The 64185-nt window shown below is 40.0% G+C and overlaps 2 protein-coding genes across 3 annotated transcripts in view; both read right to left on the bottom strand.

The window, feature by feature from the left end:
* Positions 1-7379: 7379 nt before the first annotated feature.
* Positions 7380-35157, bottom strand: LOC145394342 (uncharacterized). The gene is made up of 18 exons (XM_080268218.1): positions 35002-35157; positions 34265-34400; positions 31740-31882; positions 30755-30901; positions 29930-30130; positions 29178-29385; positions 28615-28781; positions 27938-28070; positions 26899-27254; positions 25898-26155; positions 25010-25240; positions 23172-23268; positions 21707-22509; positions 19149-20179; positions 18886-19067; positions 14550-14710; positions 8633-8707; positions 7380-7556 (listed from the first exon to the last, which is right to left on the bottom strand). The coding sequence occupies exons 1-18, from the start codon at positions 35155-35157 to the stop codon at positions 7380-7382; spliced, it is 4662 nt and encodes a 1553-aa protein (XP_080124344.1).
* Positions 35158-63016: 27859 nt separating this feature from the next.
* Positions 63017-64185, bottom strand: part of LOC145394377 (protein RER1) — a 19421-nt gene continuing 18252 nt past the window's right edge. For both annotated transcript variants that reach the window (XM_080268248.1, XM_080268247.1), the window contains one exon: positions 63017-63556. In XM_080268248.1, the coding sequence (XP_080124374.1) occupies positions 63467-63556 (90 nt within the window). In that variant the 3' untranslated portion in view covers positions 63017-63466. The remainder of the gene's footprint in view (positions 63557-64185) is intronic.

The following is a 64185-nucleotide window of genomic DNA, read 5'->3' as shown; positions in this document are numbered from 1 at the left end:
TGATGATAATGATTATGATCATCATGATGATGACAACGATGATGATGATGATGATGATTATGATCATGATCATGATGATGCAGAAACATGAAATAAGCATACAGTACCGAGTCTACATGCACCTTGCCATGAACAGCACAATACTGTAATTGATATAAATAATATACCTCACAATAGCTGACAGTAGTACAGAAAATTCATCTTATTCTGAAAATCCATCCAGCCCCTATACTGTACTGCAAATAATTAAGGTTTAATTTATATGCCTAGTGAACACCATAGGATCAGTCTGTCAATACAAGGCATACATCAGCTAACCACTTCCGTGTGATGCAGTTTCTCTCTCTCTCCCTCTCTCTCTCTTTTAGTTATTCTTGCTACTACTGTATGATTTTATTTTTTAAACAGCCCTCAGTTAATGCAGAAGGTGACCAAGGCTACATAAGAGTTAATCACGGCTACATCTAACTCCCCCAGTTCAAGAATAGCTCTCATATGGTCGACAGAACAACCTGGAGACGGCAAAAATAAAATCCAAAAGAAGTCATCGCTAAGAACGGCAAAATGCGACAAAATGCAGTTTCATTTCTGAGCTGATGCTGGGAGACTATGTGGTTATGCATGGAACAAAAGTGATATGTACTGTAATGTGAAAAAAGTAATAGCAGTATCAATAGGTAGCACTGATAAAGTCAACAGGAAATTGGCTCCCAGTAACAAAGCCTAAGCACAACTTCATAAATGGTCAAAATAATAGGTTCATATATATTCATACCATGATTATAGTATACAAAGGGTACTCATCATATACCAAAGATGGCAAATACATCCACTACAAAAACATTACTGAGCAGTAAATTGGATAAACAATCATTGCTTACAAATCAGCTAAGCACTGAGCAACAAAAACACACTGAAAGCATCATGGGGGACTGGGGGGAGAACAACAGTTTATGTCAAAAAGTCAAATAATCATCAAGAAATCAAATGGCGTACAGATTAAAATTATAAAATATACTGCACTAATAACTATGGTAATTATGGAAAAAAAAAAAAGGGGGAGGGGGGCTCCCCACATTACATACATTTTTGAATAACATGATGATCAAATCAGTGCTTTAAATACCTCATCCAATAAATAACTACTGCAACTTCATTTAGCAAGCTGCCATAATAAGCAAGAAATACGTAAATAACATGTATTACAGTCCTCAATTTAACAAAATAATCAATGTGTCACCAAACCAGGACAATAATTTATAATGGGATATCCTGCAGAAGATGGTAAGTCAAAAGGATGGACGTATATTTAATGGTACCAGGCAATTCTATATTGTCCCCTTCAAGGTGTATGGAACTGAGGCTAGACTCCCAAAACCCAGTACATTTCAGGGTATATGGCCAAACTATTTCCCTTGGTGGCATTACATTGTCTAAAAACCTCCCAGTCACTTCTTGAGGATTGAATTCAAGGAAGGGCATTACTCAAAAGGGTATTCTAACCACTACACCCATTTTTTTCTACCCTGGCCTAAAACTGCAATCTTGCCATCTTGAATACTGATCTGCAACAACATATTAACACTAGAACATGATGCAGGGTATGAAGACAAGTAATGGAAAGGGCATAAAGCAGAAACATCGTCATTTTCTACCACTGACCTGAGGAACATAAGATTTAAAAAGAACAAATCTGGTCCAAATTGGGGCAAAAACAGTATACTCCACCAGGCATGTACATTTCCCAAAATACTAGAAACCTCAAACCCTTTGGATATCATCTTCTTAAGTCCTATTAATACAGCACACAACTCAGTACAACAAACATGTATCAAGTAAAGGAAGTAATGTACATCCATGAGCAAATTTTGTTGACAAACCTCTTGCAGCACTGTGTCCTGCCTTCTATGTACATCATTCCTCCCCTGAAAAGAGAGAGTATCCCTCTTTCTTATACTCTTTTGCTGTGTGCTTCATTATGCCATCACATAACAACAGTTCATGTGACACCTTCCACTGCCTCAGCCATCGGAGAAGTGTCAGCAAACTTTTGCTCTCAGCTGTCCATTTACTGATGAGGTATGTACTGTAAACTATCATAATAGCTGCATGATGGAATTATGAGGGATCATGTAAATTTAAAGCTGTCAAATGAGCTGCTATAAATTAGAGTTAGAATGGAACAGTAATGTCATACGATGCAATTTTATCATATGAGTTTAGCTGCTACATGAGCTGTCAATTTGTCATGTCTAAGTGAATATGTGCTGATGTAATTTTGTAACTTACCAAGGTCAATTAATTTTTAAAATTTGTACAGGTCAAACATCTTTATAAAATGAAGGTATATTTACCTATGTATCTCTACTGAAAAAGGATCTGTATTTCTTATAGTTCTCTGTATTTTTGCACTATCAATGTTGCAGAGTAAATATATAAAAGTCCTAATGAACAACATCAACTAGAGATCAATAATTGGTCAAAGTGAGATTTTTGGTCCACAACTCTTCCAACCTGGTTTGTACTGGTCACAATATTAGATGTTGGAAGAATGTCATGAAAGACTACATTTCACAGCAGTCCTACTGCTACAAGATTCACCATCAAAAATCAGTATCATTTCATATAGGTCCCATATAAAATCAAAGACATAAGAAAAACAAACACATGATATACAGTATGAACAAACATATCCAGTAATTGTAAAGACTCAGTTATCATAGACAATCCTTGCTATAAGTTCGTGATGTGTTCTCAGAAATTTGAACCATTTCCATACAAGTGGCAATATAAGCTGGAGGAAGCCTGCATATCAGATGTATACATAGCAATGAAATTTTACTTCTGTTGGGCATTTTTCTGCAGTTTACTTTAACTATGAGGTCTCTTCATAAAGTATCTGACCTTAGGCTCTAAAAAAAACAAATAGCTAACCTGCTGAGCTAGGACACTTATCCCCCCTCAAAGTAGGCCCCTTCTCAGTTGACACATGTAACCCAGTGTCCTTTCCACTGCCTGAAACATGTTTCAAAGTCGTTTCTAGTATCTCCTGCAGGTGTTTCGTCGCATTTGTCACGATCCTATCTCTTAGATGAATGTTGCTCAAGACATGTTGGAGCATGCTAATTGCGATCCAGACTTTCTGAAGACTGTTATCACTGGAGATGAGACTTGGGTGTATGGGAAAGACACAGGAACCAAAACACAGTCGTCCCAGCGGCAGCATGCAGAGTCGCCTTGGTCAAAAAAGGCACGACAGGTCCGCAGCACGGTGAAATGGACGTTGACAGTTTTTATTTTGACTACCATGGTGTTGTGCATCATGAATATGCACCAGAAGGTCTGACTGTCAACAAACATCACTACCTCACCGTCATCCGCTGTCTTCATGACGCAGTCCAGCAGAAGAGATCAGACCTTTGGAAGGCAGCAAGTTGGACGCTGCACCATGACAATGCCCCAGCTCATCCTTCTCAACTGATTCAGGAATTTTTGGCCAAGTACAACATCCTGCAGGCCCAGCAGGCTCTCTACTCACCAGACATGGCTCCATGCAACTATTGGTTACTCCCCAAAAAACTCAACTGAAGGGTTCCCGGTTTGAGACAAGAGAAGAGTTCATGATGAATGCGACGACGCACTTGCAGGAGATACCGAAAACCAACTTTGAAAAATGTTTCAGGTGGTGGAAAGAACACTGGGCTATATGTTGCAGGTCAGATGGGGCCTACTTTGGAGGGGACTATGTCATAGGTTAACAGGTTGGCTATTTATTTATTTATTTTTTATTTAGAGCCTAAGGTTGGATATTTTCTGAACAGACCTTGTATGATGACAGGAACGTTAGAAAAAAAGTGACTTATAACAAGGATTTAATATACTCTAGGACACCTGACTATCCCATAATCATATATACAGCTTGGAGTCAATACAATCCACACCATAACCCCTTCAATCTAGTGACATAATCTGCTGGTGTAATATTGTTATCAACCTCCAAATACACGATCTATCACACTGAATGGGTTAATGAAGGCTATATCTAACCTCTCCAAGTAGAAGTCTCTCCTAACCTGAATAAACATGTCTGAAGATAGGAAGAACAAGGTTAAAATTTATCAGTAAATTGAAGAGGTCAACCCCATCACCCATATGACACATTTATTTTTATTCGTATTGTCTCCAGATAATTATATTTGGCCAGGGAAAGATCTCTGTTAATGAATCAGTTTATGATGGACACATTTAATCCCTTCATTTTAACAGTCTCTCCCAAGCTGAATAAAATCACCTTGTAGTATTATGCGTAAAATAAAAAAAGGGTTGACTGACTTCATAAATTTCACACAGAGGAATTTAAATCAGCTTAACTTAAACTGATAAAAAAATCAATGACTTCCTGTCTCTCACTGAAGGCATCACTACTGGTAAAACAAGGGCATTCAAATTATCCATACCAGTCACTTCAAAGAAATTTAACCCACTAAGTCTGGAGATATCTTTTTAATCTAATTGCTGTGGAAGAAAAGACCAAAATACAGTATTTTTATTACTATTCGTTTGTTTTTGAAGACTCGAACATGCTTGCATGTATCAGCATTGGTCACCTAATGGCGGCTCTCCGCGCTGCTTGATCTCTTGCAGCTTCCCTATTTAGTCCCTTATCTCTGAGGTCATGCTCAATGACCTCATTCCAGGTCTTTTTCAGTCTATCTCTCGCTATCCTACCCTTAACAACAACACTTCTCATTTTCTACACCCAATTGTCATCCCCCATCCTTTCCACATGCCTAAACCATCTCAATCTACTTCTCCTCATCACAACATCAATACACTCCAGTCCCATCCTACCTCTCAACTCTTCCATCGTAAACCTAGCACCCCCAGGCCTCGCACTCAGAGACGCATTGCACATGTATCTAATCACTGCCATTTCTGTACATTTAAGCCTGCGAATATCCTCTTCCTTTACTGCCCAGGTCTCACTGCCATATAGCATTACACTCCTAACACATGCTGCATACAATGATCCCTTAGCAAGGTGGGAGAGCCCTCTCAATGTCAGGAGAGGCAACAACTCCCTTAACTTCTTCCAATATTATTATTATTATTATTACTGTCACCTCCTGACCATATTATTCAGTTTTGAATAATACTTTGAATTGGACTGGCTTGATACACCCTTTACATACCTTTAAAAAGAACAAAATACCTTTCCTAATCCGAATACAATCAAACAGCAGCAACAACAATGAACTAAAAATGACATAACTTGGATTCAATGGATTAAACCTTTCACTGGTGTGTATATACTGTGCCTGGAGTCTTCACTCACACAAGCACCAAAAATTTTGTATTTCTGAGTAAAATCTCATCATTCAAATGGAATTAGGAATGATTACAGATAAAACAAATCACTGCTGCAAACCAATCAAGAAAATGGGCACCAACTTCAGATACAATATATGTATGGTGCATTTAAATATCATCATCAACTGGACCTCTTTTCCCATCCTAGGACCGGGCGAGGAGTAACAACGTCCAGACAGCATTTAAATATACAAGTGGAAATTCCGTACAGCACCTGTAAATGGTTCCTGGAGGACCGTCAAGTACTGCGGCTACATAAATGACTCCTATCAAACTTACTGGTGGGAATAACATAAATTATGACCACATTCTCACCATTTAAGGCACCTTTCCGGCACCTCTTCTTTAACAACTACAACCTTTAAATTCTCCTGTATCAAATCTCAGTACTTTATATTAACACAGTTTGTAAAAGTAACAGATGGGAGAATATTAATGTGCTGTATGCCCATAAAAATTTGTAGTTGTTGATGTTGCTCTACCCTGGTCTGTCTAACCAAGCAGATCCTATTAGCTGCCTTCCTATGGCAAACAGCACCTTGTTAGGGTCAGAGTCTCCTAGACTGATTAGAATACATGAATGTACAGTATTCTTGTCAGCTTGGTAGGCTTTCTAGCAATAATTTCGTGGATTTCTCTTTAATATTACATATCAGTATTCTCCTTCATGTTATTTTTATTCTATTAGTACTGACAACATGCAAGAGAATTTTCATGTGCCATATACTAACAAAAGCTGGTTGAGAGGAGGTGCTCAAAAGAGTCCCTAACTGATGAGAATATGGGCATCCTACAAACAGTACATCACAAGCCATGAGACGGTGAGTGCTAATTACTGTATCAACAGACATGGGGGTGATGGGTAAACACAAAATGAGTTATTCTGGATAAACTGGTGAAATTCACACAAAATCCTATGGTATTATCCATTGTTTTTGCACCTATGTATCTCCAACTGATAATACCATCCATCCATCCACTGCCAGACGCCATGTATCCCAAACGGGGTGGCCAAGGGCTTAGAGTTAATTGTTTTACAGGGAGGGGCACTAATCCTCCACCAACCCCACTTGACACGTAGGCAAAACTGAAGGCCAGCTACTTAACCACTGAATTACAATGTCAAGTCATTTAAATCTGTTACTGTCAGACACTACTATTTGGCTAAGGGGATGCTTCTTGTAGTGAAGGGGTTAAATACATTCTTTATTACCACTAATGTTATGTGATACTCCCTTTAGCTGAGTAAAACTGCCTGGCAGAAGCAAGAATATTAGGATATTATCATAATGAAGAAGTATATGACACCATCATTAGCTGTGTGTCATTTTTAGACTAACTGAATGTTTACAGATCAAAACCCCCTCTATTAACTTTTACTGCTAAGAGAAAAATGGTGGTAATCCGATGAAGCATGGTATGTAGCGTCATAAAATCTCAAGCATTTATATCCAAATAAACCTGCAGCACCAACAACAAACACCATTTTAGAAAATAAAGCAATTACGGTCACACTTGTCTGTTGTGCTGAGGGAAGAGGTGCAAGAGGCAGACCATAAAAGACCTGGAATGAGGTCACAAGGTATGACATAAGGAATAGGGGATTGAAAAGAGAGGCTGCTAGAGATCAGGCAGCATGGAAAGTCATAATAAGGTGACTAAGGCTGATGCATGCAAGTTTGTCTGAGCCTATACAAATGAACAACACAACAATGTGGTCTTTTTATGGGTCCCACAGCAACAATATACAACTCTGGTGGTCAGAGTAGAATCACTGGCTGAGATCCTTTGTGCTGGTGTATCGTCACAATATGTCTCTGGCAATCAGGTTCACATGTGTATAGAGGCACAAAAACATCCACATCTGGTAGCAATTGAGGACCAAAATGTAAACTGAATTCCTTTGTGGTGGTATATTGTCAGTCAAAGGGGCATGGGACCACAACAAAATATATCTGATGGTGAAGGGGGGGAGGGGGAAATCAGCTGAGATCCTCTATGGTGGAGTTTTACTGTAACCTTGATACCATGAGGCTGACAGTGGGTGACGTGTTGGCGAGAGCAGCTGCAGCGGTGGGGAGGGAGGCGTTGCGTAAGTCAGCACCATCCACCTGCAACAGTTTGTCACCTACCTTTAATGCAGATGAAGCTGCTCCGCCTCCTGCCACACTTGTTACATACACACTCTGAAACACATGACAGACTTAAAGTGATAAATGTTGTCTGAGAAAAAAATTAAAAGTCTCAGACATATGTCAAAAAGCACATACATTACAGTCATTCCTTAACATCCTCAGGGGTTAGGTAACAGAGACACCCGCGAATGTTAAAAATCCGCGAACATCTGCTGCCCCCCCTTAAAAACACTCTGGACCCCCCCATTTCCTTATATAACTAAAGAAGAGCCCTTAGTGCATGTTTTACAACCACTTTATTTCATACAAGAACACTAAACAACTACTTTATTTAATACAAGAACACTAAAAGATAAAAATAATGAATAGTGTACTCCTGCATGGCCTCTTCTGACTACTGTGCTCATCCCACCTCCCTCCAAAAGGATGAGTGTTACAGTATATTTCATTCACTGGATAATGCCATTACTGTACTAAAACAGCAACGAACTGTGCCTGGGATAATGTTACAGTGTCAGCAGAGTTCAACGAGAGATATACAGTATATACTGTATTTTTTTTTCTCTAGCCATCCGCGGATATTCAAAACCATGTATGTTAAAACTGCGGATGATGACTGTACATACAGTTCACATTTTACAGTCAGGTGAAACTTAAGGTGATGGCTGTGTTCCTTGTAAAACTTAACAGCCACACATCATCATCATTCAAACTAATTCCCATCTTACAAGACAGGGAGAGATAAGGCCTATACATAATGAAAAAGTACCAAAAGCAAAAGCACTATCAAGAAACATGCCACAGAAGCATTCATTATCATTCAAACTTTTGGAATCATGGTTCCACCTCAAAGGTTGAAAGTATAATTGTATATTTTGAACAATATCGCATGCAAATATTTTCAGTATAATGAAAATATTCAAGACAAAGGAAAAACAAAATGGTGTGTAAAACCATTGTCCACTTCTCAAGAATTACAATATAACACTGTACTCACTCTCTTTCTTCCTATGTATGTGTTTGTGTGTACATGGGTATGCTGTGTGCATATATGCTTTGGGCGCATCCCGTAAGTGTAAATCTTCTTACTGTCCCATGTACTGGTATTTCTTCAAAGGAAGACTAACCTTATCATCTGGGTCTGTGGGTGACTGTCCAATGGTGAAGCCCAGGTCTGGATTCTTCTCTATCACTACCGGGAACTGTGGGAGAACCTGGGCTATAGCAACAATCAATTATAACCCATGTCATACTGCCCAAACACTGAACCATACACTGCACATCCACAATACTACAGCTACACTAACAAGATACAGTAAGTCATTATTACAAGTTGCTTTTTTTGGACATTCTTTTTTGCAATCAAGACCTCAGTAAACCAGAGAATATCTACCTATTACAATGCCATTGCTACCTACAAAGCTGACCTGCCAGTTCCCCCTCATTACGGTACCCATTATACATAACACATAAATCGCTGAGATACTTATTACAAGGCTTGCCTGTAGTAGCAACTGCGATAACATGTGATGGAATTATTAATTCCAAACATAACTTCATTTGCTATCCAGTAAAAAAAAAAAAAAAAAAAAGGCTTAGCCAAATACCTGGAGAATATCATCATCATCACCCTAGCTCAGTTTTCTTGCTAATGGTGTGGGCAGGATCCAGAAACAAGAAAATCAACAGATAAAAGAACAACAAAATCATTAAATGAATCATGAAAACATGGAAGAAAAACACACCACCCTTACCACCAACTGTATAGAAATAATGAAGGATACAAGGGCAGAAACCAATTTGACAATTCTGGTATTCAATGCCATACCAATACTGCAATAGAAACAACCACTGAATGCCGAGGCACAACTTAAATCCCCATAATGCTACAATTGTGCAAAGAAGGAAGAAGTGGATTAATGGGAAAGTAATAAAGAATGTGCCATAATAAAGATACAGGCAAATAAAAAGTGTTCCGTAAACCCTCATTGTTTTAAATATATAATACTGTGAATAATATCTCAGAACTGGTAAGAAACACTTCATTATTTTTTATCTGTAATTAATATGTATGTGTGTGTGTGTATATATATATATATATATATATATATATATCCATCCAACCATCATCCATTCCTACATTGCCCCATGAGGAGAGTAGGAGCCCGAGGCTAGGCAGTTGGTGCCAACATATAAGATAAGAGTGACCAGCCTCACTCATCCCTGAGTGGCATTACATGAGCAATCAACCCCAACCACCCCTTGGATATAAACTTTCACCGGCTCAATCTGACAGGAGTGCAGTAATTACCCACTAAACCACCAGGCGCCAAAATTTGGTTATATGGTTACCACCCAGCATAGTAAATGGTTTCCTGGTGTAGGAAGACAAGGAAAGAATGAAGGAAAGGAAGACAGATGAGGATGGAAGGAAAGAAGGATGGAGGAGAGGAAAGGGCAGACATCCGACAGCAGCTCTACATTAAGTGAGTGGATGGTGAGCACCCCCATCTACCACAAATATATACTGTATATATATATATATCTATATTTTATCTTTTAACCACTGCAACTCCTCCCCCCCCCTTTCCCTCCTTTGGTATATACAATACACAGATTAATCACAGCTACTCCCCCTCCCATACCCTCATCATGCACTATATAGCACACAGGCAACCATTTAGTTTCTGTTTACTTACACCTGAAGAGGGCATATATTTGACTGAATCAAACATATCCTCACAATATCCACAGTTTCAGTATGCAAGTATAATTCAATTAAAAATGAGCATCATTCACAAAACAAATCCACGTATACATGCTCCACGAAAAAGAAAACCAAAATATCCCCAAAACTGACTAACACAAACCTTTTAAGAGACTGAAAGTATCCAGTGCAACCAAGTAACTCCTGACCCCTTCACTCCACAAAAACTTTCTTCACCTGGGTTAAATAAACTGATAAATAAAAAGAATAGTGATCACTGTTGTGTAGAAGTTTACAAAGGTAGTTTCTTACCCTTTCACTCCAGAATAATGATTTTAAGGGGAACAAACTTCTCAGACAGAGGCAGATAGTAACCAAAACAAGGACACTTTCCCCCCACCTCTACCTCAAGACAACTTCATTCAGTTTAGGACAAGGATTTCAAACTGGAGAGGTTAGACAACCTTAATAAAACTCTCATCAGTATGTGGCCCCTCCCAAGTTGAATAAAATCATTTGGCAGAAACCTTGAGTTCCAAAAAGGCATCACCCGAAGTCTATACTTAAAAATGTTCCAGCAGCAAAAGGGTTAGGGATGAATGTTCCTAACTCAACTGTTTTGGATGAAACTTCTTAAACTGTATAAACTGTCTGACAGTACGAGAATAATAAAGGTCATCAATATAGTGACAAGGTTTGAAAAATTAATTTCTAATCCCTTCTCCTTTCTTAACTCTATCAGTCTGGGATGTCTTTTACATGATATTTTGTTCATGCTATTTCCAGATAATTTATTAAGCTTCAGAGACTCTTTGAACTGGAGGGGTTTCAGATAGCATTCTCTGGCTCTGTCAGTATGAAAGGTCTTCCAAAGTAATAAAATCACTTGGAGGAAGAAGACTAGTTAACAAAACACTTCATCAACAGAGTAAACTGGAAAATATCATTTCACATATGCCAGCATAAAGAAGAAAAGTCATCATAGCAGTGTAGGGGTCAGAGAGCCAAACCAATAAACCAAAGAAGATCATAAAAAAGTATACACAGTGAGTGGTGGTCCAATATTTACCATTTGGTGTGATACCTGGACACTCTGCGTACAGGTACCCAAACTTTCCTGGTCTGGCAGCGTGAGGGAGGAGAAAGCCAGGGTAAGGGAATCAGGAGAGCTACCACACATGAGTTCAAGTCAGCTCAGACTATGGTTGGTTTTCTAAAGGCACATTATTCTTTTTCACCCTAAATGCACAAATTTGGAATAGTTTTAGTACCAAAAACTGTAGACTATCTTAAGCACTTTAGTAAAGGAGGTTTGACCTGACTGTGCAGAACATTCAGGGAGTAGCAAAAATGGTAATTTTTAAAAATAGCATCATACTGAGGGGTTACCCCTTAAATATGATACTATTATTATTATTTTTTTTCATTCTTTTCTTTTTCCATTCTTTCTTTCTTTTACTTCTGGCCATTACCAGACGATTTTATTCATGAAGAACAAATATTCAACCTTCTCAGTCAAATAAAACTAAATTTTTGTTCTACTCCAAATTTGACAAAACTCTCTTAAATGCAGATTTCTTAAAGCCTCAGATATAGAGAAAATATTATTAATGCAACTTCTTTAGTGATAATGTGCCTCAAGATAAAATGTCCACCTTAAGGACAGGATAAATCTATACTACAGTGTATAAGAGATAGTGAGGAGTTAGGTAGTGTAATACAATACTTTAACATTAGTGAAATATAAGTTGTTGATTGTGAGGTAAGTAGCTGATACCTAAACAGTTCCTTAATTCTACTACTCCTATTTACTATACTGAATATGCTTAAATGGTTAGAAGATTAAATGAAGCAATGGAATGCCATAATTCAAGCAGTTACCTTAGCATTACAAAGCAATTTTTCACAAATACCAACGCTCAGATCTTATCCCGTATTAACAGACCTTGGTAGTGTATCTAAATGAATATAAGCATCAAGACTCTGCATAAACCATCCTCTTTTTGCAGTAATATTAAAAGCATATACAGGTATTAGTAATTGCTCTAAAGACCTTCCTAGGGTTATTTCATATTACACACACATACAACTGCAGTAAAATATTATCAAGACACCAATGGCACACTAGTTTATTTTAAATCTAATAAAAATGTCTGTAAACCCTCATATTATGGGACAACATTTTACTACCTGCATAGTGTGTGTTGACTTGTATTATTCGTATGGTAATTGACTGTCAACTTATCTCTCCACCAGCTCTTTTTTACCAGTATGTTTCTGAATGTGATGCATTAATATTCTCTTGCACTACTCTTCTTCTTACTCTAACTAGGCCAAAATTTGCCACTTCTCCAGCTTGAATGGTGATCTGCAACAGTAGATCACAAAGGAGAAGCACTGACTTCTACCAACGAGCTATGTGAAACAGCTTGCAAAAGGGAGAAAATTTGGGCCAAGTTAAGAAGTAAGAATTATTGTGCAGAATATACCCATGTAAAAAAAAAAAAAAAATCATAATTTGCAAGAAAATCTCAAGATGCAATATGCGAACTTACTTCTATGGAACAGGTGCCAGAGAGCCTCCAACATGAATCAGGGTCTATAGGTTGCATTATCAACCAGAGATCATAAAAGGGAGGGCAAACACCCCAATGTTTTACATCATTACATAACCACAGGCTGGAAAACAAAGAAGAGTCTGACATTTCTACCTTACTGCTAACTGTGTGATGTAAAGTGGGATGCAGACTAATAACTCCCTATCCTCATTAGTGTTCCAAAAGTAACTGTCATGAATTACAGAAGGAGTTTGCCTCCACCTTCATGCTCTCAGTTTTAACCCTATGAATCCTGAAGCCTTCCTTTTCAGTTCAGTCTTACTACTACCAGACAATTTTACTTAACTCAGGAGATGCCTTCTGTACTGGTGGGGTTAATTATAGTAGCTTTACTTTAACCTGGCCCAGATTGTTGTCCTTTTGTAGCTTCTTTTATGCAGCACATTGGTAGAATAAGACAATACTGCAGCTCAACATCATTCAACATCCTTTACATACTTTTCTTCATGACTGGCACCATATTCTAGTGCTAGTCTCTTGCTGCAACTCAGTAAATAGGATGAAGAGATGGTAATTTTGGCCAAGATGGAGTAAAAATGTATAATGCTATTCTGTATCTAACTCCTCCAGTTCAAAAAGTCTCCATGAAGCTGAATAAAACTGTCAGGAAAACAGCAAGAAGACAGCAAAAATGACATGCCAAGTCTCAATGTTAATAAATGGTTCTAAAATGCCAATCTAATAAGCAGGAGCATAAAAAGCCTCAGAAGCTAGCCTACGATTACCACTAGTCAGGCCATGTCAGCAGGTTAGGCTAGATCCAGGTTTCAAGGCTGTTATACAACAATTTTTTCCTTTCATTACTTTCTGGATGGTTATATATTTTTAACAGTTCAGATGCACCAAGTTCTTAACCCCATCATGGTAATTACTGTATTTTATTCTTGCTAACATTATTATTATTATTTTTTCCCTTGGGGAGACCCCTCATAGTCAAAGGGTTGTTGAAAACTCTTAAAACTTTTTCACTACCAGTGGTCTCTTGTAAGCCAGGTAAAATCTACCAGCAGCAGCAAGAATAAAACATATATGGCATCTTGGTACAGGTACAACTGAGGTCAAGAGAAATAATGTGTTCACCCATCTAGTTTATACTATACTGGATTACAGCATACCCTTAAAATTTGCAGATTTATAGTACATATTTGGATTACACTATTTGCAATCATACAGTTGCGCCACCTCATCTAAGACTTAAATTTAAAGAGTTAGAACTTGTGAGAGTTTTTGTGGTTGCTGTACTACACTTATATTTATGTATGTTTTGAATAGTCGGCACAGAATCACAATCCACTATATTTCACTGTACACAGATCTTTTATTATAGAACTGAACCATTCACCTTTTATGTTGTTTATGCATGTACACATAATCCAGCATCTATTTATGATGATTTTAGACAGGGAAAGAGTTTTATGCTCATGTTTTATAAGCTTTGTACAATACAGTATACAATAATTACTGGATCAGTAGACTGTAGACTAACTTTAGGTCCTTGAGGAATATCTGCAGGGTTTCTGGGAACTCAACCTCCACGAATTTCAAGGGTATACATTACTTACTACATACCAATACATTTAACTATTACTTCATCAATGATGCTCCAATTTGACCAAAGTATTGATCTAGACTCACCATTAAGACCCCCAGTGTGAGGAGAGGTGCATCACCCTAGGGCGACTATAGCAACTGTTAATGTGTTAGTGCGGTGCCACGTACATTGTCACCTACCACACGGGCATTCTTGTGTTGCCCGAACATCCACCCAGATCGTCCACCATCTGGGGTGTTGGGCGTTTGAGTGGGGTTCTGGGGATGGCTGGATGAGGGGGATACACGATGACGGTTGCTGCCTGGGCCTGGCAGCCTTGATGGTGTTCCTGCTGGTACAAAAACTTTTTAAAGTTGTTGCTATGACCTTATACAATCAGTGAAGCATGTGCTGAAGTGTTGGTTATAGAGTACATTGCCTTTTTCTTTATGGCCTATTTTGCAAATCAGTCAATACAGTAAAACCTCGATACAATGGACGTCAATAGACCAGAATTCGCTTATATCGGCCTGAAGGAGCTACCGCACTAAATTCCTATATATCTGAAAAATTCCAACAAAGCCAGAAGCAGTCCGGACTGTCTGACCACTTCAGCTATGTTCACCACAATAAGGTAAATAAAAGACATGCCTATCAGTGTACAGTACAGTATTAGTATATATATTATACCATTAATGTAGCGAAGGTATAACACAGTACAGTACCACAATGGTAGTCAAAACAGTTTAAAAACCGTTCATGCTATCCGGACTAGTGTCTGATACACTGGAAAAAGTCCGGGTTAACAGGGGGAAGTCCCAATGTCACTGTTATCGGAATTTAGTTTTTCTCAGCATGGCTTGGGCCCCAATTAGTCCGTTATAGTATGGTTCTCCTGTATTACAATAAGATTGCCTATTAAAATTCCATTCCTACCTATTACTGAAGATTTACCAATTACTCTCAATATCCAGAGTTGATTATATATATATATATATATATATATATATTTTTTATGCGAGGAAGAAGGAACCAAAGGCCATGAGCCCGCAGTAACAGTTCCCTCCAAGAGAAAAACAAAATACAATAGAGCCAAATTCAAGATCCGATCATTTTGAGATGCCTGGACACACTGCGTTTGAAAGACTGGAGATCATAGGCAGCAGGAAATACAGACAGAGGGAAACAGTTCCAGAGCTGACCTGTTGCATAAATGAAAGACTGGGAGTAATGGTTAACTCTTGCATTAGAGAGTTGGACAGAAAAGGGATGAGAGTTTGCTGCCAGAAGGGTGCTACGCACCCGTCGTAGAGGTGGAGGAATGCAAGCAGACAGTTCAGAGGAGCAGTGACCATTAAAGTAGCGATAGAAAAGAGATAAAGATGCAACAGTGCGGCGAAGAGACAGAGGTTGAAGGGAGTCAGTAAGAGGAGGAGAGTTAATGAGACGAAAAGCCTTTGACTCCACCCTATTGAGAAGAGCTGTATGTGGGGAGCCTCCCCACACATGAGAGTTGTACTCCACACAGGGGTGGATAAAACCCCTGTATAGAGTCAACAATTGTGCAGGGGTAAAGAAAGAGCGGAGTCGGCTTAGCACACCCAATCTCTTGGAAGCAGATTTTACAAGAGATGTAATATGATCTTTCCAAAATAAGTCCCGAGTAAATGAAACCTCAAGCATGTTCAAGGATGATGCATGATTAAGCTGAATATTATTAAACATTAGTGGGTATACCTGTGGAAGATTTTGTCGGGTTGATAGGTGTAAGAACTGAGTCTTAGATGCATTAAAAACAACCATATTATTTTTACCCCAGTCAGAGATACGAGCCAAGTCAGACATTAGGTGTGCCATAGCCTCATCCCTTGTTTGTTGAAGTAACTGTTGAGATGGGCGTTGCGGGAACCGAATGGAAAGGTGAAGGGTGGAGTCATCAGCGTATGAGTGGATAGGGTTAGATGTACAGCTTACAAGGTCATTGATGAATAAAAGGAAGAGAGTTGGTGATAGGACAAAGCCCTGAGGAACACCACTGTTGATAGATCTAGGAGAAGAACGATGGCCGTCTACAACAGCAGCTATAGAACGACCAGAAAGGAAGCTAGCGATGAAGGCACAGATAGAAGGAAAGAAACCGTAAGAGGGCAGTTTGGAAATTAAAGATTTATGCCAGACTCGATCGAAAGCCTTTGAGATGTCAAGTGCAATGGCAAAGCTTTCGCCAAAGTCCCGAAAGGAGGATGACCAGGAGTCTGAAAGATAGGTGAGAAGATCGCCAGTGGAGCGTCCCTGACGGAACCCGTACTGACGATCGGAAAGAAGGTTGTGATAGGAAAGATGCCTTAAAATTTTTCTATTGAGAATTGACTCAAAAACTTTTGAAAAACAGGACGTTAAAGCAATTGGACGATAGTTGGAGGGTTGGGAGTGGTCACCCTTCTTTGCGTGACCACTCCCAACCCTATATCCATCCATCCATACATCATCCAACCCTACGTTGTCCCATGAGGAGTGTAGGAGCCCGGGACTGGGCAAGTTGGTCCTGACATTTAAGACGACAGTGACCAGCCTCACTAATCCCTGAGTGGCATTACGTGAGCAATAAACCCCAACCACGCCTTGGATATAAACCTTCACCGGCGTAATCCAATTGGAGTGCCATAATTACCCACTAAAACACCAAGCGCCAAGATTTGGTTATATGGTTACCACCCAGTGTAGTAAATGGCTTCCTGGTGTACAGGAAACCTTTTGGCTCGTCATTCAGTGTAGAGTCACCCACAGGCAGAAGGAAGAGGAAAGAACGAAGGAAAGGAAGACAGAAGAGGGAGTGTAAAGTCACCCGCAGGCAGAAGGACGAGGAAAGAATGAAATATATATACTGTATATATACGGTATATATACAGTATATATGTGTGTGTGGTAGGTGGGGACGCTCACCATCCAGTCACTCAATGTAGTGCTGCTCTCGGGTGTCTGCCCTGTCCTCTCCTCCTTCCTTCTTTTCTTTTACCTTCTTCTGTCTTTCTTTCCTTCATTCTTTCCTCATCTTTCTGTCTACGGGTGACTTTGCACTCCCTCTTCTGTCTTTCATTCTTTCCTCGTCCTTCTGCCTGTGGGTGACTCTACACTGAGTGACAAGCCAAATGGTTTCCTGTACACCAGGAAACCATATACTACACTGGGTGGTAACCATATAACCAAATTTTGGCACCTGGTGGTTAAGCGGGTAATTACTGTGCTCCAATCGGATTGAGCCGGTGTAGGTTTATATCCAAGGGGTGGTTGGGGTTTATTAATCATGTAATGCCACTCAGGGATGAGTGAGGCTGGTCACTCTCATCTTAAATGTCAGGACCAACTGCCTAGCCCCGGGCTCCTACGCTCCTCATGGGGCAATGTAGGATTGGATGATGGATGGATATATATATATATATATATATATATATGTGTGTGTGTGTGGTAGGTGGGGTCACTCACCATCCACTCACTCAATGTAGTGCTGCTCTCGGGTGTCTGCCCTTTCCTCTCCTCCATCCTTCTTTCCTTCCATCCTCTTCTGTCTTTCTTTCCTTCATTCTTTCCTCATCCTTCTGCCTATGGGTGACTTTACACTCCCTCTTCTGTCTTTCTTTCCTTCATTCTTTCCTCTTCCTTCTGCCTGTAGGTGACTCTACAGTTACACTGAGTGACAAGCCAAATGGTTAAGTGTACACCAGGAAACCATTCACTACGCTGGGTGGTAACCATATAACCAAATATTGGTGCCTGGTGGTTTAGTAGGTAATTACGGAGCTCCAATCGGATTGAGCCAATGAAGGTTTATATCCAAGGGGTGGTTGGGGTTTATTGCTTATGTAATGCCACTCAGGGATGAGTGAGGCTGGTCACTCTCATCTTAAATGTCAGGACCAACTTGCCTAGCCCCGGGCTCCTATGTTCCTTATGGGGCAACATAGAATTGGATGATGGATGAATGATATATATATATATATATATACATACATGGAGCCTCTGTGGTACAGTGGTAGAGTGTGCGTTTTGTACACGGGTGAACCAGGGTTCGCGCCCCATCAGGGTAATAAACTTTGGGAGTGTTCACCCGGCCACATACTGCATTTTCAGACACAAGGGGTGCTGTGGTTGAACCAGTGTCGCTTACTATAAAATATGCTTGCACCCAGTCGGCTTGCGCAGGCTGATTACACTTGGTTCACAGACTACACACACATCCAAAGCCACTCCAATACTACAATTACACTTACAAGCACTTCTCAACTTACATACAATCTCTACTAGACAGCCTAAGCCACTTGGTAGAGATACACTGGCTTTATCGTCCCGATTTCGGTCGGGATAGGCCGGTCCTGCAGTGGATACTCAAACGGCTGATGACGATGATATACATATATATGTATATATATATATATATATATATATATATATATATATATATATTTTTTTTACACATACCTCACATACATCATGACTTATCGTACTGCAAACGAAACTGAACCTAACCTGCCATCTGAGGAATGCGTGAGGCTGACCCAGTTGAGGTGACAGATGCTCGGGACCCTGGGCTAGTGAGGTGGCCGGCTGAAGTGTGTTGGTATGAGGGTGATGACGTGGGGAGTGGGATGCCAGGGGTGTTAATGGCCGAGTTCACTACACTTGGTGGTCGAATCCCAGAGTAAGGTGGTCTCAACTGTGACTGGGTGTGTGGCTGGGAAGGTGTGTTAAGTTGTGAGGTCTGGTGTGGTTGTGTGTGTTGGTGGGATGACATGTGTTGTGCCTGGGTTGAGTTGGAGGGGTACAGCTGACTAGGTGGGGTGACAGAGGGTGGACGTATGCCAGTGTAGCCTGGAGTCTGAAGTCTTGAGGTGACCCCTGGTCCCAGCTGCTTGCCAGGACCTTGGGATGAAGTGGGTGTGCTACGACCAGATGGAGTGAGTGTTGCAGGGCCATGTGGTGGGGTGGGAGTGGCAGGGCTCCTAGGTATTTGAGAGGCTCGACTTGTCATTCCAGCTGGCTTCTGTGTCCTGAGATCAGACTGGGTGGCAGGACTCAGCTTTCTGGGGATGGACTCCTGGGAGAGGTTGCTGAGGGTACGGACTGGGGTTGGTATTTGAGACTCATTAATGCTGGCAGACCCATAACCACTTTGGCCTACTGGTCTGTGAGGTTCCCAGGAGGGGCTGTATTCACTGTTTGAGGTGGCTGGGCTGCGCACTGAACTGGCTGGGGTAGGAATGCGTGAATCACCCGAGTTTGGTCTGTCTTGCCCACCACCTGCTGGACTTAAGGTGGGGATGCGAGAGTCTGAGATGCGTCTGGCATCTGTTGTTGTGGGGGAAGTAACAGGTACTCTTGGGCTCTGGTTGACTGGAGAGTCACTGTGGCAGTGTCCAACACTGACAGGGGTAGGTATTCTGGTGTCCTGTTGGACATGGGAAGGCTGACTAGAGAAATGGTGATGGAGGTTGAGGCGGGGTTGGGAGACAGTATCAGGGGAACGGCCAGGGATTTTGGAGGGCAGCTTGGACACCTTCTGGGTGGCAGTGTCTGTTTGTAAGGGCCTGTCACTGGAGTCATGGTGAGAGTGGAGGCTAGCAGGTCGGTGGGGAGTCGGGTGCAGCACTTCCCCACGCGGCTGATCCTGCGTGAAGTAGGGAGGACCGCCAGAGCTGCTGACAATACAATCTGCAAGTCTTCCTGCAGCACCACCTGCTTGAGGGCCAAGTCGATTTGGTGTTGGTGTTGCTCCAGTGGCGGGAACCTTAGGAGGTGGACTGTCATCATGTTCCCTGGTCACCTGCAATACATCAACAGTAATGGAATCTTCTGTGGGTACTTCACAGGTAACAGAAAAAGTATCATAAAGTTCTATTCTCATCAGTTTAGGAGGGTTTCTATCACCTCTCTTATAAATATGTTTTTGCTTATATGGTCTCCATGCCAAAGCGTGGAGGGCTACTGTATTTCCTCCAATTCTTTCTTCTTTTTTCCAAACTCCATTTCAACCTGGTGCCATTCCTCTACTTCTTCACCAATTTGCTTCAAACCTGGTACACCTGTTCCTTGGGTCAACGGCCCCAGACACCATTTTCATTTTGAAAAGTTTTAGTTAGGCTTTTTCAAAGGATTTACAGGGTGTAACTTTACACTCCCTCTTCTGTCTTTATTTCCTTCATTCTTTCCTTTTCCTTCTGCCTCTGGGTAACTCTACACTGAGTGACAAGCCAAACGGTTTCCTGTGCACCAAGAAACCATTTACTACGCTGGGTGGTAACCATATAGCCAAATTTTGGCACCTGGTGGTTTAGTGGGTATTTACTGTGCCCCAGTCGGACTGAGCCGGTGAAGGCTTATATCCAAGGGATGGTTGGGGTTGATTGCTCATGTAATGCCACTCAGGGATGAGTGAGGCTGGTCACTCTCATCTTAAATGTCAGGACCAACTGCCTAGCCCCGGGCTCCTACACTCCTCATGGGGCAATGTAGGATTGGATGATGGATGGATGGATGAACTTCAAAACATATAAACATGCAAATTTTGGAGATCATCTGCTTTTGTAGGTTCAATAATTATTGTGACAATTTGTGGAGGCCACCTTGCATTCCATTTTGAATGTTGGTAATCTTGCTACATCTTATTTTTTCTCTTCCCCATTTTGGCCTTTTTCATACTACTATAGCCTACACTGCTTTAATAATTGACCTACACTATATCAACATTCCAGAGAGTAACATATAGCTACTGACAAAAAGAGGTATTATGGAATCTCCTTAACCAACAAAAATATGGGTCAGAAGATCACACCACACAAGCAACATTTATTAGACGGACAAAAATTTCACTAGGATATCAAATACCTTCTTAGTGATAGTTCTAGTGATATATAACACAATTAAGCTATATCTCTGACATTTTCAATATCAAATGACACTGCTTCCTTTTAGGGAACCACTGTGACAGAGCTGGCCAGGGTACAAATGATGCTTTTCTGAAGCCTGGAAGCTTAACCAAGTATCAAAACAAGTACAGTAACTTACTTCTCAACAGCTGATGAAAACAGCTTGTTCAGATGAAAGCTGTTGATGAGGTACATTTGGATGCCTTTTGGCTGGCGTTCCAAAAATATTAAGTCTGAACAAGGTTACTGGAAGCACTATAGCTGGTATTGATCATGTGGCAATAAGCTTCAGAGTGAACAATACCTAATTCTTTATAGAAAATATGGTTATGATGATGATGATGACAACATTTGCCCTATGAAGGGACCTGGAACTTTTCACCACTAGAACATGAAGAAAAAGGAAGCCAGAAAATACACAGTACCTGATCTATAATAGAGACAAGGCCATTGCTCTCTTGGTGTGGTGTGTTGATGCCCAGGCATGTGTCGTGCCCCCATCCCCGGCCCAGCCGAGAGAGGTCCTGGCTGCGGAACATGGGGTGCTGGTGGAGACGGGGCGGGGCAGTAGTGTTGAGGGCCATGTGTGATGCTGCCCTGGTGGGGGCTGGGGGGATGCCAACTGTGTTTATTGGGGCAGCAAGGGACCCCGGGCGATGGTCTTGGGGCACTCGAGTCAAAAACGCAGAGTCTGCCAAAGCACCCAAGGCAAGGGATCCCGGCCGCGTTACCTTCCCTCCTGAGGCTACTTCTAACTGGCCCCCAGTGGCAATGGAAGCAGGGCGAGTACTGACTGTGTTGGCACTGTTGCTCAGACGCTGCTGTGGGGCCAAGGACAGGGGTCGGGCCACAGACGTGCCAACCACATCCCCTCCACCAATAGGAACAGTTTGATGTGAAGTGACTGGAGTAGCATGGGACTTAAGTGGGGGGCTGGTAGATGTCTGAGGGCTAACAGGAGACCTTAGAGGGGGTCCAGCAAGAGATATAGGTGGGGGTCCAATGGAAGATAAACGTGGGGGAACGGTTGGAGACGTAAGTGGGGAGGTAAATGGTGATTTAGGAGGAGGTCCAACACTGCCAGGGGATGTAGGTGGGTGAACTGTAGGGGTGAGATGGGTAGGAGGTGAGGAGGGCGTGGAGGGTAGGGAGATAGAGGGATCAGTTAGGTGAAGGGGAGAGGAGGGGGTGGTGCTGCTTCCCTCACTGCATTGTGGTTCATCAACACCTGCACAAAAACACATCCATTACACTGAAGAATTATAATTTATATCACTGACTTCATACTTGACAAAAGAAAAGATATTTAAACAAGGTACTTAATCATTTATAGTTATTTCACTATTGTTTCTACTGAAAGAACACCTCTTATTCACCTAGTTGCTCATTGTTCATTATATTGTTCTGCTTAAGTCTGAAACTGGTATTTTTTAAGTCCTTAACCCCCAGTCATGAATAAATAGTATGTCTCAAAGTTGCTTCACTTAAAATATCATTATGCCTTTCATATCTTAGATTTTAAAAGACTTGCAGTATATAATTAATGACTACACCACATAGATCTAAATGGCAAAACCCCTCATTACTCCAGTCACAAGGCTGTAAAAGTCCCAGGTACGAGAGGACTGTGCATATTAAGCCTTTGGCTGTGAATGATCTACTCTGCATAGTATTCTGGGTAAAAATAAACCATCTTACTCTGCTTGATAAACCTGGGGCACCGTCCAAAATGCCATAACTATTATTATTAACGTTCAGGCTGAGAAAAGTGAACGTTGCATTTTACTCCAAATTACAAGGGACGAAACTCATTGCAAGCAATGAATTAAAACACACACACACACACACACACACACACACAAATGCAATTACTAAGCTCTGAAAACTCACTCTGTTGCTGTGATGCTTTTCCGTTGCCATAGCCACTATCACTGGAGCTGCTGGTGTCATTATTCTCATCCTCGGTTGTGGCTGCAGCTGGTATTATCTATTGCAAGAGAGGCATATACAGTAGACCCTCATATTACAATGACTGTTACATGATCGCAAAATCTAAGCACCATTTTTTCATCCCATAACAATGTTTTCACTTATACAATTGCTACAATGCCCAACTCCTTATTATACAGTCATTTTGCTACAACGCCCAACTCCTTATTATACAGTCATTTTGCTACAACGCCCAACTCCTTATTATACAGTCATTTTGCTCACTTATATGATTGTTTATGACACTAAATTCATTATACAATCACTTTCAAAAACACATCCCAATCATAAAACAAGTGTGTTGTACCTGGTTCCCATTTAACCCTACGCCTGACTTTCTCATTGGGTATTACTGCTACTACTAAACAACATAAAGTAATCTCGCTTGTATTTATACCCATACCCAGGATATTTAGGGAGGACTACTGGGCCTTGGGATAGGTCACTGCCCCTGAGAAATAGGCCCTGAAGCCTTTGCCCAGAGTCAGACACGTAAAAAAAAAAAAAAAAATGCAACATGCTGCTACATGTAGCTCGTCAGCATATTTGAAAAATAATTTATGGAAGGATAACATGCTATGATGAATGACTGGAAGTGTGGCCTATTGGAGTGGGCAAACTTGGGCTGTCTGGACGCAGCTACTCCTCACCCTGCCCTAGGGTGGGAAAGGAGGTCCGGATGACGATGATGATAACGTGCTATTACTGATACATCGATCTCTGCACTATTTTAACCACTTTTTGGTAAAAATGGCCTGCATGATCAAGAGGTTACTGTAGTCAACAAAGCAATGGCCCTTTATACTCAAAGGATCTATTAAGGCTACATCTAAACCATCCCATTTGAGAAATCTATCTTATGATATATATAAAATCATCAGAGAGGACAGGAAGAAAATGAAAATAACATCTCCAATTTCAGTAGGTAAAAGTTGAATTGCTTTTAAGCTGCTAATGTACTGATGCCTCTTGACTAAGTTTTTCATGACAGACTAAAGTTAGAAATTAGTGTTTTTTGTGTTTTTAATCCCCTCATGATGAATCAGAAGCATATATCAACTGAAGATGTTTCATTTCAGATACAATTTTGCCTATATATACACCTGACTAACTGATGACAAACCTGAAGGTACTGTTAATTCCACCACTGTCATCATTCTCACTTCATTGCCAGTTATCATATCACACTTGTCCTTTAGCCCACCAATGTTATTTATTAGGACATTACACTCTAACTATCCCACAAGAGCATAAGGAGGCCAGGGTTAGACTACTCACTTCAAGCATCTAAGGACAGAATGGCCAGTAACTTATCCCTGGGTAGCATTATGTGAGCAATATACCCCAAACCCTCCTTGGACCCTTTATGGTCCATATCCAGACAGAATACCACTACACCACAAGAAATCTATTTGTTGGTTATGTAATTAGCACCCTACATAGTAAATGGCTTCCTGGGCTACAGGAAACCATTTGGGTTGTTGCACAATGCAGCCACCTGAGCGTATCATTCCATCAATTGAGCGGATGGCAATTTATATATCTATCTACCTATTTTATCAATTTATCTATCTATATCTATATCCGAATGCTTTACTTCAGAAATGGATGGCAGCATACAGCTCACCCCATGTAACCATGCCATTTTGCCATCACACTGCCCTCCCTCCACCTCACACCACCCTCACCCATATACTTCTCATCCCTCAGCAAATGTGTCAGTCTCTTCTCACACTAACCTGTTGTGCTGATGGAGCTTCCTTTACAGTAAGAGACGATTCCTCCTCTGTGGTGGTGTCATCTTGGTCTACCCTGTCACTGAGGTCCCTAGACACCCTTGTGATCATTGGGAAGGACAGAGGTTCCTTCCCCTGGTCTGGCAGGTCCTGGGATGCCTCTCGTACCAGAAGTGGGGCAGTCTCAGGAGGCGGGGTATCAGCCTCACCTGGAGTTTTGGCCGTTGACACAACCTAGCACAGAATTTACATCATCAGGATGATGATTAAATTCATCAAGATCATCATCCTAGTCCTAATTCTCACTAAAAATATATGGTACTGTTCATCATTATTAGGTTCATCACCATCACCATTGCCTTAGGCTTAATTCTCACTAAATATACAATACTGCAATTGTACAGATAATCAGCTATCTAACATAAATACAAGAGCATGGATACTTTAATTTGAACAATAAAACAGTAGCAGCTAAATTTATAAGATGTACATTTCTAAGACAGTGTATACTTAAATATTTTGTAGAAGTAGTAGTAGTAATATTAATGGTAGTTGCAGCCCAAGACTCATATGAATGTGAACCCAATGGACTGCAAACTGAAGCTGCCATCTCCTGCAGACCAAAATCTTTCCTTCCGGCGGAATTAAGGGACACCAGTATCACTGGGCAGCTCCACCACCCAGTTACCGAATATTAATGCCACCACACCACCACAAGAAGGAACCCCTGTCCAGCACAACTGTGTCGACCTTTCAGTATACGAGGCTTTAAAAATTTTGTTCTTGTAGCTATCAAATGAGGTTTTTCAGCTCTGGGAAGACATCTTACAGTGAAACAGTAGAAAAAAGCAAAAGCACACCATATAACGAGGCCATAAATTCTGTATTCACCTGAGCCAGTCCAAACACTTTCCTATCCCCTATAGCATAAGGTCGGTCAGGCCCCTGTTGCCTCTCATTATCACCCTCGGTTGTGCTCTTCGTTGCTTCTCCTGCCTGGCCATTGAACGTGGAAGAGTTGCGTACATTACGAGCCTCCCTCAACAGTGGCCTCTCCTCAGCCTGGGGTGCGAGGACTGGGAGGGGTGAGGTAATTATTTCACCCTCACTTGGCTCGTCCTCAGGCATTGGGGAGTCTCGGGGTACCTGCTGATGGTGAAGAGGAAGGAAGGTGTTCAAAGACATTTACTAGGAAATAGGATATAATCATCATCATCATAATCCTGGCTTTTTTCCCTACCTAAAGATGATGTGAATAGGATTCACATAAGGAAAGAGTAAGTAAGAAGGCTGACAAACTCTCAACAGCATATCCCGTTAACCAAGCCATACAATATATGGTACAATTATTCACAATTACCTGCTTTCAGTTTATTTACTGTCATATCTTCATTCTAAAAAATCAGCCCTACTTCAAATGCCTACTTATATGCATTCAGCTTTACTATTACTTTCATATCCTCATCACATAATACTGGCCCCACCTAAAAAGCCTTATTATTTGTACTCAGTTTTAATAACATTAATATAACTCCCACAAACAAGCTTTCTCTTGGGTGTCTGTGGTAACCCATGTACTTTATCTTAAACTCTACGTCTTATACACTTTTTACCTTAACTTGGTCCAGACTTTATTGTTTTGCAGGTGATTCCACATAGCTCAGTGAATGAAAAAGACACTAACATGGCTCTACATCCTTTACAAAGTACTTCTTGACAAACATCATATTCTTGTATTAACATACTGCTACAACTCAAAATTCAAGATGAAGAGATGTCAATTTTAAACCAGATTAGAGTAAAAAGCGTATAGCCTAGGTACATCACTGTCATAAACTCAATGCCATAACTTAACTTCTAACTCATCTCTAAATTCTGTAGCCCATACTAACCTTCTCAGGGGTGTCTGTAGCATCCCGTGTGGCTACCGATGCTGCTGTAACACTGGCCTGACTGACCTTGCCCTGACTGCCTTGATCGCCAACACCACGAACCGCGACAAACTGACGTGCAGGGTCCTTCTGTGGTGCGCCGGCAACAAATTGACGGTTGGGGTCCTTCTGCAGGGCACTGAGGTTGCGGGCATGACGAGCAAGTGCCTTGAGCTCCTTGGGGTATGGAGTTGGGGCGCGGGAGAGACGTCCTTTTGGTTTATCCACATCACCCTCAAAGGCAAACTTGATGAGGGTTCGGGCTCGTCGCTGCTCCTCCCATGCTGCACCAGGGAAGTTGTCTTCTTCAACCGCTTCTGTTTATATGAGACGGAAAACACATGGACAATTTGTAAGTAAATAAAATCCTACTGCATTTAAAAACTACAGATATGGATGGTATACCACTAAAAACATCAACCAAAAGTTTTGCTTTGATATTGGTAAAATACCAACACATCTCTGTGTAGGCTGATGAAATGACCAACAGTAATCAAGATCATTTCTGTACACTTAGAAAAGCCAAATTAATGAATACAGGTCAGAGGCAGAGGTAATGATAGACTAAGGAAGACAGTTACAGTGCTAACTAGATGTGCATAAGAAAAAATGAGAAGTACCCATCAACCTCTTGAATGCTGTGATGTAATTTTGAGTTTGTTCTTGCTACCTCCAAAAAATTTACTTCAACTTCAGAATGGTGTTTAAGAGAGAAGGGGTTAATGAAGGCTACATCTAGCCATTCCAGTCCAGTAAGCTACCCTAGGATATATATATATATATATATATATATATATATATATATATATATAAAACACTAGCAGCAAGAAAAAAGAAAAAAATGTCACCAGAGTTGAGATTACATACAAGAGTCAGACATAAAAGTGTGACAGTTAAGATGTTACATTAAGAAAAAATAAGATGGAAGAGATCAATTAATAAATAAAAGCTGGACAGATATCAATGAAAATATACAGGTACTGCAGCGTTGAAAGCATACCTGGGTGGTGTGGTCTGGGCTGCTGTGGCAACATGAAGCAGGTCAGGACCCGCTGGCCCGTCCCTGGCAGAGTTTCTGACTGTAGCTGTACCTTGGGTTTGTTCTGGTTCTCACTCAGCCATAATGCACGCAGCTGTGGTGAGAAGAAGACAAATATGGGTGATCTTCTGTTCATCTTTCTGTATATTTAATTACATATTTACCAGAAATGTCTTTACTCAGAAGATATCATTCTTTTTTTTTTTATTACATGCCAGCCAAATTATAGTACAGTATTCATCTTAGGAAAGACCTATCTGACTGAAAGGGTTTGCTAAACATTCTTCATTTTGCAAGTAGAAGGTGCACTTGTAAATGCTGCTTTAAGCAGAAAATATCAGGAAACCTTACATGCTTCCTGCTGAGGGCTGAGGGCTTATACTGTATTTTTAAAAATTATACCGTAATAAAATAAATAAATAATAATTTTTTTTAACATAATAACTTTACAGTTACCTCCTCCCTTACAGTAAGAAAAGACTGCTTACATGGAAAATAATTCACCGTGGAAAAGTTGCTAGAAAACTTCTTACAGTTATCAAAATACAGCAGCATGTGAACATCCTTACTTCTTAAGCTTTAACAAAATACAGCAGCAAGTGAGAATGCATGAACAGTTAACCCTATCTCTTGATTACCTTAAGCTTGGTAAGTGAGACAGGGAGGTAAGGCAAGAGGTTGTCACATAAGTTTAGCACAGCCAGGTGAGGCAAGTGACCGAGCTCCCCAGGCACTGAACTCAGTCGATTGGATGCAGCTGTCAGTACCCGCAGCTCACAGCACGACCCCAGTTCACCCGGCAGCTCTAAAACATACCGTACATCATCAACCCAGTTCACCCAGATGCTTTGAAATATATATACCCTCTACATCATCCTCATCATAATCACCATCACCATAATCATAATCATCCTGGTGCTGGAGAATGACACCTTCCCATGATGGCATCAATGTAAAGGGGTTGCTCTGATGCCTGGTTATACAAACGTCTCTCAACTCTCTCTTTATCCCCCAAAAGAAGGATGGTGGACTGCAGGACAGGGTAGCTTCAGCCTGTAGTCCACCAGGTTCACATTCAGGTAAGCCTGGGTTAACAACAACAAAATAACTAGAACAATTAAAAAAATAATATAACAACAATAATAACCACCAATATGACAAACAACAACAACAACAATGAAGAATGCCAGTAGCTGATTACCTGTGAGTAGGTTGTCATCGATATGGAGAGTATGAAGGGCACGAAGAAGTCCAACAGAGGCAGGCAGCTCCTCCAGGTCATTCTGTGAGGCTACCAGCTCCTGCAGAGACACCAAACCCCCCAGAGTGGCCGGCAGGCGAGTCAGGGCATTGTCATCCACCTTGAGGGTCTCCAATGCACGACATGACCCAAGCTCATCTGGCAACTCCTTGAAGAGGGATGGACATACAGTTCAGCCTTTTCTGATGTTCTTTTTACTATTATGTCCACAGTGAATTAAAGAATCTTTGCAAAATAAGAGGTCCACTGCTACTTTGCTACCTGATATGCAGTTTCTCCCAATTTAGTGTACATTATCAGCTGCATGGAAAAATCTGTAATATAATGAAATAAATCCACATTTTCCCAGTTTACAATACCAGCTGTACAGATATATGGCAATATCTTTAAAACACAGTTTCAGTACCAGTTGTGTGAAAAAACTTGTGATATTTTGAAATACTGTACCAGTACATACCAGTTGCTGTAATTTTCAGGTGCTACACTTTATAAGGAAAAGCTGAATTATCTTGACATGTATCCCAGTTTCCAAGAAGTTACAAGAGCAGTTACATGGAAATAAGTTACACTGTTTATACATTACATCCTGGCTGTCCCCAATTTACAATATCAACTGTATGAGAAAAGCTGATAATTTTAAACACACCTGACTGGTAACAAGGACTTACTGTACTTCTAATCTCTCCACCCACCTTGAGATTGTTTGATGAGAGGTGCAGATCTGTGAGTGACGTGCAGCTCTCTATTTCCCCTGCTACCCAGTCCACCTTGTTCTTGCAGGCATCCAGGTGGGTCAGTTTCTTTAAGCGGCCCACCAGGGGAGGGACGGACTTCACTTTGTTGTTGTCAAACCACAGTTCCGTCAGGTTCACCAGGCTTCCAATCACCTCAGGCTGCCACAATGTCCATTAGGGGATTAGAAATAATATCATCAGCATCAGTATCAATTATTATCATCATCACCCTGACCCTTTTGCCCAACTAAAGACAGGGTGAAGAAGGATCAAGGAACCAGGAAAGAAGAAAGTATGAATGGGGAAGAATTAATAATGCACTACCAAAAAAAAAAAAATTTTCCAGGAGAATCACCATTTCAACATACAAGTGACACGTAACATCAGTGCCGGGTATTACACAGAAGAAAAAAAAGTGTGAATCTGCACCAGTCTCACCTCCACAACCACATACTGGATAATCTCCACTCCACTATTGCATCAGATAAGTTCAGGCTTGATCACAGAAATTTAGCAAGCAACAATATAAGCTGATCTCTCAAAAATGGCAACTGAGTCAAATGCTATAATTTCTGACTTATTAATGACAACATCTATGCATTTTTACCACTGAAAAAACCTGCATAAATATAAGGAACAGCTACTGATATGAAATGAGAAAAATTTAACAAGTACGGATGAAATAGTTAAAAAGCCTTCCATGACAATTACAGTACTCTCCAAACATTCACACTAAGCAAGGAGGAAGAAAGAGAATAATAACAAGCCAGAACCGAAACACACCAGCTCTGAAAAGTCATTCTGTCCAATGTCAAGGCGCTGAAGTGCAGTGAGACGAGCGATGGATTTGGGTAATGTGTTGAGCTGGTTCTCTCGTAGTTCCAATATGCGAAGCCGTGACAGTCTACCAAAGTTGGCTGGAAGATATTCCTAGAAGCAGAAGGACTGGATTTGAGATGTGGGGCTACAACATTATAAGTTGTACAGCACCAATAACCTGTGTTTTTATATGGTATGGGGCAGTACAATGGTATGATAATTATGTGATTCTGCTTCCGTTAAAATTCTATTAAATAAACATAGCATTTTAAAAGAAAAAATAAAATCTGACTTCCATAGTAATTCACAGTTTATATCTACAACATTACCTAGGTTCTGTGTAGTTCTATCTGCCATTTTGTTTTTTTTTAACACGGTTGCTGCTTACCAACTAAAAAAAACAAGAGAACACAACCTCACTTAAGTTAACCTATACAAACTGTTATCCATTCAGAGGAGACAGGTGACACAACTATGAGAAAATAAATAAATAAATTAATAACAATAACAATAATACTAACAGAAATACATAAAAAAATGCCAATCCCATAATACTCTTTATGGTGCACAGAGACTGAGGCTAAGCTACCACAGTCAAAACATTTCAGGGTAGGAGACTGATTTATGTCCCTGGTGGCACTTTACATGCAAGAAAAACTTCTGGCCACTTCTAGGACTCAAATCACCCTGAAACCTCTACAACACAATCAACAAGCATCTATTAAAAAAAAATAAAAATAAAAATAAATAATAATAAATAAATAACAAGGAACTGGCAGTTTTTATTTCAGAATACAAGGAGGTGGTTTCCCTCCACAATACACTGTACTACACTTGTAGAACAGCCTCACAGAAAGTCACTTCAATCTGCTGTTGACACATCTGCTTGACAAGACAGGCCAAGGATAAGCAATAACAACAACAACTTCAGAATACAGCAAGAACTCACAAGGAAGGTGTCATTAAGGTACAGCTCCTGGAGAGAAAGGAGCTGAGTGAAGCCCTCTGGTAGGCGGCAGAGAGGGTTAATACTGGTATCAACTGAAGTCAGCTGTTTGCAGCCCTTGATGTTGTCTGGGATGTCTGAGATGGCTGGAAGGGTAAGGGGAAACACTGTGTCATTGCCATCATCACCCTGACACTTAAGGCTGCATTACAGGCGATTAGAGATTTTGCAATACTGACTCCTTAGTGATGTACTCTGAACATTACACTTCACTATCCTCTAGCATGTTACTGATGAATGTTGACTTTAAAATGATAAAAATAACTTACAAGAGAATGTTAAGCTGAAACACAAATTAAATCACTAGGTAAGAGGTACTACAAATCCTCCTATCATATCTAAACTATGGCCCTTATCCCCACCTCAACAAGGGATGTAGCAGGATTCACAAAGAAAGAAGCAGAAGTCTGAAAATGGGAGAACTACCGGCAGCCTATGCAGTGCATTGGTCCACACAATCATTTACACATCATTCATGCCCACAAAAGCCTTGCTCCAACTCACAACCCTGAACATCTGCAGTTATTTGTTTATACTTTATGTGTATATGGTAAGAGACAGTCCCACAGTATTCCTTGTTATGTGTAGGGCCCTTAACATGGGCTATCATGGTCCAGAACACTTAAGGATAAATGACTGGTCTTTGTCTTTGATGGCACTAAATGATAAGAAAACTTCCAGGCACCTCTTGCAGTCAAACTGATATGATTCACATAACTATTGTCCGAAAACGATATATATATATATAAAAGGAAGAACTGTTAAAAACACCACCACCACCACCACCACCATCATCTCTGGCACCCTACTGCCTACAAAGAACCCCTGGATTGGATGACCATGACAGAACTGCCTCCAGGCTACTTTGTCCTCAAATGCCACTTTCACTTTCTCAGTCACCCCTCTTTTATCTACTGTCGCACTGTTCCATTTCTTCCACACCCAAAACCATCTTCCTCTACCAGCATTATCCATAACCTCACTCTCAGCAACTCTTTCCTCCACTTTTATCAAAAAGAATTAGACTAAGCAGCTATATACTGGATAAGGCTATCTAGTACTACAGCAGTTAAAAAATATATTGTATATATATTTACATGTCAGTCACTGATGCAAGTTAGACAGGTTTAGGGAGAGGAAAACTATTTATCTTTCTCATCTAAAAAAAAGCAATTATTAATATGTTATGACAAAAACCTTGATATTTAAAGCCAGCATCACACTGGGCAGAAAACGGCTACCATGTTAGCCATTTTTGCGAGGCGAATGACCAACAATCAGTGGGATTCAGCTTGCTAGGAGGTTTGTTGATGTGATAAGGACTCAAATGAGGCAAATATAATTTTTCAACACATTTTTAACTGTGAATGATATATATAATTAGAGCTGGAGGTAAGTTTAAATGAAAGCGGATCGCAAAAGTGGCTAACATGTCAGCCAGTTTTGCCCAGTGTGACTCCACCTTAAGGTATGGTTCTATACAGCAGCAAATCCTTGATGTAACAAACTAATTCAGGATACAGGTGTGTGTGTTGCAATGAACAATATATAATTAAAAATCGTGAATAAAAACTTATCAACTAAGCTGCCATCTGAACATTAAAAATCAGGAAAATGTATTTTTGATTACAAGTAACTACTCCCATATCCTAATTTGAAAATGACATTTCTTTAGCAGGGGATAAGCCAGAATTTATCATAATGGACTAGTTGGTACAAACAGTTACTAAGCTTATACTAAGGTGAACCTTGTTCACATGGTCACTGAAAGTGAGGGCTGATTATGGCATCTGAGATATCTATGAGTGACTCACTGATAACTCTCAATACAGCAGATATGGTATAGGAATTCCTCAGTTAACACTATCAGGCTACTATGACTCACTCTTACTGGAAAAAAAATTAATCTGGCACCAGCCTGAAAAGAATGCTAGGGTTGTCCTGATCATTAGAGGATTAATGGTACCTACATTACCACTCTGGCTTCTATAACTTATTCTTAGCAGAAGCCTATAACTTATTATTAGCTTAGTAAATACCTGGTAATTTGCTACTACCTAGAACAGAATATTGTACTGTACAAGAATTGTCTCAACAATAATACGGATGACAGGCATTCAGTTTTCCTTCAGAATAATACTGTTACTAAACTTGTGAACACTTTTTACCTAACATGCTGATGTTCACTGTTTAGTAGCTTGGATGTGCAGTAAATGGTTAGGGCTGATGCAACCCACACTACTGTTGCATACACTTCAAGACATTATTTCTTATAACATGATATTTTCTAGGAACACAGAAAGAAACTACTGTAACTACTATCAGCCTAATATATTACATACAGTAATATATGCACTTACACCAGGGTATCTATACTCTGTATTACAGTACTTAAATATCCAGTACTGTACTGTTCTGTGGTGAATAATCCAACATCAGAACCTCAGAGTATACTTGTGTGTACTTACCATTCTTGCTGAGGTCAATGGAGGTGAGGTTAATGAGTGAAGCAACAGCAGGAGGAAGGCTGGTGAGTTCATTGTCACTCAGCCCCAGCGTACGAAGACCATGGCAGTAGAACAACTGGCGTGGTAGTTCACTCAACTAAGGTACAAGAGATTGATAAGTACTGTAACCAGCTGGTCCAAAGGCTATATTATATATTAACTAAACAGCTTCACTTTAACTCTTTCATTATTATGGACAAGGTTCAATATCTGTTTTCTGTGTAAAACCAGACTAAAGGATTTTTATTCAACTACGAGAAACTTTAATGTCAAACCATTTATCGAGGCAGATCTTAACTATTTGAGTTCTGAATGCTATTACAGCATGTCGGCAAAATCATCTACAGTATAACAGCAAGAGCATTTGTAATCCTATTCTGTTTTTTCCAAATTGCTTCACTTAAGAAAAGAGAATGGAGAAATGAGTTACTGCATTACCATAATTTTTCTAAGAGTGTGAACAATGGTAATGGCAATGTTGAGGAATAGAAAAACTACAAATATATGTTGGCAGTGTTAATTGGACATTATAAGAAAATGAGATTTGTGAAAGATGTGGACTGAATCAAGAGGTAAAAGGTATTGTGATGGGGGTGGTGGTGGTGGTGGTGATGATGATGATGATGATGATGATGATGATGATGATGATGATGACAGTGACCATGGTATGTAGTTAAGACAATGATGACATTATTCACCTGATTTGAATCCAGGTACAGTTCTTCAAGGGTGCGCTCACAGGCAAAAACATCAGAGGGCACATCGGTGAGGGAAGCATGGCAATAGTCTAATACGCGTATGTCGTCACTCTCTCCCTTCCCTCCACACCCCAGGCAGGCCAACAGTGACGGCATCGTGCTCCAGGGACTATCAGCAAGTTCCCTGTCCTGTTTTGGTCATCTCAGTGGCTGCAGGTATACGTACTTTGCTTTACTCTGAAATTTTCCGAAGCATTGTGCCCATACTGATGCTCTGCTCTCTCAGGAACCTAATCAAATCTGCAACAAAAGAATTACTGATTATCAAGCTGATAAATAAACAGATCTGTTTCACACACCTGGCATTTCCTCTCACCTAGATAGTGGTAAATGGACAGAATACTTTAAAACATTAAGAAATCATGTACAGTACAGCACTTTTTTTAAGATTCACAGTCTTCTACACTGGCCTCTGCTTAAAAAAAAAGGGAGAGAGAGATGAGATATGAGTACTGTACTGTCCTTAACACTGTACTGAATATTAAAAAGCTGAACTGTATATACACTGCCATATCCAGTATACCCTGTATTACAAAACTGGTAACCTTCAATAAGAACAGGAATTTTAATGTTCTTACATAAAAAAATACAGTAATTAAGGGCCATGCACCATGTGTTATAAACTATAATAACCTTGCTACAGTAGAGCATTCATAATGACCTACAGTAATCTACACAAAGACTGGTTATAAGTAAAATAATAATAACTGTAATAATATGATAATAAAAATAATAATAATAATAATAAATAATAATAATAATAATAATAATAAATAATAATAATAATAATAATAATCCATCCATCCATCTATCATCCAATCTTATGTCACCCCATGAGAAGCGTACGAGCCCAGGGCTAAGCAAGTTGGTCCTAGCATTTAAGATGAGAGTACCAACCTCACTCATCCCAGAGTGGCATTACATGAGCAATTACATCCAACCACCCCTTGGACATAAACCTGCACTGACTCAATCCAATTGGAGAACCTTAATTACTCGCTAAACCACCAGGTGCCATAATTTAGTTATATGGTTACCACCCACGGTAGTAAATAGTTTCCTGGTGTACAGGAAATAAAAATAATAATAATAATAATAATAAACATGTACAGGTATCAACAAAGAAAGATTGCCTTAGAAAGTGCATGTCAGTCAGCTGGAGGGGAGATCAAGGATAAGACAGTGCGATGAAGTGGTGAGGAAGGCCTATATGAATGTGGGTGATGTGAACTGGAGGAAATGCAGCCTAATGGCATAAGAAAGGGTGACAGAAAGGTGGTTACTCCCTCCAGTATTATGGCATTTGGCTACATACAGACAGACAGGATAGATAGATAGATAGATGGATAGACAGACAGACAGACAGATAGATAGATAGACAGATAGATGGATAGACAGACAGACAGAGATAGACAGACAGACAGACAAATAGACAGAGACACACAGATAGATATAGATAAACAGACAGATGAACACATACACAGACAGACTGACCTAATTAAACAGAAAGACATACTGCCATACATACATAAACACATACTGTACATACAAACATACATACGCCACACAGATCAGCACTAAATACCACAGTACCTCCATACACTTCTAAGGCGAGGACTGTTGAGCACAAGAAAGGGTGACATGGAGTGAGGAGGAGCAGGAGTGGGGAGCCTGTAAGCAACCCTGTATTGATGAATGTATTGACGCATATTATGTACCGTGATGAGGTATTGGAATTTCTCTCAAGCCTGGCCGTCAACACACCAGGCTCATGATTATATGTTATATCTTTTCTAGCATGCGTGTACCTTTATTTTTTTTTCTATTAGCATCACCATCAAAATCCATCAGCTTCACCACCATCATCACCTGCATCATTAAATTCATCATCATCATCACTAATTGTCATAGGCCAATAATTACAGTACCATTATCATCCTCACCCTATTTTCTACTAAATCATGGGGATTATAGGGTTCAAAAAATAAGAAGAGTGCATAACAAGTGTGAGAACTTAACACAAGGTGAAATGAGTTTCAGTCTTTTGCCCATTACTCAACTTCATATAATTTAAGTCTTTCCTCATGATTATTCCTTCTGCTTCTTCTTATTATAAATCATTTAACATGATGACTTACATACTTTATTTGTGCTGCTCTCAAAACATTATAAAGCTCCCTCAGCTAAGTGGTTATGAACTGTTTCCACGATCCTACTCTGCATGATGACGATTTTCTTATTTCATTCTTTCCACCGATTGGACTTTGTTCATCTTAGGAAAAGACTCCATATAAAAAATGGGTTATATAATGCTGTATGGTAGTGAGACTTGGGGAGTAAAGGAAGAGGATATTCACAGACTCAAAAGTAGAGAAATGAAGGTGATTAGGTGGATGTGCAGTGCGTCCCTGAGTGTGAGGCCTGGGGGGGGGGGGCTTGGCTTATGATGGAAGAGTTGAGTAGGATGAGACTGGAGTGTATTGCTGTTGTTATGAGGAAAGGTAGATTGAGATGGTTTGGGCATGTGGAGAGGATTGGGAATGATAACTTGGTGCAGAAAGTGAAAAGTGTTAATGTAAGGGGTAGGGTTGCAATAGGTAAACCGAGGTCATTAAGTGTGACCTCTGGGATAAGGGACTGAACAGGGAAGCAGCCACAGGTCGAGCAGCATGAAGAATCACTATTAGGTGACAAAGTGTGAGCCATGCAAGCATGTTGGAGCCTTCAAAAACAAATGAACGAATGACAAACATAAATTATACTGTATATGCAAGAATGTTATCTTGTGCAGATATTAAAAATGTTAAGCACACACACACACACACACACACACACCTTTATTGAGTACAGAGGAAGTTCATTATCCACATAACAAAAGGGCTATACAAGATCATCGATTTAAAATACAGAGCATAAACCCTTCTGCTTCTTCCCATCACCCTCTCTCATACTTCAACACAAACAGGTAAACATCAGCATATAAGGAAGAGTTTCCACCTTGGTTGTCCCACATAGGCTATAGTTTTTGAGTACAGGAGTTACAAAAATTAAAGTAATGCCAGTAACCATATTGAACACTGTATTAAATCAGAGGGAAATGGATAATCTGCAGGTAGTTCTCCTACCTTTATCATTTTTATGCTTTCCTACACTACCAACAGATAATTTTTCTTCAAATATACCTTCTCATCCTCCACAGGTTAAAAACTGTCTCTGTTAACACTGATATTGGGAGATATTTTTATTATTTTATTCTCCCCATCAAAAGATGGCTTTATTAATCTTGGAAGTGGCTTCCCATCTTCTAAGGGTTAATGACCCATTGTTAAGTGGGGATCTTACCATACCTTCACTATCAGAATACAGTGTGTGTGTGTGTGTGTGTGTGTGTGTGTGTGTGTGTGTAGACCATTATCATTGCTACTGTGTGTGTGTTTGTAGACCATTATCATTGCTATGTGTGTGTGTGTGTGTGTGTGTGTATGTGTGTGTGTCTGTGTGTGTGTGTGTGTGTGTGTGTGTGTGTGTGTGTGTGTGTGTGTGTGTGTGTGTGTGTGTGTGTGTGTGTGTGTGTGTGTGTGTGTGTGTGTAGGCACTGGGAGGATGTGGGTGCAGGCTAAGTGATTCACAAGAACCTCACTGTCAGTTACTCATGCTCTCCTTCCCTGCTTCTTTTCCCTGCCTCTCTCCCCTCCACATCTTACCTAGTACACCTCTCTTCTCCACCACTCCCCCACATCTCCCCTACTCTAATATTTTCTTCCCTGCTTCTTGCTTCCTATCATCCCTCCCCAACTCTCCTTCCTAGCCTCTTTGCCCTACCTCTCCCCCCTCCATCTCTCTTACCAACCATACCTTCCCTTTCCCCCCCCCCACTATCTCCCCTCCCCTATCTTTTCTCCCATGAACCTTCCTCTCCCACCAAACCTCCCCATCCCTCCTCTACACCTTCCCTTCTCACCTCTTCTTCCTATCTCATCTCCCTACTTCTCATCCCCTGCCTCTTCTCCCTACCTTCCTCCCCCTCCTCTTCTCCCTACTTCTCCTTTCCTAGCTATTCTCCCTGCTTTTCCTCCCCCAGCTCTTCTCCGTACAGTATCTCTTCCTCTTCCTTGTCTCTTCCACACTCTACGAACAATCCACTACGCCCTCTTTGTACCACAGTTCCTCATGCCACAATACACTTACTCACCTCACGCATCCCCCTCCCACAACACAGGCCACCCTTCAACCTAACCTCAACAAGAGATCTTTGGGAGTGCCAGACTGAAGTGGCTGTTTCCTAAAGTCTACCATGTTGAAGTCCACATGAGCCTGGGACCACAAGATCAACATAAAAAAAAAAAAAAAAAAAAATTACAATGACAATGACAACAATGACAGCAAATAACAATAACAAGAACATCAATGAGGACAATAGCGGTGACAAAAACAATAACACGAATAACAATGACAACACTAACAATAAGACCGATGATAACTACTGTACCAACAACAACAATAATGATTATAACATGTGCAAGAGACAACAAAAAGAATACAGTAATGACAATAAAAAGAACAACAATAACAAGAACAATGACAACAATAAGAAGGTCAACAACGACAATATGAACAAGAATGACAACACCAAGAACAAATGCACAAACAACAACAGCTCCAGGGTCCCGGCACATCCTGGCAGTAATCCACCCCCCACCTCCACTGCCGTCACAGAGAGCAGAGCAGTGAAGGGTAAAAGATGACTCTGGTGTTGCTGTGTCATGCTCATCCCCTGCCTACTAGGTCATCCTCTCCTATTATACCCTTTTTACTTGAACCTGGCCTAAAATTCCCAGCTCTCCATCTTTAAAGCTGAGTTATAACAGACTGACACTTCATTATGATGCTAGTCACAAAGAAGTGCTAGTGAAAGTATGCTGAGTGGTAGCATTATCTCTTTCTGCCTCTGAGCTACAAGAAGTAAGCTGCAAAAGTAGGAAAATCTGGGCCAAATAAGAGTAAAAAAATATAGCTTTTTTTTTTTTTTTTTTTTTTATACTGCAAGGAAGAAGGAACCAAGGGCCAGAAGCCTGCAAGATTGTTCCCTCCAAGAAAAAACAAAAATAAGATAACAGACAGCCACATTCTGCATCACTTCCTCTGCCTCTTTTTTACTGAACTGCATCATTCTTAGTCCTTCACTATAAGGACAACTGTCTGGCAATATGGTGGAAAGAATAAATAAATAAATACCAGTAAATAAAAACAGATAAATAAATAAATAAATAATGACTTCTTCATGCTGCATGGGTTGATGTAGACTGGTAGGTAGTGAGAACAAATAAGGCATCATCATACTGACATGTTTAACTGGAGATCATTTCTAAACCCCTTATTACAAATGGTTTATGAAAAAATTTAATGTGTGCTGAACTAACTAACTAACTAACCCTCTCTCTCTCTCTCTCTCTTTCTCTCACATTCTTCAGCCACTAAAAGTAACATAAAGAACACAGTCATTGAGGGCCAAACATAGAGATTATATAGTGAATTATGTGGATGTAGGGGCTGATATGATGATGGTGTGTGTATTCCATGAATGCTACACTTCCAAGTTTGACATCAAGTGAAATACTTGTACAGTACCTCGTCCATCTTGCCTTCCCAGCTTAACACACTTCCCAGATATACAAACTCATACACTCAATCACATCACCAATCAGCCTTACACCTTATTATCTCTGTCTCTATCATGCACCATGACTTCTCTTTCCCACACTCTCTAAGTTCTGTTACCCAATCACATTCTCTCTGTCTCTATCATGCACCATGACTTCTCTTTCCCACACTCTCTAAGTTCTGTCACCCAATCACATTCCCAATATCTCCAACCAGTCTCTAAACTTTCCTTCCTTATTCTCAAGCAACACAGCATCATCCATGAACAGTATATTCCTACCCCCTTTCCCTCAGTGTGGATACCCCACCCCCACTCATCACCCAAATCTTAACCTTCTTGATTGTGAGAGATGCCTTCATACAGTGGCACTGATATTACCAGGTGGAAGAGCTGCCTGAAATGTTCCCCAGTCCTATCCCTATCCCCTCAAAGGAGGATGGTGAGCTGCAGAAGGGCAACTTCATTCTGCATTCCACCAGGTTCACATTTCTGATGAACCTGGGGTTGCAGCTGCTACTGCTACTACTACTGGTACCGTACTACTACTATCATTACTACTACTACCGTACTACTGGTACATCTTAATGAATGGCCATTAGGGACACTTCATAGGTGGCATTTATTCTGTAGCGTCTCTCCTTCAGCATTTTTTTTTTGGGGGGGAGGGGATAGTAATCCCTTAATATTCTCTAGCAGAAATACTGTTTATACTATTTTAACACTGTACCCATATATTCTGCATCATTAACATACAAAGGGATATTGATGTGTAATAGGTAGAATAAATGATGATGGAAGACATGCAACAGAATCTCCAATACCACTTAGAATACAACCCTTGAGTCTGTATTCTCGTTCATTACAGAAACTCCCTAGCACCTTTGTAATAAAGAATATACATCAAGCAAACATAATCCCTGATACCACTCTTATTATCTCAATAAGCAACTACTACTGTGTATACTGTAGCTACAAGATTTTTTAGATGTCACAGGCAAATTAACTCAATAAATGCCCCTCAAAAAAGCTTATATCACTGAAAGTTCATGCCATGACCCAAAAGTGCTCAGTAGGGGAGTAACTGTACTGTAATCATTCCAAGACCAGTCACGAGAAAAAGATACCAAGAATATTAATTAGCTACCTGGTAATCCATTCAGCCCAAGGACTTCATTTTCATTACATTCTTGTCATCCCCCGAGTGACAAATTTACTCAGTTTGGAACAGTCCTTTTGAAATGGTGGCATTAGACATAACTTTAATAAACCCTTTAACATGAGAAGACTTTCTGTATGCTGCCTAGTGGCAGCAAAAATAAACAATAAATGATGTCACCTGCACTTACGGTACCGTGAACCGGGGTGAATTCGGACACGGGGTGGCTTCGGACGAAATTTGCATAAAAAGATTAAATGCTACGCAGCTGCTAAACGAAGAAAGATATCGCATATCTTTAAACTGGATAATGTTCCATAGGTTTTGTAAAATGTTATGTATAATTATCTTTTTAAAATATTATTTTCCACTGGTGAATATATTGTAATAAAGACAATGCTATTTTTTGGTGAAAAAATGAAAACGGGAAAACTTGGTCTGGTGTGAACGAATCATAACAAACCGCACGCTTATACACATTTAGAGGTTTACTTTAACGTCTAACTTGAAGATTGGAACAGAGAAAGGGTTAAAATCTGCATTTTAAATGTATGTAAACATGACATGAGTGAATGTTTACGCATTTTTGGGATTTAAAGGGGTAACCGGACAATGGATATTTAAAGGGTTGAGGTCAGACAGCATATCTAATTTGCTTTTTTTATATGTAATAAAACATATTTTGTACAATGTACACAGTCTGCATGCTTATCTTTGTTTTTGCTGCTAAGAAATATGATGTGAGAACACATATTATTTAAGTTACCATATGGTACGGTACCGGTATGATATCCTTATAGTTCGTCTCCACTCCCTCCTCTTGTTCCTCATTCCTAACTCCTGTTTCTCCTTCCCAAGCTCCTTCTCTCATTCCTTCCCAAGCTCCTTCACTCTTTAGCTCTTTCCTTCCCTATCTTCTGTTCCTCCATTCCAAGTTCCCTTTAATTAGGCATTTAAATAGCCGGCACGCTTTAAACCGTCCGGTCAGTCAGTCACAATCGTGCCTTTAACCTGCGCATAAGCGTGAGAATGTACTCCCTATAATGTATATGTATAATCAACTAAACTGGGGTTGTAAGTCAATGGAAAATTTATTTTTTCATCTATTTTTGCTATATATCACTACTATTTACTTGTAATTTTTCTGTATTTTTTTGTATTTTTTTCAGCAATTTTTTTAAAAGTCGCGCAGTGTCCGAAGACCCCCCAGAACTGTCCAAACATTCAGCTGAGCTACTAGGGGCCCATTTCAGTGCATTTCTAATGAGTGTCCAGGGTCACCCCAAGGCAGTCCGAAGTCTCCCCAGTCCGGGGTGACCTCGGACACCTATAAAATATTTTACTACGTCTAGATGGAGATACTGAGATTATCTGGCTGTTAGATACTTACAGGTTATTGGCTCACGTACGTATGTAATACTTAACATCAGTATTTTGGCCAAAATAAATTGTGTCAGGATGAAATAACCTTCAAAATCGTACGAAGTCACCCCGGTTCACGGTATATCACTGAAGACATTAGTTATGTACAGTATATGTTACGGTACTATATATACACCATTTTTCTCTAACTTGGCCTAAAACTGCCACCTCTCCATCTTGAATGATGAACTGTAACAATAGGATAACTCTAGATTATGCCATTAATCATGGAGAAGTGATAAGGAACGGATGCAGAGCTGCTGTACTGTCTTTTCATGTCACCGAGCTTTGCGAAATAAGGCACAAAAGAACTAAAATCTAGGACAAGTTAAGGTGAAATGGATATACTGGTCTAGTGTCCTGTAAACTCGTTAACATGATGACAAACTGTGAAAAATGCCACAGAAAGCTGAAACTGAATGTAAAAAGTTAGCATTTATTTACAATTCTGTGTGGTGACACTTCAGCAACCAAGCAGTTAACATCACTAAAGAACTGACTACTTCTCATTTGCCACAACACAAAAGTAGGTCCTTAGACTGGATTAAATTATGCAAAGTTAAGTAAAATAAAGTTCGGTCTGTTGATTAGGTCAGGTTTGGAGGTAAGGTCTATTGAATACCACAGGCCAAGACTGAGTGACTTTTCTTACCCTGCTCTCCCTCAACTTACGACCTGTCTCAGTTATGGGATCAAGCCCAATGGTGGAGTGAAAAGAGGGTGGTGGTCATTGCAATATAGGCTACATCACTGTTATTTTCAAAGAGAATCCATCCATCTATCCATCATCTAATCCTATGTCATCCCATAAGGAGCGTAGGAGCCCGAGGCAAGGCAAGTTGGTCCTGACATTTAAGATGAGAGTGACCAGCCTCACTCATCCCTGAGTGGGATTACATGAGCAATAAACCCCAACCATCCCTTGGATATAAACCTACACAGGCTCAATCCGATTGGAGCACCTTAATTACCCACTATACCACCAGGTGCCATCATCTGGCTATATGGTTACCACTCAGCATAGTAAATGGTTTCCTGGTGTACAGGAAACCATTTGGTTTGTCCCTCCGTGTACAGTCACCCATTGGCAGAAAGGCGAGAAAAGAATCAAGGAAAGAAAGACAAAAGAGGAAGTGTAAAGTCACCCATAGGCAGAAGAATAAGGAAAGAATGAAGGAAAGAAAGACAGAAGAGGAAGGATGGAAGAAAGGAAACGGCAGACACCCAAAGCAGCACTACATCGAGTGAGTGGATGGTGAGCGCCCCCACCTACCACTATTTTGAACAAGAAACACATCAATTTTTTTTTTTTTTAATGACAAAATATTTCTGATGAAATATGAGTATAATAGTAATGAAGAATCTACCAGTAAACTACACCACGAGTAATTCTAATTAACAATCTATCAGGGGATAATATTTAACAGAAGCTGCAACTGGAATTCAAGTGCTGTACAGTATTTTGAAGTGTTTTTGGAATTTTTTTCCCCTTTGTTGCACCCATGGTTTTTACTTTATTTTTTTATTATGTTTTATACATATTTTGATCAATTTTGAGTCAATTTTTTTGCAAAAGACTCCTACCTCAAACATTTGGGGTGTGAAGCCAGATACGGAATAAAATATACAAAATCAATCAAAGTACACTCCCTGAAGTCAGATACGAAATAAAATCCAAACCAAGTAAAATATGTTAAAAACCTACCTGAGTTCAACCTAACCTGCCCTAACTAACCTATCACAACCAAACTAAACTTTGTCTTAACTGGGAGGCTTTGCCCCCCCAGTATAATTAAACAACCCAAACTTAACCTAATCTTGAAAGCCGCTCAAACCTTGAAAAGCAGCGTACCTTACAAAGAAGGTGTAGGTTTGACCTCTTCAGCTGCCTTGGCACCACTAGAAATGGGAGCTATCACGGGGTGAAGGTTGCACATCACGAATGAAGAAATTACTTATAGGACGGCATTCAAACCTCCATAAAGACACATTTGTGTTGGAAATGCCATAGAGAAAACCCTCCCCCATTTTTTTTTTTTTTTACGCGAGGAAGAAGGAACCAAAGGCCATGAGCCCACAATAAGAGTTCCCTCCAAGAGAAAAACAAAATACAAGAGAGAGCCAAATTCAAGATCTATTCATTTTCAGATGCCTGGACACACTGCGTTTGAAAGACTGGAGATCACAGGCAGCAGGAAATACAGACAGAGGGAGACAGTTCCAGAGTTGACCTGTTGCATAAATGAAGGACTGGGAGTAACGGTTAACACTTGCATTAGGGAGCTGGACAGAAATGGGATGAGTGTTTGCTGCTAGACAGGTGCTGCGCACCCGTCGTAGAGGTGGAGGAATGCATGCAGACAGTTCAGAGGAGCAGTGACCATTAAAGTAGCGACAGAAAAAGAGATAAAGATGCAACAGTGCGGCGAAGAGACAGAGGTTGAAGGGAGTCAGCATGAGGAGGAGAGTTAATGAGACGAAAAGCCTTTGACTCCACCCTATTGAGAAGAGCTGTATGTGGGGAGTCTCCCCACACATGAGAGTTGTACTCCACACAGCGGTGGATAAAACCCCTGCATAGAGTCAATAATTGTGCAGGGGTAAAGAAAGAACGAAGTCGGCTTAGCACACCCAATCTCTTGGAAGCAGATTTTACAAGAGATGTAATATGATCTTTCCAAGATAAGTCCCGAGTAAATGAAACCTCAAGCATGTTCACGGATGATGCAGGATTAAGCTGAATATTATTAAACATTAGTGGGTATACCTGTGGAAGATTTTGTCGGGTTGATAGGTGTAAGAACTGAGTCTTAGATGCATTAAAAACAACAAGATTATTTTTACCCCAGTCAGAGATACGAGCCAAGTCAGACATTAGGTGTGCCATAGCCTCATCCCTTGTTTGTTGAAGTAACTGCTGAGATGGGCGTTGCGGGAACCGAATGGAAAGGTGAAGGGTGGAGTCATCAGCGTATGAGTGGATAGGGTTAGATGTACAGCTTACAAGGTCATTGATGAATAAAAGGAAGAGAGTTGGTGATAGGACAGAGCCCTGAGGAACACCACTGTTGATAGATCTAGGAGAAGAACGATGGCCGTCTACAACAGCGGCTATAGAACGACCAGAAAGGAAGCTAGCGATGAAGGCACAGATAGAAGGAAAGAAACCGTAAGAGGGCAGTTTGGAAATTAAAGATTTATGCCAGACTCGATCGAAAGCCTTTGAGATGTCAAGTGCAATGGCAAAGCTTTCGCCAAAGTCCCGAAAGGTGGATGACCAGGAGTCTGAAAGGTAGGTGAGAAGATCGCCAGTGGAGCGTCCGTGACGGAACCCATACTGACGATCAGAAAGAAGGTTGTGATAAGAAAGATGCCTTAAAATTTTTCTATTGAGAATTGACTCAAAAACTTTTGAAATACAGGACGTTAAAGCAATTGGATGATAGTTGAAGCGTTGGGAGTGGTCACCCTTCTTTGGGACTGGCTGAATGAGAGCAAACTTCCAGCAAGAAGGAAAGGTACAAGTTGACAGACAAAGGCGAAAGAGTTTGCCTAGGCAGGGTGTAAGCACAGAAGCACAGTTCTTGAGAACAACAGGAGGGACTCCATCAGGCCCATATGCCTTGTTAGTATTCAGGCCAGTAATGGCAGAAAATACATCAGCTGAAGAAATTTTATTGTCAGCCATGAGGAAGTCAGAGGCGGGAAGTGACAGAGGAACAGCACCGGAATCGTCTAAGGTGGAACTGGAGGAGAAAGTCTGTGCGAAGAGATCTGCTTTATCAGTAGAAGAAATAGCTACAGAACCATCAGAGTAGAAAAGAGGAGGGAAGGATGATGAGGTAAAGTTGTTAGAAAGGTTTTTGGCAAGGTGCCAGAAGGAGCGGGAAGAATTCGAGTTGGAGAGTTGAGAGCATTTAGTACGGATGAAATTATTTTTAGAAGAGCGAAGAACAGACTTAGCACGATTCCAGGCAGAAACGTAAAGATGATGTGATTCAGAGATGGGTTGGCTCTGGTACCTTTTGTAGGCCTTCTCCTTGTTGCGGACAGTATTAGAACAAGCGTGATTAAACCAAGGCTTTCTTGTGTTAGTCAAAGGACATTAGAAAGGAATGTATGCTTCCATGCCCGAGAGAATAACCTCCGTAATGCGCAAGGCACACTCAGATGGCTCCCGGCCATGGAAGCAATTATCATTCCAGGGAAAATCAAAGAAGTACTGCCTGAGGGCCTCCCAATCCGCGGCTCCAAAATGCCACAGGTGATGTTTCCCTGGAGGGTCCACAGGCCGTACCGGAGTGATAGACAGGTTAAGGTAATAAGGTTGTGATCGGAGGAGCCCAACGGAGAGAAAAGATTAACAGAGTAAGCAGAAGGATTAGTTGTGAGGAAGAGGTCAAGTATGTTGGAGCTCTCTCCAAGGCGGTCAGGGATACGGGTAGGGTGCTGTACAAGCAGCTCTAGGTCATTAAGGATAGAAAAGATGTAGGCTTGTTCACCAGGTGGAGATAAGGTATAATGTCACAAAGCACACTGAAAGAGCCAACAGATGTTGGTGCAATGAAAGAAAAGTAAAATGACACATTTATGACAGAAATGCCATAGAGAAGACCCCCCCCCCAATTGCACAGAGCACACTGAAATAACTGACGGACATGGCTGCAATGAAGGGAAATTAAACCTTGTTTTATTTATATCTCATCATTAGCAAACACTTTTCTTCTATGACACTTGTCACAAATAACCCCGAGGAGGAAGATCAATGACCTCAAGGAGGGGGGGGGAGGAGTTAATTAGTGATAAAAGTGTCATAGAAGTGTCAGCAAATAGTGATATAGGCAGAAAACACTTCTCTATCTATCTATTGCCAGATGCCATATTCCCGTAAGGGGTGGCCATTTGACTCTGAGTTACCGTATTTGTTTTACAGGGAGGGGCACTAACCCTCCACCAACCCACTTGTTGACCCGTAGGGAGCACGTATGGTTTGGTTGTAAATGGTTTCTTGGCTTACAGGAAACCATCTGGCTTGTCACTCAATGTAAAGCCACCTGTAATGGAAAGAAGAGCAATAAGAAGTGACAGGAAAGATGGGAGAAATAGGAAGAGAGGAGGGCAGGCACAGAAAAAGAATGATAAAGGCTAAGGAAGAAGTAGGCAGCACTACAACAAGTGAGTGGATGATGGTTGCCACCAAAACACTTTAATTCCAGTTGTGGCTTTGGTATTACTTTACAAGTTGCCAATGCGCAGTTCAGGAATTTTAGCACCATTAACATATTGTATATTCCCTAAGGATCATAACGAACTCCCATAACCCCATTCGGAAATTAATATATTCAGAGATAATGAATTTAATTTAAAATTCCAAAAAATATATACCTTGGAGCTTCACTCAGCCAGTCTGTGTTAAAAATGCATGCGTTCGTACATACGTTTCTCTTCCCTTCGACCGCGAATGCATCTCGTAGGTCTGTATCATCCACTCATAGGGCCTACTTTGGGTCACGTGATGGTGTCTACCAATCAATTTGAACCACGGTCTTTGATTCCTTGTGGATGGAAAATTCAAATCCTTCTCGGTATGGCCTCTGAAGAAGAAAGACGTGCTGTGTGTCCCAGGTGTGATATTGATTATTTACGGGTGATTAAGCGTTTCCACTTGGAACCTGAGGAGGCTATTGAGTTTCTTAGAAGACACGGTGTATTACCTGCAGAAGTTGATTGCCCAGACTGTCAGGAACCGTGTAAACTGAGAAAAGACAGACATCAGTGATACTGTGGTCGGTACAAAAAATATGCAAAACCCAAGAAATGGGTACAGTGTAGTTTTGTATTTCTGACTACAAAGGAACTTTTTTGGACAACACACACCTTCCTGCTTGGCAAATTATATATATTATTCATAAACCACTGGATTCAAAAGTTCTGGAACCACGACATTATTATCGCGTGTTTGAAGTGGTCAACAAAAACGAGTGTGGACTGGCGAAGCCAGACGACCCTCATCCTGGACCATCGTATCTCTAGGGTAACAATTCCCCTAGGACAGGTTAGGTATGTTAGGTTAGGTTTGGTTAGGCTGTGTTTGGTGAGGTTACGTTACGTATTCCCTTAGGATAGGTTTGGAATGTTGGGTTAGGTTTGGTTTGGTTTAGTGTGTTTGGTGAAGTTACGTTACATCTGTCTGGTTAGGTTTCGTCTGTTCCGTTATGTTAGCCGGTGGTGCAGTATATTTTTCTGGTGGGTTTTGATGTTTTTTTTTTTTTTTTTTTTTTTTGAAAATGCTTGATTTCACCTACTTGTCCAATCAAAGTTCATGATTGAAAAAGAGGGTAAATGAGGCATTTCCAACAAAAATGAAGGTCAGAAACATTTGAATCGCATCAAAAACTATCAGAAAAATATATTGCACTACCTGGGGGGTGTATTGGCAACTTGTAAAAATTTACCGTGGCTTCTGCTAAATATTTACGGTACACTACCAGTATGGGCTGTGGCTATGTGGAGCTTTTCCCAACACCAATGCTCAGATACTGTCACCAATGTTCACTGCAAACTTCTGGCCTACAGTTTAAATAATAAGACTGCACCACAACATTCAATTAATAACCTTTACCCAATGGAATTCTTCTGGGCAGAAACAAGTGACTCCGGGCTCGTAACTTGCTACCATCTTCAGTGCGAACAATTGTTCATTAACTACCATTTTAGAAGAAATGGTCTCATCTCTCATGTGATGCTTCTCAGAGTTTTATAACAGTAAAGAAATAAGGTAAAGCACTAAGGACATTAATTCTATTCAGCTCGTGCCACTGATGTTTCTCCGAGGTCCCTCATGCCCTCTACCCCTAATTTCAATAAGCTACAAAACTGGCCAAGTAATCTTTAATTGAGGTTGGCAGCAATTATATACAGAAAATTATTTTGTGTTTCTTACCAGCAGTACTACAGCAACTTCTGCCATAAACATCCTAAGGAGTCAAACAGGTGTCGCTCTCCACCTACTCAACAACAAACGTCAACAAAACTGACGCCAAGGTGAAGTATAGACGCAGGAATCTCCAACCTTACTCCCTTGTTGTGTGTTTATTTATTCAAGTATATCTAACGTGCTGATAAGCTGTCATTAGTTGCTAATAAAAAAAGGTTATTTATTTCACATAAATTGGTTACATAAAGTTTTCTGTGGTAGAAATAAGTGCTGCCATGATTTTTAACAATAAGATCGTTACGATTGCTTTTTTGAAATCCAAGCCTATATAGTTAATTTTAACAACTGCAAAGCAAACTCAGGTTCATTTACTATTTGTAAATACTATTTTCATGTCACTTATGATGAGAAAATGGGAAATAGATTGGAATCTCTCTTCAATGATTGCATGAGCTCCTTGGAGGTTGATCGCTGAATTACCGCGACCTCATGCGAGACATGATTCATCTTAGCATTTTTTTTTTATTTACGTTCTGATTGACCGATTGGCATCAATTCGGATTTTTTTCGCTATAGTTATCAAAGTCAGCAATAAAGTGGAATTTGCAATTGTTAATAAAGCTGCAATTTACGTTCTGTATGATTTTTTAAGAAAAATGGGTTGAGGATAAAAAATTACGACATACTAAGGTCGCACAGATCCCTTCAGGCCAGGAAAGTGACCTTAGGATTTATGTTTATCTTGCATGTTCCAAAGCTTTCACCGATCATCATCACATTCATTTTTCCCATTAATGAATGAAGTTGGCTGTAACAGAAAAGAAGAAACTATGGCCTCGCATCCATTCACCTGGCATTCAAAATTTTGGCTTTACCTTACAGGCAAAGTACCCCAAGCTGACTGACTTGATTTGTGTTTGTCATTCAAAATACCTGTGAGGATAAAGAGAACCCACTCCCTTCGACTGCCAAGTTAAACCCTTGACATGTGCACCTCCATACATCCTTCATTTATATTCCTTTCTCAAGTCCCACCTTGCATACCTAGCTTTCTGTACAGTACATTCATATTCCATGACAACTCTTTTTTTCTTTTTTTGTCATATACCCTCTCATTTTCAAATTCTCATGTATCCTACCCATTTCAAGCCGTCAGTAATATCTAATCATTAAAGTGTGGCTGCCAGCCGTTATAATCCCTATGTGCCATTCTAGTCACATTTTCCCCTCCCATATAAGCACATTCCTCTAAACTTTATTAATAGATTTCCTTGTTGTACATTGTTCAAGTCTTAATGTGCCACCTAAAAAGTCACATTACATTTCTTACATCTTCAGACTGGAATGCTAGTCAGGAACAAGTGCTCAGGGAATGATGTAGATCCATAATACAAGTACAGTACTGTACTTTTTCTGCCACTGATCCAAGTGGAATAAAGTGCAGAACTGTAATCTGGGCCAGGTTAAAGTGAAAGAGCTATCACATACCATCATGCATCTTGTCCTCAAAATTCTGTTCTGTATCAGATCTGCAAGATAACTGGTCACTTTCCTTCCTCTGGTCAAGGGGCAGATCCATAGATATTTCTGAGGTGTTGCCCACATCACTTTTCATAAGTGTGAGTTTGGCATCCCCCTTCTCCCAGCCAACTAAATACAGTAGTGTTTGCCACCCAAGAATGGTACTATGCATTATATTTGTATGGAAGAAATAGGCATGTTAGGTCAGTGTGGAATGCATTCTATGTATGTAAAGTACTACTGTATACCAGTCTTCAGTGTGATAAAGCAGGGGTGTTATCCAGCAGCATGGGCAACACCCCTGGATCCATCCATGTGGCCACTATACTTTCTGCTTCAGTGTTACACCTCCCTCTCTTTTCTTTCATCTAATATACTAGCCATGTGTGTGTGTGTGTGTGTGTGTGTGTGTATGTGTGTGTGTGTGTATTTTGGGCAGGCAAAACTACACATTCAACTTGCACCAAAATTGGCACAAAACTTGTAAAAAATTCGCTGATGTGAAAAAACTTGGTCCCATCACAATTGAAAAACTTTTACTATATTTAATGAGTGATCACATTTTGACCAAAAAACGCCACTTCTGGCACCCAGCATAGGATCTCCGTAGAATTTTTTGCCCACAGCTACAACTAAAACATATTATAGCAGCACAAGAGCCTTCCGCAGGAGCAAGTGCGAGGGGCACGAAGGGCCCACGAGCACTTGTTGTCTCTATATACTTAAAATCTTTCTCTGTTAACTTACCAAAATGTGTTTATCTTTCATTCTAAGAATTTTTAAAGTTTTAGTTTATTCTTGCTATCTCCTGGCAATTTTATTACACTTAGGCAAGACTTTTATAACTAGGGGAATTAGATAAAGCCTTAGTAAACTTTTTCACTATCTGGGGGGTTGTACTATACTTTATATCCTTAACCTGGTACACATTCTCATCTTTTTGCAGCTGTTTTCATGCAAACAGGAAGAATGAACTGTTATGGCTCTACATACTCTCCATTGCACTACTTCATAACTAGCATAAAATTTCAGTAACCTATTTTTACAACTCAATATTCATGATGAGTAAATGAGTTTTAGACAGGTTAAAAATGTACCTGTGCATAACTGCATAGAACACAGAGAGAGAGAGAGAGAAAGAGAGACCTGAGACAAGGTCATATGCTGTGACCCCAGGGATAAGAGACTGAACAGGGAGACTGCCAAAGATCGAGCAGTGGGGAGAGCCACCATCTGGTTACCAAGACCAATGGAGGCATGGAATTTGGAGTCTTTATCAACGATATGATATGACAAGAAGAAAGAAAGTGGACTTGAAGTTAATGCTAGAGCTCTCTCATTAATAAAATCACTTGGTGGTAGGAAAATGATCACAGGAAGAAACAATTCAAAATACTGTTTTATCTATTTCATGACAAGACTGTACAAAGATGTAATGCAAGTACAAAGATACAGATACACCTGCTCAGTTATAACTTATATACAGTACACAAGCCTCAACTCATACACACTCCTGCAGTCATTCAAGTTCACTCATAGCAGGCCCGTATCCACAGACTTATGACAAACTACCCCTTGTAACTCAGATACTGATTTGCAGGAATAACAAGAACAGGACATATGGGACATTCCAGTATTCTCTTCTCTTTACCCTTCCTAGGGGGGAAAAAAAACAAAAAACAGTTATGACAAGTGCTCATATTTTCATTGGTTAACCCTTTGAGTCTAAAAAATGTTCTTTCATTATATTCCTGCCATCCCCTGACAATTTTATTCATCTTACTGTAGGTCAGACTTTTACTAATAAAAGGGTTAGGTAGAGCCTTAATGAACGCTTTCAGTATGAGGTAAGTTGGAGGGAGTGCAGCCAAATGGTAGATGGCAGAGTGACACGGAGGCAATCTATTTGTGGCCACCCCTTACAGCATTAAGGTGTCAGGCAACAGAGGGATATACACAAACAGATAGAGCAAGATCTTCCTGAAGCTGAGGGAAATCCTCTGGTAGCAGCAGTAAAAAACTAAAAAGTATGTCAGCCAGATTCAAAGGCTTAACAAGTCTCCTAAGCACCTCTCCCTTGGCTATTTATTTCATATATTTCATCTTCTCCTTCTCATATGTGCAACTTATATTTTTCTTAAATCAAGACAGATTACTGTACATACATATCAATACCATCATCAATCTTATTTTGCCTCATATAAACAAAAAAGCAGAGGTCCAGGGCTAAGTTACTCACTCACAACATTTAAGACGATGGAGGCTAGCCTCATCTGATGTTATGCAGAGTGGCATTACACAAGCAATAAGCCCCAACCACACATACACAACACAAGAATATACTAACATACCAAAAACAGAAGTAAACTGGTAAGAAGAAGGTGCTAGGGAGCTTCTTTAACCTACAAGAATACCAGCTGAGGAATTGATGGTAACTGCCGGAAGAACAAGACATAAGAATACGATAAGTTTCTGCACTTTCCTTTCACTGACCTTCCTAAGAAAACAAATCACAGTTGTGACATGGCTTTTATTTACGGGAAGAACAAAGAATATGAGAAGTTTCTGCACTCTCCTTCTCTTTTCCTTCTAGATACAACAAATCACAGTTACATGATTCTGATTTACAGGAAGAACAAAGAGATATGGGAAGATCCTGCACTCTCCTTTTCCTGTCTTTCCTGGGAAATCAAATTACAATTACACGAGGGGGAGTTGGTCCTAAATGTGTCTGTGGATCTGGGCCCTGGGTAATACAGCTGAATATCTTTGGAGGACGATCATTACAGACTTTGATACAGAGGGGAAAGTTTATGAACAATTAATGCAATTTAATTTTCAACAGCAGTACAGTAAATTTATTTTTAATATAATCATATGATATCTTTTTTTATTATAATCATATGATAACCAGAAATAATGAAAAATCTTACTACCAATCAGCATTTTAATCCCTTCAATCCAAGGACGTCTTTTCCATTTTATTCCTGCTGTCACTTTATGATTTTATTTCTGCTTTGGAGAGACCTCTTAAAGTGGAGGAGTTTGATGATGATTGTATCTAGAGCTGGAGAGGAACAACTTCATGTGGTGTTGTCTATATATAACCTGGCACTGGAGCTGCCCAGTTATACAAACGTCCATAAACTCTCCCTATTCCCCCCCCCCCCAAAAGCAGGAAAGTGGGCTACTTGAGGAAAGCAACTTCAGCCTCCAGTCCACTGGCTTCATATCAAGATGAATCTGGAGTTGCAACTACAGTAGTGGCATTACTACTGCTAAGGGTTTCCCTAAAGGTTAAATGAATGTTCAGAGCAAAAATAAAACAGAAATGACGTCACTCAAGGTTAATTTCACAGTACAAGCCTCTGTTTACTAAAAAAAAAAAAAAAAAAAAAAAAAAATGCACAATGTCTGCAAAACTACTGCTCCCAAAACCATTCTCACGTATAAAATAAAAGAAATACGGACATGAAATGAAACAAACAAAGTATTCGAAGATTAAGAAACTACTTAGTAATCCAATGAGTCAAGAAATACCTCCTTCACTTTGCTCTTGCCATCTGACAATTTTATTCACCTCTGGACAGGCTTCTCGAATTGGGGATGTTAGATAGTTTACAACCTTAGTAACAGCTGTGAGCCCAGGCTTATCTAATGTGAATCCAGCAGACTGCAGGCCAAAGTTTCCTTTCTTCTACAGTTCATCCTCCTCCTCTGGGGGACAAGGTGAGACCTGAAGGACATTTGTATGACTGGGCACTTCCACCACCTGATCATACTGATGCCACCATGTGAAGGCCTCCCTCTCCAGCACCTTAACCTATAGTAAAGCCTTTCAATACTAGAGGGCTTTCCTAAGCTGAAAATAATCATCTGGTAACAGCATGAATAAAATTAAAGGATGTCACTCGGGTTCTAGGCATTAACGTCCTCTGATGATGAATAGTAAGAAAAATATTCCAGCAGCCCTACCTCACATTACCTGAACAGGTTTTTTTCCTTCTTCCTTACTACTGCATCACCATTACCATCAAGCTTCATGAAAAAAAAAAAAAAAAAATTCTCTCAACATTTGTTTTGACACAGTCACCAGCATCTCTCTTGGAAACACAATTCATTTTATGTCTTGAAAATTTTCACACTGAAAGAAGAGATCCTGAGACTCTCAATAAACAACTGCCAGGTAAAATAATATACTGCACATGCTCCACATCATAATTAGTAAAGCAGGAGTGTTCAGTAAAGGTTGGTATAGAAAGTCCTCATTGTATATGAAGGATATGTTCCAAAATATCAACTCTTCCAATACATCTGGTACTGTAAATATAAGGAAATTTGTACAAAAACTTTAGAGATTGCAAAGGAACTTTAGTGGACAATTTTACTGTATATTACTGAGAACTAAATAGCTTAAAATAATGCCAAGAAAGGCAACATACAATACAGACTTTCTTTACACCAGTCTCTATTCACTCCATTGTGTAGTACCTGTTCACCTAAGCATTATCCAAGAGGTTGCACTGAAATATCATTAAGACTACTGTAAAGAAAGAAAAAGTGACAAATTACTATGTATATTCAGTACAAGATTCTTTTATCACCTGCCTTAAAATACCATATCATCAGTAATAGAAATATAACTAGTTCATACAGTTCCATACCTCCGTTACACATTCTTTAATTACATGGAGACAATCATCTCCCACATAAGAATCCACACAAATGAAATAATTTATTTCAAGAAGTGCTATGATACAGGTTGCTCAATAATATACAGCATTTGTATATATACCCCTTGACAATCAACAAAGTAAATCCAAATCTGGATATCTGGTCTTTAGGAACAAAAGTTTTGCAACATCATAATCATGTCTGTGTCAAATTTACAATCACAGTAAACTACAATAAAGACCAATATGCACTTTTCCAAAGCAGTTTTTAGTGATAATCCTTGTCATGTATGTATTTAGGAAAATTAGGTAATAAACTGGAATTCTTGAACAAAACCTATTACAATACTTAAATAAACACAGAGCCAACATCAATTTTATCCACTATATACATGCTTATTATCAGAAGTCCTGTGTGCAACACTCAGCTGGGCTAGCATGTGTAGCAAACAGATTGTTTTTGGTTTGTCAGTCGTCACATTATGCTAACAATGTACCTCACCTATATAATGCATTATCGACTAACTACAAAGTTCAAAAGTAGACCACAAAGTATTTCTGCAAATTTACAATACTTCAATAATTTATCATAAATCCATTTAGATGATATCTGATGAATAAATGGTGATGACAGACAATAACTTAACATGACATAATGACAAAACAAGAAATTCTTCCACCACACATCTTGGTCTCAAGATCGCAATACATAAAGAGGGAAGGGATGAAGGAACATGAGGAAATGGAAGAGGAGAGAAAGGAAGAGTTTGCTTCTCTCTTGTTAGTTACTGGAAATCATAAATTATTTGCATACTAAATGGTTTTTGCTGCTAAATAACCTCAAGATCCACTCTGAACATAAATGTTGCTGTTGTGACCCCAGCCTCATCTGAATGTTAACCTGATGTACTGCAGGCTGAAGGTGCCCTTCACCTGCAATCCACCATCTTCCTTTCGTGGGATGAGAAAAGAGTTCAAGAGTGTCCGCATAATCCTGTAGAAGCATCTCCAGGTTATATCAGTGACCACACAAAGGCATCCCTGAACACCCATGCAGTGCACATAAAGCCAAATGGCTCCACCATGGCAGACTACAAGTCCAGTTTGCCAAAAGATGTTATAATGTTGTCTCAGTTGTGTAGGCTGTAATCTCAATGCCTTGGATTCCAAAACACCCTTTCTACACCAATATGTCTGGCTAACAACCCTTAATATCTTCTAGAATGTTAATGGTGCAAATGAAGCCAATATTTAAAAGACGTACATAGCAGTATATGTGAAGCTACACAATGTGGTGAATTTTTTTTAGCCTATCTGACAGAGCAGGAGTCCGTGGGCTTGAACGATAAGTGAATGGAAACGTGGCCCATTGAACTGGGCAAACTTTGGCTGTCTGGACATTGGTACCCCTCACCCTGCCCTAGAGTGAGAAAGGAGGTTCAGATGATGATGATGAACTTATCCATAGTTATAAAGCAATCTGCCACTGTGTAGTCATTTCAGAAACAAAAACTTTTTTTTTTTTCCAAGATTAATTATGATCTTGTTAATAGTACTGTGATGGAAGATTACAGGGTGTAGTAGGTAACATTTTTCTGATGCAATGCAACTTAACATTATTTTGTGGTTTTAACCACTAGTGAATTCTTGATCATAATTGCCATACAAAAGAATACTAGAGTGCAATATGTAGAATAAATCATTAAGGAAGAGGTGCTACTTGAGAATGCTTCCAAAGTCTACCAGAATACAGTGTTAGGGGTCACTTCCTGGGCCAGACACAGAGCAGTTTTGCCACTATCAGAATTTCCAATCACCACACTTACACACAACCCATCAACATGCCAAGGCCAGCTTATTGATAACATTATTTAAAGTCTGAATTGGACTGCACTACTACCCACATCATCATCAATTCTCTAAACCAATATCCCATGCATAAACAAGGTTGCAGGCCCAAAAATATAAACAGGAAAATACATATGTAAATTAACAGTGAACATAATGTTCAGTAAAATGGTCAAGTTCACAGTGTACCTGTAGCCCTATACCAAAGAATTTCTGTGAACTTTATAACAGAACTAACAATTAAAATACTTTGGTTATTGTCCCTTGGGACAGTGGAGAAGTAATATTACCAGCCTATTCCCTGTGTGTTGTAAGAAAGCAATTAAAAGTGCGAGGAATGAAGTATTTGAAACTCATCTATGTACCTGTGTGGGGATGTCATGTTACAAGATGCCCCACACCTTCTATACCACGGGGGGGAGAAACTAGTTATGGCTTCCTTTATCTTCTGATTCAAAACTCAAGAAAAGATTAAAGAGCCTTCCTCTAAACCTGACTACCCTATCTGAGTAAGGATGATGGTGATGATACTTTTGATAGTTTCAGTAAAAATGATTTACATACAGTACTTGTTCAATATTATGTACCATGAACAAAATTACATTGTATGTTAATATAAATATCTACAGCAATTACCTTGAAAGCATGTAACAAATCTTTTCTGGTTCCACATAATTCACAATCATTCAGGCACCCAAGACAATCACTGTGATGAACTGAGTCTAAGTAAAGGCAGTGAGCACTTCATAATCTCCGACATTTCAGTAATTTTCATACACAGGCCTTAAACAATACAAGAGAAAATGTACTGTAACCTTCTTAACTTTCACTGCTGGAACTTTTTTTTTTTTTCACTCCTAGGTTTAAAACTCAAAGAGACCCAGGAATAGTAATGGTAAAATGGGTAACAATGAACCCTAAATTACCCCCTTCAAGGCGTTAGGATCTGAGACTTGGCTACCAAAACCCAATACATTTAAGTGCAAGAATTCAAACCTGCAATCTGAAGAGCAAGCACATATATATATCTTTTTCCACTGTTTTGTATACTGAATGAGATTTTACTGGCAAAAAAAAAGAAAAGAAAATTACTCCCCTGATGGCATTTCACAACTGAAAAACCTCCAGTCATCCCTTGTGGACTAAATCCATGCAAGGCCATCATTCCAGCTAGGTATTCTAACCACTGGACTACTAGCAACCATAATGAAAAAGGCTGAAGCAATGAACTGTGCTGTACTTGATCCCTTCACTACTATAATCTTTATTATTCATCTTAACATCTTCAGTCCAACGTATTTTTATTTCATTCTTGCTACTTACAATTTTCTTTCACGTTAGAGGAAATACCTGTGAAATGGCTAATGAAGGCTGTATCTTGTCCCTCCAGTTTGAAAAGTCTCTCCTGACCTATATAAAATTGCTTAAAGATAAAAAAAAAGTGAAAGAGGTAAAGCCTCCAATAATCTTTCAGTAACAGAATGCCTATCGTGGCCCTTAGCAAAACTTCAATTCCACTCCGCCATGCAATTTCTCGTGTTGTGGGGACGGCTGAGTCTGCGTTACCAGTATTTATCCTGCACGACTGATTCTTCTACTCCAAATCCCACATTCACACCCACTTGCTGACTGAGCCATCCCCGCAACACACAAAATACTGCCACATAAATTTCTAGCGGAGTGCTATTTATGGGCCACCATGTTTACAATAATCTTGTGCCTCCAGATAATTTTACCCACTTTAAACCCTAACCACGGGGTGTCGGTCGGAATTGTCAAGAAATTGGTGGCCAGCCGGCGCCAGGTGTTGGTTGAAACAACATTTGTTTTCGCGCCACAGTTTGAAGTGGTTGCCATCTGATCTCATCACCGAAAAATAGGGAGGGACACCCACTAGTCGAGCCAACCATACCTCAGCCGTCTCTGTGACTCTGCCAGGTGTAAGATGATTTTTTTTAACCCTTCTCATTTGATTCTGTTCCCACCTCATGTGGACATTTGTCTTATCCACCCCTGCCAAGCCTCTTTCCATGGATACTAGGAAAGGACTCAGTGTTAGTGCCACAGGGCATGCCTTGGACATCGCTGTGTCTAGTTTATCTTGTAATGGAGAAGTTATCAAGTTAAGAGCAAAGCCATAATTGGGGCCGCGTACTAATGCACGAATGCAGCCTACCTCTTGCGCCAAAAATTATTCCTCTTTATTATGTCATTACTCATCGACACGACAACCTACAGATCTAAGGATACTTTCATTCACAAGAAGAAAAGTGGTGTGTAATATGGTCTCTTGTTTGTTTCCCTAACTGCTATAGTTTCCGAGATATTAAGGTTTTTCAGAAAAATTCACGTACTGAGTGAACAATGGTGCTATAAATAGCCTGGCATGGTGGGGTTAAGAATGGTGCCTCTCAAGTTTTAGAACTGGAAAGTGGAAAACAAGAAATCATGATGACAATTCCAAAGGCACAGAACCTCCTTTTCACCTCAACAATGTACGGAGTCACAAAAATACATGGTGGTTCCATAAATATTACTCCACTACACACTCATCTGGCTGTATGTTGTGTGTTCCAGGGATGGCTTAGTCTGCTGGTGTTGGCACAATGTGGCAGTGGAAGTAGAAAATAGGTAAATGATCCAAGATTAGAACTGACAAAGTTGACTGAGCTGTTCCTACATCATATGAGAAATTGCCCAGCTGAGCAGAATAGCAGCATTATATATGAGTCTTGTACAGTATACTGCAATAATTCATCAACAGTACATTCCTCCAAGCTCTTTTCATAAAAGTATAATACTAAAACTAAGTAGCACAAACAGCAACTTTCATTAACTTACAAAGTTTAAAATTTTATTTGGATCCACTATACAAAGGATTATCAATCAGTTTCTTATTTGGTTTTGGCAGCAAATGCAATGCTGGGGTTTTAAGATAACAGAATTTTAAAAATATATATTTTTATATGCTTTGGTAGAATGTATGGAAATGTGAAAGAAAAATAGTAGGCTTTAAAGAGGCTCAGTAACCTTCTCCCACATCATACCTGGTGAATAATTTTTCCACAGTGCATTTTCTCACAATATATGACGTCCAAATTTTTCATTACTTGTACAGTATATGTTTTCTCTCATAATACAGTACATTGTACCTGATGTCACAATGTCCCACTTTTTCTTAGTCTGACACCAACAATAATAAGTATAAATCAACTGTTCAGAATTACGTATTCACCATTTACGGTCCTCCCTATCCCCTTTCATATGAATTTAATGTTTGAGGATACTTTCAACAAACCCATATGTCTTACCCAGTTTTATGCTCAATGCTTGGGCTGGAAAGGGATGTCTCCAGGTGGTGGCACCGATGTAGGTGGGCTGTGAAACTGCCCTGTAACACCAACATCCAAGAACTCCCTCCCTTTCCCCCTAAAAGAAGAATAGTGGTCTGGAAGACGGGGGCAAATTAAGCCTGCTGTCCACTGAGCTTACATTTCAGATGAACCTGGGGCTACAACCACTGCTACAATCAATAACAATGTAAATATAAGCAGTCCTCATTATATGCCACGGATGTTGCTAAAGTACTTTATCACAACTTTTTCCACACAACTGGTGCTGGAGACTGAAAGTATTAGTGGTATTAAGTTCATCTGAATGTAAACCTGGTGGACTACAGGCTGAAGCTAATATACTCCTGCAGTACACCATCTCCCTTTCAGGGTGTAGGAAGAGTTACGAAATGTTTGCACAGCCTGGCAAAGAAGCTGCCTAGTTATATCAATACTATGGCATGAGGCTGTCTCTTTGCAGCACTGAAACTAGGTGAATCAGCTTTATAGTTTGCAACAAAACTTTATGAAGCACTTGACCCATAATTAATTGTAAACTTAATAGAAAAATGAATGAAAAAAGGTAATTTAATAAGGACTTAGTGTACAGTATGATTCTGTTAGGTTTTCATTTGAAATGGTTCAAAATCAATGAAAATTCAGACACGTGGGTGGACGATTAAGTGGTTCATATCAGAGGTAAATCAATTACAATGCAGACAGGTTTTTATGGTCACACCACAGTATGTCAGGCTTATTACAAATGAGGGGCCATGCATCCAAAAAGTGTAAAGAGCTGACCCGGAAAAATTCAGTTAAAGATGATTATCATTATTTTCACCCTTCTATTAAGGCCAAATGGAGGAAATCACCTCCTTTCAGCACTGCAAATATGGTTAAAAAGCCAATAAAGGAGGCTATCTCCACCACCAAGCCACAAAGGAAGGGTGATTATAGTGCTATCCATCATAAACTGGATTTTGACAGGTTGGTGCACTACACTATTTAGAGCCCCTCAAATGCTTCAGCCAGAATTATTAAGTGAAACCTGTAACAGCTTATTCAAAAAACATGTTACACAAAAGAAGTTTGAATGATTTCTTAATGGATCAACGACGATGAAGAAAGGAGGCATAATGCTGGCCTGGATTTACAATGTACAAAGTTAAAGCCAAATGCTTGCCTACCCTCACTAGTAAAATGAAGGCAAATGAGGGTGCTGCTTTGACAAACAATGAGTGTTACATTAATCATTTACAAACTAATGTCCACTTAATTCTTTCCTGCACATCTGAGTAACCAAACACCAAACACTATACCGTATCTTTATAGAAAAGCCCTCAACTGTAATTGTCCATTTTCAGATGCAGAAGTAATTGCCCACCCATCCAATCTTCTGTTGCCCCATCATGAGTGTTGGGGCGTGGTAATATTACACCAATAATTTCAGCTTCTTTTAAATGATACACGTAATATTAAACCAATGGAAGAATTAGTCCCACTGTTAGAAAAGTTCTTAATTGGGGAGATGTGCAGTTTTGGCCTGACTTGCACTCATTTCTGGTAAGGAGAGAGGATTAACCAAGCTGAGCTACCACTATCATATCTTCCCAGTAAACAATCTTTCCATATGTGGGTATAATTCTTGTATTTACACAATTCACGGCACTGATATCACGACATTACACAAACGATTTCAGTTTCTTCCAAGTCCCTCCATACTGGCTGATAAGGGGTAGATAATATAAATAAAATTAAATCCACCTGAAGTCCGCTATGGGGTGTGGGGGGCCGTGCTCAGACCAAGACTGTGGGTGCCGCAGCGGGAGCCAGGATGGGGGCTGGTGGGGCGTGTCAGTGTGCCGGCGCTTTGTTCGAGTTTTCTTGGCTCTGGTACCGGGGCTTGCCCAGCGAGAATGGTAGGTACTTGTACTTGATCATGTGCTGTGGAGAAAACATAAATATATCATCATCATCATCATTCCAATAAATCATCATTCTAACCTCCGTCACTTCATCAACAGCTTCAGTATCATTCCAACCTTCAATACATCATCATCACTCTGACCTCCGACACATTATCATCATCAATCCAGGCTCCAACGTATCATCATCATTATCATTCCAACCTCCAACACATCATCATCATCATCATCATCATTGCAACCTCCAATACATCATCATCATCATCATCATCATTATTCCAACCTCAAATTCATCATCATCATCATTCCAACCTCTACCACATCATCATTTTACCTCCAATATATCATCATCACTCTAAACATCATCATCACCATCATTCCCACTTCCAATCCATCATCATCGTCATCATTCCAACCTCAGATACATCATTATCATCACCATCATTCCCACCTCCAATCCATCATCATCATCATCATCATTCCAACCTCAGATATATCAATATCAACACCATCATTCCCACCTCCAATCCATCATCATCATCATTCCAACCTCATGCATCACTAGCATCACCATCATTCCCACATCCAATCCATCATCATCATTCCAATCTCCAATCCATCATCATCATCATCATCATTTCCACCTCC

This window comes from Coenobita brevimanus, chromosome 27 (assembly GCF_032717465.1).
Source record: "Coenobita brevimanus isolate Jiangsu-jjx chromosome 27, ASM3271746v2, whole genome shotgun sequence".
Classification (NCBI taxonomy): Eukaryota; Metazoa; Arthropoda; class Malacostraca; order Decapoda; family Coenobitidae; genus Coenobita; species Coenobita brevimanus.
Note: the sequence above shows the minus strand (reverse complement) of the source record. Positions and strands in the feature narration are given on the sequence as shown.

Coding starts and splice junctions, on each gene's coding strand:
- LOC145394342 (XM_080268218.1), bottom strand. CDS start 35,157: ATGCCGTCACTGTTGGCCTGCCTGGGGTGTGGAGGGAAGGGAGAGAGT. Junction 30,902..31,739: donor ACCTTAATGACACCTTCCTT/GTGAGTTCTTGC, acceptor TTCTGCTTCTAG/GAATATCTTCCAGCCAACTT. Junction 7,557..8,632: donor CCACAGACCCAGATGATAAG/GTTAGTCTTCCT, acceptor CATGTGTTTCAG/AGTGTGTATGTAACAAGTGT.